Source organism: Camellia sinensis, chromosome 11 (genome assembly GCF_055761805.1).
Source record: "Camellia sinensis isolate YWXY chromosome 11, ASM5576180v1, whole genome shotgun sequence".
NCBI classification, from domain to species: domain Eukaryota; kingdom Viridiplantae; phylum Streptophyta; class Magnoliopsida; order Ericales; family Theaceae; genus Camellia; species Camellia sinensis.
Genome location: NC_138971.1, coordinates 142,197,471 through 142,269,559, shown reverse-complemented (window position 1 = coordinate 142,269,559; position 72,089 = coordinate 142,197,471). Strand labels below are relative to the sequence as shown.

Here is a 72,089-nt window from a genome sequence, read left to right as displayed (position 1 = left end):
GAGTGTGTTTTTTATACAACCTAGTTAATCATTCAGTGTGGTTGTGTCCTAGGATGGTTTTTACATCCTACTGAATTAGTCATTTAGTGGGATTGAGGCTAAAATTATTTATTACATCCTAATTGTTTTGAGACAATTGGATGGTTAATTTTATATCAGAAATTATCTTTTTGTTTATATATTGAAATTGATTTTGCCTATTTGATTCTTGCATAAAAAATTTGTGAGATTTCAGTTTGTGAAATCTAGTTATAGCAGATTTTTGTGGGCCTGAGTTGTAGCAGAATATTTAAAATAAAATAAAAAAAAATTTGAAGGTAAAAGAAATTTATTTTCTTTTGGTGGGAGTATATTTTAATATACTAAAATAATTTTTTATTCAAAAAATAAATTATTGAATCAAAGGCATCTCTGTCGACACTAAGAATGTAAGAACCCACATTTTTCATCTTGATCATGTTCATGAGCATTTGTATGATTATGACTTGTTTAGCTTGCATGTGTGTGTTGCGATTTGTTTCGTTGAGTTAATGTGATCCATGTCTTGATTTGATACCTTTGTGATTTGTCTAAGTGTTATGTGCTTGTCTGAGTTATGTTTAGCCGACGTTATTTCGATGCCGAGGTCATCCTTAGTCTGGCATTAGTACCTTGGAACCCCTTGTTGACCTCCGTCCTTGCCTTGAACACATTAGCCGAGATGTTACCTCGCACCCCGGTGATCTCGTCCTGGAAGTGGTGTGACCTAGGCCGAGGTGTGGCGCATCTAGGCCAAGATGTGGCACAGCTTAGTCAAGTGTTGTCCTTCCTAGTCGAGGTCATTGTCACCTTAGTCGCCGAAGTCTTTTGTTAGCCGATGTCACCCCTTGCCGGAGTGCCATTCCGTATAGCGTGTTAGATACGCCTTGTTGTTAGCCGATGTCATGGTCTGTCAGAAAGCCCATACCGTTTTGCTTGTTGAACACCCTTCCACCATGCTTTGTCTGGCCTGTCAGCCACCTTTTCAGGATGAACCCAACCAATCGCCGCCACGTGTCTCAGCAGAGGGTTAACCCCAGAACCGGGTATAGAAAACTATCATTTGGTATCATAAACTTGTCTTGTAGAGAGAGAGAAGCTCTAGAAGAGGGAGAAGAGTTCTTGAGAGAGAAGTAGATCTTCAAGCTTGATTCCTAGAGATCGAACCGTTAGATCCGTGTTCTAAGGTTAGATTCTTGATCTGCTCGTGATGTTCTTTATGTTTATGTTATTGCATTGCATGATTGAAAATGATTTGTAAGCCATGCATCGTTTTGAAGCTCGATTCTAGAAAGAGAAAATGACATTCATGTGTTCTTCAAGAAAGTCTTGTTTTGATCCGAAAGCTTTTCGCCTAGACTCATGTTTCGTGTTTGTTCTTGCATGATTTTCAACTACGGGTACCCAGGTCCATGTTTTCAAACTCATAGCACGAAATCCCAGATTTGTGATGGCGGATTATGATCAAGCATTCGTATTTTCATGTTTTCGCACTCATGTTCTTCATGTTCATCAACAGAGGGAAACCCAGAGTTTCCCGACCTCTTTCCTTGCATGTGGCCCTCGGGAACACACCTCGGCAAGGAGGTGTGGAACCTCGGCCTAGACCTGGTTGGTGCCCAGCATGTTTTCCGAAAACATTTGTGTATATGAGAGACTTGTTTGAAAGCGCATTCAATAGGCTTTGCCATGTGTTGTAGGACTTGGGCTTGTCTCGACCCCGACGTGTGAAGAAACGAAGTGAGTGGTATTTTTAATAAAGCTATGTTACACTTGCTTTCATAAAATCTCGTCTTGCCTTGTTTTGAAAAGTACTTGATCTAGCATGAATGACTATCCCTATTTTGTATATCAAATGCTATCTTGTTTTGATGACTTGTCTTGACAGTCCTTAGTGCTAGAGGACTATAAACTTTCACAGCACAGCTTGCCTTGACAGTCCTTAGTGCTAGAGGACTATAAACTTTCGCAGCACAGCTTGTCTTGACAGTCCTTAGTGCTAGAGGACTATAAACTTTCGCAGCACAGCTTGCCTTGACAGTCCTTAGTGCTAGAGGACTATAAACTTTCGCAGCACAGCTTGTCTTGACAGTCCTTAGTGCTAGAGGACTATAAACTTTCGCAGCACAGCTTGTCTTGACAGTCCTTAGTGCTAGAGGACTCTAAACTTTCGCAGCACAGCTTGTCTTGAAACTCTTGTCTTGATTTCCCCCTTGATCGAAAAGTATGCTATGTATAGTTTTGAAAGAAATCTTGGATATCAATCATGCAAAACCTTTATTTCTAGTATCATTCACTGAGTATCCAAGCTCACCCTCTCTATATATATGTAGGTGATGAACAAGAAGGCATTGAGGCCTAGACGTGATTGCCGATGTGTTTTGGGTGCTTTGCCGACATGTTTTGGATTTGCGTTTTGCATCGTCCTGAAGATTATGCTTCTCGGCTTATGTTTTCTTTGTTTGTTTTGGCATATGTCGGCTTGAGAAGCCTTTTGGTCAGGATGTATTTTGTGTTCCATTTTGTTGTATCTAAAATTGTAAGACTTGTAAAGATGTTTGATGTATGGCATTCCATTGGACTTATGCACGGCTCTCATGGACAACTCGATTTATATGTATATTTTGCTTCCGCTCTTGTAAGCCCCATATTTCATACTCTGATTGTGTGTGATTTTTGTAAGACGGCCTTCGGTAACCTCGGGTTACTGGCCATCACGGCACCAAACTACTAGGGGCGGTTTGGGGGCGTGACAGATTGGTATCAGAGCACAAGATCCTTGTAGTACGTTAATCACACACCTTGAGTCCTAGAGAGCCTAGGATTTCCCTTAGAAGAAAGTTAAGATTGCATCATATTGCTTGCTACTTGACTATGTGTGCATCGTTTTGGCTTAGACGCTCGTTACTTGCGTATGTGTTAATTGTTTACTTGTTTTAAAGTCTCATCTTGCATTCCCCCTAGCATCATGAGGAGAGGTAGACCCCCGGTTGGCCGAGATCGATCGGAAGACAGGTTGGAGAGATTGGAGAGGTTAGTCGAAGGCTTGGTTCGTGAGCAGAGACAACCTAGGCCGCAGGATACTGGTACCACTTCTATGCATGCCGAACAGACGAATGGCCGATATGCAGCTCCACCCCCTCCGGTGCCACAAGTGCCTCCGCAGCAAGCTTTGTATGGGAACGACACGATAACTCTAATCAGAGAGTTCAAGAAGATGAAACCGCCGAGATTTCAGGGAGGCATAGAACCAATGAAAGCCGAGGTCATTTTCCAGGGTAAAGGAGTTGTACCCCCACCTTACTTAATCTCATCCATGAGGGCCTACAAGTTGATCCAAAAAGGATGTAAGGGTTACTTATGCAGTATACTAAGTGATCTGAATGGAAATGTTGAGTTAGCCGACATACCCGTTGTGGAGGAATTCTCCGACGTCTTTCCGACTGAGTTGCCTGGCCACCTTGTCGATAGAGAAATAGAGTTTGCTGTGGACGTCTTGCCAGGAACACAACCTATCTCCAAAACACCCTACAGAATGGCTCCAGCTGAACTTAGAGAACTGAAATCGCAATTACAAGAATTGTTGGATAAGGGATTCGTCAGGCCGAGCACTTCACCGTGGGGAGCACCCGTTTTATTTGTTAAGAAAAAGGACGGCACCCTTCGTCTTTGCATTGACTACAGAGAACTTAATAAGGTGACCATTAAGAACAAATACCCATTGCCAAGAATCGATGATTTACTTGATCAGCTACGAGGAGCACGAGTCTTTTCCAAGATTGACCTTAGGTCGGGCTACCACCAGTTGAAGGTTAAAGCCGAGGATATCGAGAAGACTGCTTTTCGGACAAGATATGGCCACTACGAATTTTTGGTGATGCCCTTCGGAGTAACCAATGCCCCAGCAGCATTCATGGACCTGATGAACAGAGTCTTTAAGCCGTACCTAGATGAATTTGTCATTATTTTTATCGACGACATATTGATCTATTCTGGGAGTGCGAGCGAGCACGAGAATCATCTGAGACTTGCCCTGCAGACCTTGAGAGATGAGAAGTTGTACGCCAAGTTAAGTAAATGCGAGTTTTGGCTTTCCAGCATTTCGTTTCTAGGGCATGTGATTAATGAAGACGGTATATCAGTTGACCCCAGTAAGATTGAAGCCATTGTGAATTGGCCGACGCCGACCAACGTGTCCGAGATTCGTAGTTTTCTGGGTTTGGCAGGTTATTACAGAAAGTTTGTAAAGGATTTCTCGAGGATTGCAGTGCCATTGACACAACTAACGAAGAAAGGAACAGCTTATGAATGGACCGACGAAAGAGAATCAGCTTTCCAGGAGCTGAAGGCGAGGTTGGTTACAGCACCAGTTTTGGTACTACCATCAGCTAATGAGGAATTTCAGATTTACAGCGATGCTTCACACAAAGGTTTGGGTTGCGTTTTAATGCAAAAAGGTAAAGTCATAGCGTACGCGTCTCGTCAATTGAAGCCCAATGAAAAGAATTATCCTACCCATGACCTGGAATTAGCTGCCGTGGGTTTTGCTCTGAAGATCTGGCGTCATTACCTGTACGGAACATCTTGCCAAGTTTTCACCGACCACAAGAGTCTGAAATACTTGTTCACCCAGAAAGAGTTAAATATGAGGCAGAGAAGATGGCTCGAGCTACTGAAGGATTATGACATGCAGATTCAGTACCACCCAGGTAAGGCAAATTCCGTAGCCGACGCATTGAGCAGGAAGTTAGTTGGAAGTTTGGCGTGCCTGACAGCGGTTTCGGTGGAACCAACTATTATTGAGGAAGTGAAGACTAGTCAGAGGGAGGATAAATTCCTCAAGAAGGTAACTGATGAATTCGTCACCAAGCCGAGGCCGGGATACACTATAGAGAATCAGGTGCTTAAGTTTGAAGGAAGATTGTGCGTGGCCGACGTACCAGAGTTAAAAAGGAAGATTTTGCAAGAGGCCCATAGTTCCAAATTTGCCGCTCATCCAGGGAGCACCAAGATGTATCGGGACGTAAAGCGTACCTTTTGGTGGCCAAACATGAAAAGAGAGATAGCCGAGTTTGTATCTCAGTGTCTGTGTTGTCAGCGAGTGAAAGCAGAACACCAGAGACCAGCAGGACTTCTTCAACCCTTGTCAATTCCTGAGTGGAAATGGGAGCACATCTCCATGGATTTCGTAGTGGGGTTGCCGAGGACACAAAGAGGTATGGATTCCATTTGGGCTATAGTCGACAGGTTTACTAAGTCGGCTCACTTTTTGCCGGTCAAGACTACATTCAATGCCAACCGACTTGCCGAATTGTACATGAATGAGATCGTTAGGCTTCATGGTGTGCCGATGTCCATTGTGTCAGACCGAGATCCGAAGTTCGTTTCTAGATTTTGGCAGAGTCTACAAGGAGCCTTGGGAACAGAGTTGAGGTTTAGCACAGCCTTTCACCCCCAGACCGACGGACAGACAGAAAGAACGATTCAGACACTCGAAGACATGCTCAGACTGTGCGTGTTGGACCTCCAGGGAAGTTGGGAATCACATTTGCCATTAGTAGAGTTCGCGTACAACAACAGTTATCAAGCCAGCATTGGCATGGCGCCGTATGAAGCTTTGTATGGAAGGGAATGTAAATCGCCGATATGTTGGACTGAAGTGGGAGACAAAGCTCTAATTGGCCCCGAATTGGTTCGAATGACAACTGAAAAGATCAAACTCATTCAGCAAAGGATTAAGACTGCACAGAGTCGACAGAAGTGTTATGCCGATCAAAGAAGGAGGGAGTTAGAATTTGAAATTGGGGACCATGTATTTTTGAAGGTCTCGCCGATGACAGGAGTTTCGAGATTTGGGAAGAAGGGTAAACTTGCACCCCGATACGTTGGGCCATTTGAAATTCTTGAGAGGATTAACACCGTTGCTTACAGGCTTGCTTTGCCACCAGATTTGAGTCGAGTCCACAGTGTGTTCCATGTTTCGATGCTGAGAAAATATATCCGAGACCCACTGCATGTAATAGATTACTCCGGGGTTGTAGTTAATGAAGACTTGGGCTACGAAGAGAAACCGATGAGGATTATTGACAGACAAGTGAGACAGTTGAGAAACAAGTCGATATCGATGGTGAAAATCGAATGGGAGAAGCATTATGGCGGGGAGGCCACATGGGAAAAGGAAGAGGAGATGAAAATCTGTTACCCGGAGTTATTCGTAGGTCAAGGTAACTTAAGTTTGGGGACCAAACTTCCTTAAGGAGGGTAGACTGTAAGAACCCACATTTTTCATCTTGATCATGTTCATGAGCATTTGTATGATTATGACTTGTTTAGCTTGCATGTGTGTGTTGCGATTTGTTTCGTTGAGTTAATGTGATCCATGTCTTGATTTGATACCTTTGTGATTTGTCTAAGTGTTATGTGCTTGTCTGAGTTATGTTTAGCCGACGTTATTTCGATGCCGAGGTCATCCTTAGTCTGGCATTAGTACCTTGGAACCCCTTGTTGACCTCCGTCCTTGCCTTGAACACATTAGCCGAGATGTTACCTCGCACCCCGGTGATCTCGTCCTGGAAGTGGTGTGACCTAGGCCGAGGTGTGGCGCATCTAGGCCAAGATGTGGCACAGCTTAGTCAAGTGTTGTCCTTCCTAGTCGAGGTCATTGTCACCTTAGTCGCCGAAGTCTTTTGTTAGCCGATGTCACCCCTTGCCGGAGTGCCATTCCGTATAGCGTGTTAGATACGCCTTGTTGTTAGCCGATGTCATGGTCTGTCAGAAAGCCCATACCGTTTTGCTTGTTGAACACCCTTCCACCATGCTTTGTCTGGCCTGTCAGCCACCTTTTCAGGATGAACCCAACCAATCGCCGCCACGTGTCTCAGCAGAGGGTTAACCCCAGAACCGGGTATAGAAAACTATCATTTGGTATCATAAACTTGTCTTGTAGAGAGAGAGAAGCTCTAGAAGAGGGAGAAGAGTTCTTGAGAGAGAAGTAGATCTTCAAGCTTGATTCCTAGAGATCGAACCGTTAGATCCGTGTTCTAAGGTTAGATTCTTGATCTGCTCGTGATGTTCTTTATGTTTATGTTATTGCATTGCATGATTGAAAATGATTTGTAAGCCATGCATCGTTTTGAAGCTCGATTCTAGAAAGAGAAAATGACATTCATGTGTTCTTCAAGAAAGTCTTGTTTTGATCCGAAAGCTTTTCGCCTAGACTCATGTTTCGTGTTTGTTCTTGCATGATTTTCAACTACGGGTACCCAGGTCCATGTTTTCAAACTCATAGCACGAAATCCCAGATTTGTGATGGCGGATTATGATCAAGCATTCGTATTTTCATGTTTTCGCACTCATGTTCTTCATGTTCATCAACAGAGGGAAACCCAGAGTTTCCCGACCTCTTTCCTTGCATGTGGCCCTCGGGAACACACCTCGGCAAGGAGGTGTGGAACCTCGGCCTAGACCTGGTTGGTGCCCAGCATGTTTTCCGAAAACATTTGTGTATATGAGAGACTTGTTTGAAAGCGCATTCAATAGGCTTTGCCATGTGTTGTAGGACTTGGGCTTGTCTCGACCCCGACGTGTGAAGAAACGAAGTGAGTGGTATTTTTAATAAAGCTATGTTACACTTGCTTTCATAAATCTCGTCTTGCCTTGTTTTGAAAAGTACTTGATCTAGCATGAATGACTATCCCTATTTTGTATATCAAATGCTATCTTGTTTTGATGACTTGTCTTGACAGTCCTTAGTGCTAGAGGACTATAAACTTTCGCAGCACAGCTTGCCTTGACAGTCCTTAGTGCTAGAGGACTATAAACTTTCGCAGCACAGCTTGTCTTGACAGTCCTTAGTGCTAGAGGACTATAAACTTTCGCAGCACAGCTTGCCTTGACAGTCCTTAGTGCTAGAGGACTATAAACTTTCGCAGCACAGCTTGTCTTGACAGTCCTTAGTGCTAGAGGACTATAAACTTTCGCAGCACAGCTTGTCTTGACAGTCCTTAGTGCTAGAGGACTCTAAACTTTCGCAGCACAGCTTGTCTTGAAACTCTTGTCTTGATTTCCCCCTTGATCGAAAAGTATGCTATGTATAGTTTTGAAAGAAATCTTGGATATCAATCATGCAAAACCTTTATTTCTAGTATCATTCACTGAGTATCCAAGCTCACCCTCTCTATATATATGTAGGTGATGAACAAGAAGGCATTGAGGCCTAGACGTGATTGCCGATGTGTTTTGGGTGCTTTGCCGACATGTTTTGGATTTGCGTTTTGCATCGTCCTGAAGATTATGCTTCTCGGCTTATGTTTTCTTTGTTTGTTTTGGCATATGTCGGCTTGAGAAGCCTTTTGGTCAGGATGTATTTTGTGTTCCATTTTGTTGTATCTAAAATTGTAAGACTTGTAAAGATGTTTGATGTATGGCATTCCATTGGACTTATGCACGGCTCTCATGGACAACTCGGTTTATATGTATATTTTGCTTCCGCTCTTGTAAGCCCCATATTTCATACTCTGATTGTGTGTGATTTTTGTAAGACGGCCTTCGGTAACCTCGGGTTACTGGCCATCACGGCACCAAACTACTAGGGGCGGTTTGGGGGCGTGACAAAGAATCATGTGAAAATTAACATTCAGGTTATTGAACATTTTCTGTATTTATTATGTGTTCCATCACCATCAAAATTTTTTATTTGGTTTTATCTGTTTTGTGTGAGAATTAGCAATGTACAAGTTTTCCTATTTCTGACCAGCTAGAGTTATACCCCCCAAATAATGTTTACTTGAAAATTATACCTCAACAGTTTGTCATTTTCACATTTTTTAATTACTTAAAAAGTCCTAGTGTATATGCAAGATATTTCTGTATGCATATTTTAGCTTTGATTTTTTCATGCTTTATTTATTATGTGCACATATCAATCAGGTTTTACAATTTGGCTTAATAGATAGTTAAGTGAGCAGAACATGCTCTCACTGAACTTGTATGTTTATAAAGTTGGGCACAATTCTTGATAAACTGAGTCTAGATTTTAATGGATCAAGCCTCTTTAAAATAGCAAGAAATACGTATGTGCAAGGGAACTGTTACTTTTGATATGTTTTTGGCTCTGGCAATTTCTTGTACCCCATTAAAAATAATAAGCACTATTATTTTTTTTGCTTCTGTTTAAAGTGCTTTAAAATGAGGAGGTGAATTATGTCTACTTAGCAACCAGTAAAATATTTGCAACTTTCTTGACTTTATACTTAGATCTATATTATCATACATAACTTTTTGCTCTTTGTTTTGTTATTTTTGCAATTGAGTTCTGATTTGTTGTCGCATTTTCATGCTGATAATACCCCCAGGCTCAACTTAACATATTGCCTTTTATTTCTTTTAACCTGTATGTTATTGTTCTTAAGAATTTCAGGGGGGAAATTATTGAATTCTCTGTTGACAGAATTTTTGCTCAGCTTCACTTTTGCCCATCTGCCTTTTAAGGCTGGTGAAAATTAGGGTAACAAATGTTTCTACAGTTGTCAGTTAAGGATCCTGTGGATGGAGGAGCTTTCAGATGCATAATATGTAGACTATGCTCTTTGAGATTTTTCTGTGCTAGTTTTTATTATGATAACAGGAGGGTTTTATTTTTTTGCTGGTTTTATTTTGATGACAGTATGAGGATTTGATTGGGTGATCTTCACCTAAACAAACTTTATTTATTGTTAACAATTTGTGGGATTCTTTTCTCACTCTCAGTGAGTTGGAAAATGTGGGGTGTTTGACTGTTGTTGAACCAATTTGTATGAGTTTTTTAATTAGAGCAGATGTACTGCAGCTGGGAATTGGTGTAGCATATGCATAAATTATCATCATCATGACATTATAATAATGTGTCTTGTGCTATCTACATTATCCATGCACATTACCAATGGACTGATTTCCCTATTTTGGTGATCAACACAATCTTCCTAGTATAATTTAGTAACTAGACGACTAGTCCTACTATCAGCTGAAAATAGAAAAGTGATCAATGAATCAGAACCATTTGTCTGAAACCTTAATTGCATTTGAACTGGATGTAAATGGGGCAATTTTAATGATTCTGAAATGTTTGTTGATTTGTACAATGATCAATAAATCAGAGATGTAATTTTCAAGTAAGGAGGGATTATTTAAGTTATGGAAATGTCTTTTTTTTTTTTTTTTTTGCCTTGATGACTTTAGGTTGACACTAGTGTTGTTCCAATAAAATTTGACCATGCATCCCATGTCTTATTTTGGTTTGATGTTGGGCACTACACTAGCTCAATTTTGATTGAATAATCAAGCCAAATTGTATTTTTCACTCTCATCAGTTTGCTATTGTTTCAAAGATATTCATCAAGTCTTTCTATCTCTGATATCTTAGTGTGATAGTTATGATGGTTAAGAATATTGTCTCACTGAAGAAGTGTTTTGCAGGAATGCTTCACGTGGTTTATGTCAATGTGAAAAGGATTAATGGAAAGCTGTCCAGAAGGGGCTTTGGAGCTCTGTCATGTCACCTTATGAGGATAGATATATTGATGTTAAGTTCATTGGTGAAATTTCTGGTCCTGTCACATTGACAGATGAAGATGGTCAGACATTTATTTCCTGGTTCTTGGGTCTAATTCTTATTTTGTTCTCTCTCTCTCTCTCAATGTTTATTTTTGGTTTTTATGGTTTGTGCAGAGTTTCAAAGATGGCGTTTACTTTGTCTTGCTTTTGGTTTTGTTTTATTGCTGTTGGCATCAGTGTTCAGTAGTTGGGTTCCTTTCTATTATAGCAGTTCAATGGAAATAGGAGTTTTGCTTGTCATTATAATCCTTCTTTTTCAGGTATTTGGATTTGGTGGCATTATACAGTAGTTTTTTTTCGATCTGTTTCTTTTCAACTTGCTCTAACTTCTTTATTCTCATATGGTGTGCGACCTCTTGATTGTAAGGTTTTAAACTTAATTTTATTGCACATCAAATATCAAAGTTGACTTCTTTAATTATACAGAAATCCTGAAATCTTTTGAAAATTGAACCTCGGTTAAGAGTAAAAGTAGACTGGTGTTCACTAGTTGTATTGGCAATGTGACTAATGCTATAAAAAATCTTGTAACTTGTGGGGCTTTTTTTTTTCTTTCAAATATTTGTTTTTATTTAATTTTATAATTTCATGATAGCTTCAAGGGAGAAGAGATGGGAAGAAGAATAAGTTATGATGTTTGTCCTTCTCTAGCTTTAGAATTGAACGATAAAGAGAACGGAAAAGTATTCTTTTCACTATATTGAAGAATTTTTGCCAAATGAGTAGTGTTTAATGCAATTTTATTACTTGCTAGATAGTTTTAGAATTTCATATTTTCCTATGAATCCATTTTACTTTCAAAATTCAATAATAAGGTCTAAAACAGTGGAGTCAATGTGACTTCTTCTATCCCCTCTTCTTTTGCACTTCCTCTAGCCGTATCTACTTGTGTTATAGCGACCCCGGTCTTCTCCCATTTGATTATTGTATCCGGACTTAGGTTCCGTAGATTCTGTCATTGTATAACGGTTGTTGTTGTCCTTTATTTCTCATTTGGAATTATAGGATGTGTTGGGCAGGTTTATTTCAGGTTGGTTGGGTTTAGAAATCATGTGTTGCTGTCCAGTATTTTGGATCTTCGCTCGAGCGAGGCGTTTGTCGCTCGAGCGAGCTGTTGTTTTTGGTTCTTCGCTCGAGCCGGGGTTTGGTAGCTCGAGCGAGAGTTTGTTTCTGGTTTGGACCTGTAGCTTTGCATTCTTGGCTCGAGCGAGCTTTTATTCGCTCGAGCGAGTTAGTTCGTTCTTCGCTCGAGCAATTGTTCTTTCGCTCGAGCGTGTGTCCGGTTACCGACCTGAGGGTTTGAGTTCTTCGCTCGATCGAGCTTTCTTTCGCTCGAGCGAGCTTTTGGGTTGTTGGCTCGAGCAAGGCTTCCTTGGCTCGAGCGTAATTTCTCTGTGTCTGGTCGCTCGAGCGACCAAGTCTTCGCTCGAGCGAGCCTGTCCAATTTATATACGCAACAGCGGGTTTTGATCAGTCTTTTTCACATTCTTTTGATTCCAAACCCTAGGTCCGACTTCTCTCTCTCCCTATTCACCTTCTCTCTTAGATTTGATCCACTTAGGGTGTGTTTCTACCCTAGATCCTTCATTAGAAAGATAGAGGACGGCTTGGGCTTCATTCTAATCTGAACATTTGGTGATTTGGAGCACATTGGAATTTGGGCATTTATCTCTATCTTCTCCATTCGGGTTATTTTCTTTGAGGTAGGGATTTCCTACTCCATTTTATAGGTTTTGTTCTAAGTTTTGGTATTTTGATATGTTGGGAATACTTGGGTAAATTTTGGGAAAAACCCTAGTTGTATTATTGAATTAATTTGTATAAGTAATTCATGGAATTGGGAAAAGAGGGTTAAATTCATGGAATTGGGGAATTTATTGATTAAATGGCATAATTGGGTAATTGGTATCATTTGTCCATTGAATTGTTGACATGGTTATTTTCAGTTTAGAAATAACTGTTTTGGGCTATCGGTGGAGGATAGTCGTGATTGTTGTAGACATTGCATGTGGATTAGGAATAACTGAAACTAATCACATTGGTTAAATCATTAATTTTGACTATGGCATTAATACAGAAAATATGTGTATTGATTGAGCATTGCATTTGCATACATTGTTTTGTGTGTGGGAGGAGATAGGGGATGTACTCCACGGTTTAGGGGAAGATAGGGGATGGACCTCTAAACCGGATTTTGTTTGGGAGGAGATAGGGGATGGACTCCATTAGCATCACTTTTATGTGTGCTTATTTATATAGAAGTGTTTTATTGATACAGCACTAAAATGTGTATCAATCTGGAAGTATGAAGTGTTTGATATGAGCTTGAGTCTCATTTGTTGTTGATAATGGAAGAATGTGAATATGATATATGTGATTCACTGTTGTAAGTTTGGCCAGGTTCTGAGCCATATGGATAAAATTGGAAAGTAAAACGTATCTTTGTCAATAGTGTCATGAGACTGTAAAATGAAGTAATTGATTATTTTGGTTGACCATCTGTTGAATGCTATTGCTTTATTCATTGCTTATATGTGGTTTAGTATATCTCTACTGGGCTGTGGCTCACCCTTTATGGGAACATCATTTTCAGGTTCAGGCGATAAACTACCTCCAAGAACTTAGCTTGGGAGGGTTTGGCATCTGGATTGAAGAAGACTATCTTTAGTTAATAGTTGATATTTATTTGTACATGTAAACATTCAAGCCTAGGGCTTTTCTTGTATTGAGATTAGAACTCATATTTTTGAATCCAAGTGTTGGCTTGGAAAGATGTAAGCCTGTAGGGCATTTTATTCGATGTTACATGTAATGCTATATTTAGTAATACTCTGATGAATGAATTAATCAATTGTCTTCTTTAAATAAAGCATGTTTATGATATATATAATGGGTTAATGTTGAGGGCGTGACAACTTGGTATCAGAGCGTACCGGGTTTGAATATTTTGGGTACGTGGGACGTGATTAGTATCACATTGGGTTCGTCTCGTTTGATAGAGACTTAGTGTAATGTTATATGCTTATGTGTTAACATGTTTATGTGATTATATGGGTATGGAACTATAGTAACGCATTGGGACTATCATTATCCGGGAATGAAATTCGTAGGTGCTTATGTGATTATGTGCTTACGTGGAATGAATTATTGTTGTCCATTGCATTAGGACGCGAGTGTTTAGCTTCGGCACATTTATTAATGTGCTAATGTCTTTGTTTCCTTTATTAGGATGTCAGGACGAGGGCGAGGACGCGGTAGGCGTGGTAGGCCGGGCAGGCAGGAGGTGCCTGTGCCAGAGGAGATTCCGGCAGTTGAAGAGGGAATTGGCCAGGCCAATGTGGCCGAGCCAGTAGGCCAGCAGGCTATGGGCGCTCTAGCCCGAGAGATAGCAGGGGCATTCAGGGAGTCAGTAGGCATTCTCAGAGCTGAGAATCAAACTCAGGCTGGTATTGCGGATGCAGGACCTTCCTTTCTGAAGAGGGAGTTCTTCCGGTCTAACCCGGATGAATTTGTGGGTGATCCTAAAGAGCCGCTTAAGGCAGATGAATGGCTCGAACAGACAACGAAGACGTTTGAGATGCTTGGCATCGAAGACGAGGGGTTGAAAGTGACCTTGGCATCTTTCCAGTTGAAGGGGGATGCAGGTCAGTGGTGGAAGTTTACTAAGGGGCGTATAGGAGGTACATGGGAGGCTTTTGTGAATGCTTTCCAGGAGAAGTTCTTATCTCCAGCAGTCAGGGAGAAGCTGCGAGACCAGTTTTGTCAGCTTAAGCAGGCGAGTTCTTCAGTGGCCGAGTTTGAGGCTGCATTTACTAGTTTGTCCAGGTTTGCACCTGAGTTGGTGGCGTCTGAGGAACGCCGTTGTATTGAGTTTGAGAAGAAGTTGAGGCGTGGCCTCAAGCTGAGAGTTGGGGGAACTATGATTCGGGAGTATGGGCGTATGGTTGATGCTGCAGCCCACATGGAAATCATGATGCAGGAGGAGGAGGAAGGGCAGAAGGGCTCCAAGAGGAGTCAGGATGGTCAGAATGATGGTAGGAGACAGAAGGGTTTTAATCCCCAGCAGTCTCAGGGTAGCTTTTCTCGATCGACTTTTCCTGTACCGAGTGTTAGTTCGGGGAAAGGCAGCCAGGGAGACATTACCTGTTTCAAGTGTGGCCAGTTGGGCCACAAGTCTCCAGTTTGTCCTCAGAGGGGAGGAGTTCAGAGAGCAGCATCTTCTTCGGCTCGATCTCAGAGCCAGGGTCAGGGTAGAGGTCAGCCACTCTCGTGTTATCAGTGTGGTCAGCCAGGGCATATGAAGAGGTATTTCCCACAGTTGGGTGGCACACCTGGTGCATCTGGTTTGAGGCCGATTCAGGGTCAGCAGCCAGCTCAGTCGGGTCAGGCCTCGAGGGCCAATCAGGGGGCTTCATCGTCTCAGTCGGTGCAGCAATCTTATGCTCCTAGGGTTGAGCCGGTTGATCAGAGGTCGTCTGGGCGCGTGTATGCTGTTACCGCGCAGGATCTTGTGCCAGCACCATCAGTTGTGAGAGGTACCTTCTTGTTTTGCAACTCGGTTGCTAATGTTTTGATTGATACGGGTGCATCTCATTCCTTTGTGTCTGCTGCATTTGCATCTGTTTTGGAGTTGGAGTTAGCACAGTTAGCATCTCCTATTTGTGTAGTGTCACCTCTTGGGGGTGAATTGATCTTGAAACAAGGTGTTAGGGGTTGTGATATAGAGGTTGATTATCATAGAATCCCATTTTCTTTTGTAGTTATGCCTATGAGGGGTTTTGATGTTATTTTGGGTATGGACTGGTTATCGTCATACCGGGCAGTTATTGATTGCTACCGCCAGAGGGTCACTTGTTGTACTGTGAGCGGAGAGTATTTTCATTTTCTGGGGGACCGGGTTGGTGATGTGTTGCCACCGGGGTATGTTCCGCGAGGACGGAGTGAGCTTAGTGGTCTACTTGCTAACCTTTCGAATAGTGAGGATGTTGAGACTCAGATAGAGTTGCCAAGGGTGGTTTGTGAGTACTCGGACGTTTCTCCCGAGGATCTTGTTGGTTTGCCACCGCATCGAGAGATTGAGTTCTCTATTGACCTGGTGCTCGGCACGGCGCCGATTTCTATGGCACCTTATCGTTTTGCCCCAGCCGAGTTAATTGAGTTGAAGATTCAGCTCCAGGAGTTGTTAGACAAGGGTTTTATACGTCCTAGTGTTTCGCCGTGGGGAGCACCAGCTCTCTTTGTTAAAAAGAAAGGTGGTGCTTTGAGACTGTGTATAGATTACCGAAAATTGAATCGGGCTACGGTTAAGAATAAGTACCCTATGCCTCGTATAGATGATCTGTTTGACCAGTTGAAGGGTTCCCGTTGTTTCTCTAAGATAGACTTGAGATTGGGTTACCACCAGTTGAGGGTCAGGGAAGAGGATATTCCGAAGACGGCATTCCGTACGCGGTATGGCCATTATGAGTTTTTGGTGATGCCATTCGGGCTCACCAATGCACCGGCAGTTTTTATGGATTTGATGAACCGGATCTTCCAGGAATTCTTGGATCGGTTTGTAGTCGTTTTTGTGGACGACATCCTTATCTATTCGCCTTCTGAGGAGGAGCACGAGGCACACTTGAGGGTGGTGCTTGAGTTACTTAGAGCCCATAGGCTGTATGCCAAGTTTGGGAAGTGTGAGTTCTGGCTGAGGGAAGTCAAATTCTTAGGCCATGTGGTATCCGGTGAAGGAGTGTCTGTTGATACATCCAAGGTAAAGGCAGTGCAGGATTGGGCACAGCCTAAGAGTGTATTTGAGATCCGCAGTTTTCTGGGATTAGCTGGGTATTACCGTCGGTTTGTGAAAGATTTCTCCAAGTTAGCATCACCGTTGACTAGACTGACTCGGAAGGGAGTCAAATTTGTATGGAGTGAGTCTTGTGAAAAGTCGTTTCAGGAGTTGAAAGTTAGACTGACTACTGCCCCAGTACTGATTATTCCAGAGAGAGGGTTGGGTTATACAGTCTATTGTGACGCCTCACGAGAGGGTCTGGGTTGTGTGTTAATGCAAGAAGGGAAAGTGGTTGCCTTTGGCTCACGTCAGTTGAAAATTCACGAGCAGAATTATCCTACGCATGATCTAGAGTTAGCAGCTGTGATATTTGCCTTGAAGATTTGGAGGCATTATCTTTATGGTGAGAGGTTCGAGGTGTTCTCGGATCATAAGAGTCTGAAATATTTGTTTACACAGAAAGATTTGAACTTGAGGCAGAGGAGGTGGATGGAATTTATAGAGGATTATGACTTTGAGTTGCATTATCATCCGGGAAAGGCCAATGTGGTGGCCGATGCCCTTAGCAGGAAACCTGTTGGTGACATAGCTAGTATAGCCATTCGAGAATGGGAGATGTTGGGTGCACTTGGGGAGTTTGATTTATTTCTGGGCGAATCCGTTGAGGCTGCGGCCTTGTTTTCTGTTGTTGTTCAGCCTACGCTTGTGACTCAAGTGTTAGAGGCTCAGAGTGGTGACCTTGAGGTAGAATCTCTCCGCGAGAAGATTTCCGGTGGAAAGGTTGAGAAAGGTTTGACGGTGTATCCCGACCTCAGTGTGAGATACCGAGACCGTCTGTTTGTGCCGGAGTCTTGCCGAGAGGAAGTACTCCGAGAGTTCCACCATTCACGGCTTGCGGTGCATCCGGGAGGCACTAAGATGTATCGGGATTTGGGTCGCCAGTTTTGGTGGCAGGGTATGAAGAGAGATGTGGCAGCTTTCGTATCTAAGTGCCTTACTTGCCAGCAAGTGAAGGCCGAGCATCAGAGGCCAGCGGGTTTGTTGCAACCCTTGCCTATTGCCGAGTGGAAGTGGGAGCATGTCACTATGGACTTCGTTGTAGGTCTTCCGAGGACTCAGCGGGGAAGTGATGCTATATGGGTGGTTGTAGACCGGTTGACTAAGTCGGCGCACTTTATTTCTATGCGCGTGAGAGATACGGTAGATCATCTTGCCGACTTGTATATTCGGGACATAGTGAGATTTCACGGGGTCCCAGTGACGATCGTCTCAGATAGAGATCCTCGTTTTACTGCCAGGTTGTGGCAGAGTTTGCAGAGTGCCTTAGGCACTAAGTTGACCTTTAGCACGGCTTATCATCCTCAGACTGATGGACAGTCCGAGCGTACTATTCAGATACTTGAGGATATGCTTCGGGGTTGTGTTCTAGACTTTAGTGGGTCATGGGAGAGGCACTTGCCGTTGGTGGAGTTTGCCTACAATAACAGTTTCCAGTCTAGTATCGGGATGGCACCATTTGAGGCCTTGTATGGCCGACCGTGTAGATCTCCTGTGTGTTGGGCCGAGGTGGGTGATGCACCTCTGTTGGGTCCAGAGTTGGTGAGAGAAACAACGGAGAAAGTTAAGCTTATCCGTAAGAGGCTTGTTACAGCACAGAGTCGTCAGAAATCGTATGCCGACCGTAGGAGGAGACCTTTGGTGTTTGAGGTGGGTGATCATGTCTTTCTGAAGATATCACCTAGACGGGGTTTAATGAGGTTTGGGAAGAGTGGGAAGTTGTCCCCTCGGTTTATTGGTCCGTTTGAGATCCTTGAGAGGATTGGAGAGGCTGCTTATCGTTTAGCTTTGTCGCCGCAGTTGTCTGGAGTACATGACGTGTTTCATGTGAGTATGCTTCGGAAGTATGAGCCAGATCCATCACATGTGTTGGATTGGACCGATTTAGTGGTTGATGTGGATGTCTCGTATGAGGAGAGACCGGTTCGGGTATTGGATAGGTGGGATCAAGTTTTGCGAGGCAAGACCATTCCTTTGGTAAAAGTGTTGTGGAAACATCATGGAGTGGAGGAAGCCACTTGGGAGCGTGAATTGGAAGTCCGCGAAAAATACCCGGACATGTTTATTCATTTGTAATCTTGTATTTAGATTTTGTAATATTGTTGAACTTAAGGGCTTTACATATATCTTAAGTTGTAAAACGTTGAGTATGTTTTGGTGAATGGGTGTATCTTGAAACTTGCTTCTTTATAGAAGTTTAGTATAGCATTGCATATGTTGATTACATTGCTGAGTGTATTATATATATCATGCAATTGAATATGATATGGGGATTGTTAACATTGAAAGGAATAATGCATAATAATGATACAGGTTGAGATATATGTTGTGTTATATATTTAATGTGAGATGCCTCTTGATAAAGAGATGAGATGACCAGTTTTGGGTCAAGATGTTTACTAATGAATTGTTAAAAAAAAGGGAATCTGTTTTCAAAAAAAAAAAAAAAAAAAAAAAATTATGCTTAATTTCGGGGACGAAATTCTTTGAAGGGGGGAAGGTTATAACGACCCCGGTCTTCTCCCATTTGATTATTGTATCCGGACTTAGGTTCCGTAGATTCTGTCATTGTATAATGGTTGTTGTTGTCCTTTATTTCTCATTTGGAATTATAGGATGTGTTGGGCAGGTTTATTTCAGGTTGGTTGGGTTTAGAAATCATGTGTTGCTGTCCAGTATTTTGGATCTTCGCTCGAGCGAGGCGTTTGTCGCTCGAGCGAGCTGTTGTTTTTGGTTCTTCGCTCGAGCCGGGGTTTGGTAGCTCGAGCGAGAGTTTGTTTCTGGTTTGGACCTGTAGCTTTGCATTCTTGGCTCGAGCGAGCTTTTATTCGCTCGAGCGAGTTAGTTCGTTCTTCGCTCGAGCAATTGTTCTTTCGCTCGAGCGTGTGTCTGGTTACAGACCTGAGGGTTTGAGTTCTTCGCTCGATCGAGCTTTCTTTCGCTCTAGCGAGCTTTTGGCTTGTTGGCTCGAGCAAGGCTTCCTTGGCTCGAGCGTAATTTCTCTGTGTCTGGTCGCTCGAGCGACCAAGTCTTCGCTCGAGCGAGCCTGTCCAATTTATATACGCAACAGCGGGTTTTGATCAGTCTTTTTCACATTCTTTTGATTCCAAACCCTAGGTCCGACTTCTCTCTCTCCCTATTCACCTTCTCTCTTAGATTTGATCCACTTAGGGTGTGTTTCTACCCTAGATCCTTCATTAGAAAGATAGAGGACGGCTTGGGCTTCATTCTAATCTGAACATTTGGTGATTTGGAGCACATTGGAATTTGGGCATTTATCTCTATCTTCTCCATTCGGGTTATTTTCTTTGAGGTAGGGATTTCCTACTCCATTTTATAGGTTTTGTTCTAAGTTTTGGTATTTTGATATGTTGGGAATACTTGGGTAAATTTTGGGAAAAACCCTAGTTGTATTATTGAATTAATTTGTATAAGTAATTCATGGAATTGGGAAAAGAGGGTTAAATTCATGGAATTGGGGAATTTATTGATTAAATGGCATAATTGGGTAATTGGTATCATTTGTCCATTGAATTGTTGACATGGTTATTTTCAGTTTAGAAATAACTGTTTTGGGCTATCGGTGGAGGATAGTCGTGATTGTTGTAGACATTGCATGTGGATTAGGAATAACTGAAACTAATCACATTGGTTAAATCATTAATTTTGACTATGGCATTAATACAGAAAATATGTGTATTGATTGAGCATTGCATTTGCATACATTGTTTTGTGTGTGGGAGGAGATAGGGGATGTACTCCACGGTTTAGGGGAAGATAGGGGATGGACCTCTAAACCGGATTTTGTTTGGGAGGAGATAGGGGATGGACTCCATTAGCATCACTTTTATGTGTGCTTATTTATATAGAAGTGTTTTATTGATACAGCACTAAAATGTGTATCAATCTGGAAGTATGAAGTGTTTGATATGAGCTTGAGTCTCATTTGTTGTTGATAATGGAAGAATGTGAATATGATATATGTGATTCACTGTTGTAAGTTTGGCCAGGTTCTGAGCCATATGGATAAAATTGGAAAGTAAAACGTATCTTTGTCAATAGTGTCATGAGACTGTAAAATGAAGTAATTGATTATTTTGGTTGACCATCTGTTGAATGCTATTGCTTTATTCATTGCTTATATGTGGTTTAGTATATCTCTACTGGGCTGTGGCTCACCCTTTATGGGAACATCATTTTCAGGTTCAGGCGATAAACTACCTCCAAGAACTTAGCTTGGGAGGGTTTGGCATCTGGATTGAAGAAGACTATCTTTAGTTAATAGTTGATATTTATTTGTACATGTAAACATTCAAGCCTAGGGCTTTTCTTGTATTGAGATTAGAACTCATATTTTTGAATCCAAGTGTTGGCTTGGAAAGATGTAAGCCTGTAGGGCATTTTATTCGATGTTACATGTAATGCTATATTTAGTAATACTCTGATGAATGAATTAATCAATTGTCTTCTTTAAATAAAGCATGTTTATGATATATATAATGGGTTAATTTTGAGGGCGTGACATGTGTCTTGCTTTCAAAGTCTTTACTTAACATCTAGGGGCCATTGGCAAAAATGATAATCTTATTTTCCCCTCCCAAGATAAGCATTTTGTTTCATTATGGAAAAACAGTCACTAGTAAAGGGGCTGCTAGCTGTAGTGCAGTGTACTAATAAATATCAAAAGCAAATTGAGATTACTGGTGGTGGATCGTGGATGAAGGTTGAGAGTATAACATGTGGAATACCTTATGTTGTCTCTCAATTAAATATGATATATTTAGATTCTTAGAGGGAGATGAGTTTTAAATTTTACTTCCCTGCAAGGGAGAGAAAGATGAGAGGGATGAAAGGTGCTTGTCCATTAGGTGTTGGGGTCGAGTTTGGCCATGTACGATGGATGCCTGGTGGACTGTGTCTATGAGGTTGTTGAGTCACCCAACCTTGGTGTTTGGGGAAGTGGTTTCTAGGTTTTGTTTTAGAGGTGGTTGATAGCCATGGTGGCCCATGAGGCTATTGGTCAGTGGTGGCATGTGAGGCTGATTAGTTTGTCTCAAACATGTCCTGTGATTCTCTCTAGTTCTTGTTGCCATTAGTACTAGTGATACATGGTATTTCTGTAATATTTTGGCATCTTTTGTTATCCGTGTTGCTTATCATCAAAAGATCACCTTAACTCTTTGAAGTTTTGGATTGTTATATGCATTTCTACTAAATTCATTTATAAAATAAAATTATTTATATATGAGTTTAGATGTAATTGATAATATATTAACGTTTTCCTTATTTATTTTCTTCGCAGATTGGTTTTTGATGACATTTGGAAGCATACTTGCAAATCAAAATTAAGTTTGGATTTTTTTTTTTCTTGTAAACTGATACTTAGTTCTAGTTGCAAATCAAGATTGAGTGTTTATTTTATTTTTTGCAGATTCCACGTTAGGTCATTTTGGGATTTGCTATGATGTTTTTTTAATTTTTATACTTAATGGAATATTATTAAATTTGTTTGATGGATATATTTTGATTTATAATATAAATTGTTTAGTAAATTTTTTGTGTGGAGTGGTGTATAATAGCTAGTGGATTTCTTAACACATTTAGAAGGCTATTGTGATATAAGTAGGGATATTTACGAAATAATAATTTAAATTGAAATATAAAATATAGAACAAGTTTAGTGACAAATATTTTCGTCGTCTGTACTTGTTAGTTTGACACAATGATTATTCGTCGCTAATAAATATTTTTGTGACAAAATTTATTACAACTTATATATGAAAGTTTTCATTGATTTTGTTATTTGGTGACTAAAAATTTCGTCATGTATATATATTTTTGTCACGAAATATATTTCGTCACTCATATCTGACTTTTGGAGACGAAAAATTTCGTCAACTATACATCTTACCGTGACGAAATTATTTCCTCATCAATGATCAACATGTGTGACAAATTTATTCGTCAACTAAAGTTATATATACAGTACTGAATAACTATTTGGTGACGAAAATGACAGTTTTTTGTGATAAAATGTTGTTTTATTGGTGACAAAAATTTTTGTCATCAAAGTAATTTTATTGGTGACGAAATTATTTTTCCTCACGGTGATGTTTAGTGACAAACATTCAATGACGAAACTAGTGACGAAAATATTTCCTCACAAATATCTATAGTGACGAAATTAGCTCTTTGGAGACAAAAAATTTTCGTCATTCAAGACCCAACTTGATTTCAAGCTCCAAGTTCATACTCGATTCCTTTTAGGATTGCCAAGTCTTGGATTCATGGAAGCCGGGTAAATGATGAATATGAATCGTCATACAATGATTTGGAAGAAACCTTGATTACATTGAAAAGAATTTCAAATTCCTTATTCCATCTTCTGCGGTCAGATGAGTAATTTACTGAATTTTCAAATTGATTTTTGCAATCACGAACTTCTTCCTTAACATCATTTACTTTAACCGCTATGCACTTATAGTCACCATCATAGAAGAGTTTCTTGGTTTGCTCAAGGTCTCTAATGGCATCCTGATAATTTTTGTAACACGAGCCATATCGGTCTGTGAATGAGTTGTATCTGTTGGACAATCTTCACTATATTTAAATAAATTAAATTCTGTTGTGTACTAAACAACAACCAGAATATAAAAAAATAAAGGAAATGAGAGAATTTGTTTGATTACAAAAATCAAACTCGAAATAAAAATAAATAAATAAAAACAGATTTTATTTTGTTACAAAAACAAAATTAAAATCTGATTTAAATAAATAATAATAACACTGAAAATAAATTAAATAACTTACTTGATTTAATTTCTTCGAATTATAACCTGATCAAGTCTAGTGTTTGACACTGTGTCCTTAAGACAGATTCGTCCTCTCCACGGTGCTTTCAGAATTTGGACGTCTATCTCCCAAGATGAAATGATCTACTACAAACAATAGCAGCATTACAAATTGTTTGCCTTACGAACACACTAAGTGTTTACACTTTTTCACACAAAAATAAAATGCAGCAAAATGAAGAATAGAATTTGCAGAAGTGAAATACGAAATTTCTGGATGATCAATGAATGTCAAAAATCAAATGAGGGTGGTTCTATTTATAGATGCAAAGGTGGCTCTTGGTTTTGAATTGAACATGTATGAAACCTGTTGGTTTTGAATTCAAACAGATTTGAATCTGTTGGGTTATATTTCAAACAGATAACAAAACGGGAAGGGCCCTGTTTGGATGTACAGTAAAGCCAAACTAGTTTATTTCCGATTTAATTTGAATTCTGAATTTTATTTTATACAAAATAAAATTAAATTCAAATGTTTTTGGCCCAAAAAGATTAGTATTGGGCCGAACAAGCCCAACCACACACCACGCACCTGCGCTCAAGCCTAGGCCCAGCCCAGCCGACCAACGGCGCACGGGGTGATTTTTGGATCTAATGGGTTTAGCCTATTTTGCCATAACCTCTCTCTCTAAAACATTTGGGTATCCCTTGGGGCACACCCCAAGTACCAAACCCAAGCCTTATAAACCCATTCAAAACCTCCCACCAAATCAATGTGGGACAAGCCATTTTACAACCTTAAGGAATTTCCACCAAAACTCTATTTCCATGGAGCACACTTTGGCTTCAATTTCCCATTCACTCGGTAATGGTTTTGAGCAACCAAATATACCACGTGAATTACAACGCAGCATAGAACGCGTTACCACTTTGATTCATGAAAATCGATGCACGAGGCCCACCTAAAAAATATACCGAACTTAGGATAAAATTCTAATTTTACCCAGAATTTGTAACCATTTTCAACAGTATCTGTCCTTCCATGCATCATATCTGTTATCATGACGAGAATTAAGAACCCCAAGAATGTCCCTAGCCTTAGAGGATGCTAAGTCAATTGCAATCTCAGTTAGGCCACGAATATCAGCATCTGAAGCACGCCAATCAGATTTCGTAAGCTTCATGCACTCATGTTGATCAATAGTCTTAGAACATATTTGCTTGAGCTTAGTATGTTGTTTAGCAAATGAGGGACCAATCAACATGAACATGAATACAAGAGAAACTAGCATGGAACAACTACCAAAAAACGATGCCATTTTCAATTCTCTATTTCTGGATTTGTTTTTTTTGTTCTTCCCTCTTGGCTAGTATGGGAAGTAGGAGAGGCTCTTATATAGTACTTTTAATTTGAGGGACTCTCAATTAATACATTTGATCTTGTGTTTCACGAACTGCTATTTAGTATTTTAACAGAAAATTTATTTTGAAATTGAAATTTTATTTAATATATTTATTGCATCTTTATAAGTTTATTCTCAATGAATTACCTCGGTTACAGGATGAACTGTTCATATGCATATTGCTATTTTTTATTTCCTTCTTTATTTATTTATTTTTTGGGTGAGAGAACAAATAACCTTTGCTAATTCTTGTTAAAGAAGCAAAATGTTTCTCTTAAAATTTTTGAAAAAAATAAAAAACCATGAAAATTATCTTACTAATTATCAATATAATATGAGATTTTTTTAAAATTAAAAAAATGTGACCGCCCCTACACCCCTAAATCAGTCATTTTTATGTTTAAGCACCATAAAACAAAATCCGTAAATTTGAACTCCTTGCCACAACCCACTATAATTAAGTAATTGGGAGTCACCATCTAAGTAAATATAAAAAAAAAAATAGAAAAACAACACATGTTTTTGAGACCAAAGATTAATTTGGTAGATGACACATTTCTTATAAAGTCTGATGTTTGGACATGATGCTTGAACGTTTAGGTCTAAAGTGAAACATTTTGGATTGCGATAAATAAAAATAAAATTTATCGACCTCCATAGGTAGCATAGCTGTGAAGGAGTTGGATTGGGATAAGCTGTAAATCTAGGGACTTGGGGTGGCGGCTGTGCGCCTTGCATAGCAGCCACTGTTGTACAGTCAAATCGGCTTATTTTGGAGTCCATTTTGATAATCTGAACCGTTCACATTTTAAAGTACATTGAGTAAAACATACTTGCAAACAATCAAATTAATCAAATATCGTTAACCCTTTCATCCATTCATCCATTTTGATGATCCGAACCGTTCACATTTTGAAGCTTTTTTTTTTTTTTCTCTTTCTGTTTCTTTTGCTCATCAAATTTCCAGTTTAATTTTTAATCCAAATACGGTGTGAAAATTGGTAAGTTAGACCATCTCTAATATATTGTGCTATTTCAATCATAGCAAAATTGTATTTTAGCATGATACAATATCAATTTTTTATATTTTAAGAAACTCACTCTAACAGTAAGTAGGTTATTTTTTAACACGTTCACTATATAATTTAATTTCTACTACATGAGTGATTTTGTATACCAAATTATATATTTGCAATGTCTTTAAATTAAACTTTTAATTAAAAAATGTAATCTAATAATTAATATTTATAAAAACTTTGATTCATTAGTTTATCATGATAGCCAACACCCTAATTAATTGAGTTCAATACTACTAGTAGTACCATATGATTCAATCTTCTCAAATCCATTTCAAAGTCAATTGAAAAAAGAAAAAAAAAAAAAACCTCCACTGCTAAAGGTGCAAAACATTTCACCTACAACAATGATTTCAAGCTCCAAGTTCATACTCGATTCCTTTTAGGATTGCCGAGTCTTGGATTCATGGAAGCCGGGTAAATGAAGAATATGAATCGTCATACAATGATTTAGAAGAAACCTTGATTACATCGCAAAGAATTTCAAATTCCTTATTCCATCTTCTGCGGTCAGATGAGTAATTTGCTGAATTTTCAAATTGATTTTTGCAATCACGAACTTCTTTCTTAGCATCATTCACTTGAACCGCTATGCGGTTATAGTCACCATCATAGAAGAGTTTCTTGGTTTGTTCAAGGTTTCTAATGGCATCCTGATAATTTTTGTAACACGAGCCATATCGGTCTGTGAATGAGTTGTATCTGTCCTTCCATGCATCATATCTGTTATCATAAGGAGAATTAAGAACCCCAAGAATGTCCCTAGCCTTAGAGGATGCTAAGTCAATTGCAATCTCAGTTAGGCCACGAATATCAGCAACTGATGTACGCCAATCAGATTTCATAAGCTTTATGCACTCATGCTGATCAATAGTCTTAGAACATATTTGCTTGAGCTTAGTTTGTTGTTTAGCAAAGGAGGGACCAATCAACATGAACATGAATACAAGAGAAACTAGCATGGAACAGCTACCAAAAAAGGATGCCATTTTCAATTCTCTATTTCTGGTTTTGTTTTTTTTTTTTGTTCTTCCCTCTTGGCTAGTATGGGAAGTAGGAGAGACTCTTATATAGTACTTTTAATTTGAGGGACTGTCAATTAATATATTCACTAATTGCTATTTAGTATTCTAACAGAAAATTTATTTTGAAATTGAAATTTTATTTAATATATTTATTGCAAGTTTCTTCTCAATGAATTATTATCTCGGTTACAGGATGAACTGTTCGTATGCATGTTGCTATTTTTTATTTCCTTCTTTAGTTATTTATTTTTTGGGTGAGAGAACAAATAACCTTTGCTAATTCTTCTCTTCTTATTATATCAATATCTAATCAGTCTCTGAAAAAGCAAAATCTGTCTCTTAAAAATTTTTGAAAAAACAAACCAAGAAATATCTTATTAATTATTAATATAATATGACATTTTTTTTTTAATTTAAAAAATTTGACCGGCCCTACACCCCTAAATCAGTCATTTTTATGTTTAAGCACCATAAAACAAAGTCAGTAAATTTGAACTCCGTGCCACAACCCACTATAATTAAGCAATTCGAAGTTGCCATCTAAGTAAAATATAAATTTTCAAACCATATAAAAAAATAGAAAAACACTTGTTTTTTATTTGGTACATGACACATTTCTTATAAAATCTGATGTTTGAACTTGATGCTTGAACATTTAGGTCTAAAGCGAAACATTTTGGATTACGATAAATAATTTTTGGGAAGATTTTTGTTTGTTTGGTTTGTTTTTCAGAAAAAAATTTTGGGAAAATTCTCTACAAACAAATTTTCAAAAGTAATCAAACCAAGCAAACTTTTCCAAAAAAAATCTAAAAATTTTGTTTGGTTACCTACTTTCCAAAATCACTCTCTCTCTCTTATACACATCAAATCAATCACTTTTTTTTAAAACTCTCTCCCCAAAATAATTTGCCAAAACCATTTCTGAAAAAAGGCAAACCAAACAAATTTTCTTACTTTTTATCTCAAAAACTACTTTACAAACACAAACCAAACACAAACAAATTTTCGTAATTTTGTTTGGTTCCATTTTTTTGAATTTTTTTTTTAAAAAGTGATTTGAAAACTCTATTTTGAAAAAGATCTTTGTTTGGTTTTCAAAAAAATGCATTATTACAGATTCAAGTTTTCCTCCAATTTAAGGAGAGAGACAGTTTTTTAAAAAAATTTGTCACATCAAAAAATATTCTTATGTTAGTAATATATATATATACATGCTATATATGTATGAAAATATAATATGGTATGTATCCATTTATGGGTACATATCCTACCATCAAATATGTGACTTTAACATAAAATTTTCACTCATTTCAACCACAGAAAACGTAATTTTTTTTACAAATTGGTATTAAAATACTTTTACATAGAATTCAATTTTCATAAATGTTATGCAAAAAATTTATTTTATCACAAAATATCGTAACATTAATACAAATATGTGTAACATCGTCAGAAATTCACATAAGAAAATGTCCAAATTTTTTGTATTTGATGTTACAAAAGTTTGTAAGTTGGTTACAATCTTTTTATAAAGCCAATTTGTAAAAAAAATTACGTTTTCTATTGTTAAAATGAGTGGAAATTTTATGATAATGTCACACATTTTAATGGTAGGATATGTACCTATAAATAGATACATACGAAATTATGTTTTCATACATATATATCATGTATATATATAAATAACATGAGAGTATTTTTTGAGGCGACAATTTTTTAAAAAATTGTCTCTCTCCTTAAATTAGAGGGAAACTTGAATTTGTAATAATGTATTTTTTTGAAAACCAAACAAAAATCCTTTTTTAGATAGAGTTTTCAAATCATTTTTTTTAAAAATAATTCAAAAAAATGAAACTAAACATAGTGAATAAAATTTATTGACCTCCATAGGTAGCATAACTGTGAAGGAGTTGGATTGGGATGAATGGTAAACCTAGACAATTTGGTTTCAATTCTTATTAGAAACTTAACCAATATATATGATTTGCAGGTGATTATAGGTAGTTAGGATTTACTCTACAAAGATGGATTCACAGTGATCTTGCCATGTGTAGACGTCCCCGAACGCCCCGGGAGGGAAAGCCCGTTTTGTTCATTGGGCTCACTACAGTTCAGGACTCAACGTCACGGTCCTGTATCTAATATTGCAGAGTGCAATGCAAGACCGATGAATCATCAAAGAGTCCAAATCCGGCGAACCGTTTTGAAAAACACTAATTTTTAGAAAGAAGTGTCAAACATGGACTGCTTTGCCAGATACAAAATCGCCACCTAAATATTTTATTTTAGGGGAATTTAGGAAACCCTGACTCGTGCCTAAGGCCACGCGTCTGTCATCACCAGAGTTGCCTCGGCTCGGGAACTTGGGTACGATTGGGGAAGGTCACTTCGTGAGCACCCCCGCTCGCCCGATCAAAGATCGGCTTTTACTAACCATGATATCGAGTTTTGAAAATATATGTGCTCTTATTCCGGTTTATTAGCCTAGAATTACTATGTGATGCGCACAGCATACAGGTATAGACTGGGTCACCTGAATTGGAAGAAAACATCTCATGTTTGTTTTTGAAAGTGATTTGCTACTCACAAGTAGGCTAAAATGCGAATTTTGCCACTCTCAAGTGGGCTTAGAAAACATGATTTTGCCACTCTCAAGTGGGCTTAAAACTCGCATTCAATGCGTTGTTCCAATTCAAATAACCCAACCTCCACCCACAGGCATTCAGGCAGTTATATCACATAAGCAGGTAGCCTCATGGTAAGCGTGCTATCATGGCAGTCACTCACACGCATGCAAGGATGTTAAAGTATAAACACTTACCGAGTACTCCAAGCCAAAACAGAAACTAGTTAGTAATCAATGCATGATCCTAGTTCATGTTAAGATGGGTAATGCAACACATGCAAAATGCAACTAGAAATAGGCTCGGCTATCTTAAGAATGGCATATGAGATGCTACAGCTAACACGTGTTCAACTTGGAATTGGAATACAATGCAGTTAGTATGACGCACCGAGCCCGATGCATGCAATACAGATGAATGATGCAAACATGCAGGCATAAGTATGCTAATTGAAACATGCCCTAATCTAACCATCATAAGCTGGTAAATAAAAGGGAGAAAGACGTGGGGTTGGAAGACATACATCACACACACACACACTTATTACAATTGAGCCCTCGCTTGGAGGGTCCGAATAAATAATACAGAACCGAAATGAATAACAGCTAATTATTACACAACACTGACTAATTACCAAATTTAACGAAGTAAGTGGTAAAACTATCATGTAAGCTACAATGCAATGGACTGCCTCAACTCTGCCCTGGGATGATAGAAGATGCATGCATGCTCGAGTCGCCTTGTCGGGAAATCCATCGCGATGCCTCGTCTCATCTTTGTTTGCAATTGGTCCCAGAAACTTGCACAAAGCTCCAAGAGGCTGAAACTCCACCCTGGACGACTGTGGAAAGGCTGCTGACCAGCTCATGGCCTTGAAGACCACCTGCTGACCATCCTTTGTGGTGAAGACCAAAAAAGGTGGTCGGCCTGCAAGAAAAGCTGGTCGGCCGACCACTTTCTGCCCTTGGATTCTGGTTTTTCTATAACAAAGGTAAGAGAGAGAGAAGGCAAGGTATTTTCAACAAATGTGTGCATGACTACTCTCCCCGTTCTTGTACAAGCTCAAATGAGTGTAGTCCTCGATCCTCGGGTCACCAATCACGCATCTCGATGCACGATGGCCGAGGAGTCGGATTGCACGACTTAATGTGACATGAATGCACAAAAAAGTACCTAAAGCCAATGACTCTATCATGGATAGTCAAGAGTATCGGTGACCGAGAATCGAGGCACGTTTCATCACTTGGAGTATGAAACGTCCCTCGTTTCCCGTGTTTGGACTAACTCCCACTCCAAACACAATGCAACAAGTAAGGCATGCACAATGCGACTTCTAGCATGCAATCCTAATGCAATGTAACTTAATCATGCAAACATGCAATGGATGACATGCAAACATGCAACTAGCATGCACAATGCTATAAACTACATGGCATACACAATGAAATGAACGAGGCATACACAATGCGACGATCAATCACGCGACAGCATGGATATGGCATACACAATGCAAGATGGACTTAAACTAAAATGAATAGGCCTCAGCCACACTCAAATCAGTGGCCATATGATGAAAATGAGACAACCAAAATACATGCAAACATACACGAATACAAAGGACCGATCCTAAGGCACAACATGTAACTCTAACAAAGCATGGCAAAGGATGAAATATGGTATAGAATGACACATGATCCAGCTCTGAAATATGATGCACAATGGTCCCGAATCATGCAAACACTTCACACAATCCACGCTAGATGGCCCGAATACCGAAACTAGTAAAGTGCGTTACACTAGAGGTACACAAAGCAATGCACAAATGGCAAAACCAACCCCAAATAGACCCTAGGCAGGTCCAAGACAGTGGGAAATTGGTCTAAAATGATGGCTCGGAATGCATTCAAATGAAGCCCATGCAATGGTCGGTAAATGAGGCATACAAGCCCGACTCTCAAATGCACTTAAAGAGTGGAAATCATGAGAATATGGCATGCATATAAGCTCTGAAATATGATGTGCAATGGCCCCAAAACATGAAAACACCTCAGTATATGCATGCGATGGACCTCAAAACTCAAAGTTAAGCATGGATATTGAACTACAAGCATGCAAATCAAGCATCATTCGACCATGAGACCCAAAAACAGAGCTAAGGCAGTCCAAAACATGCACAAAATCAGTTTAAGGCATGGCCAAAATATGCTAGGAAAGGTGGTCAAAACATCAACTAACTTATACAAAAATTAATTAATTAAAATTTTTAAATGTTATTTTAATTTTAAAATTTAAAATGAGAGTATAAGATTCATTTTATATGATTAAACAACTCATTTTTTTCTTCTTCTCCCGATGTGAGATTATAAAATAAATCATAAACTAATTAGAATTTTATTTTTATATGGTTAAATGGAAGCAAGCCAATAAAGATTTTTTTTTTAATTTTTTAAAATTAAGAAAATTAGTACGAGATATTGAAACTCTCATAAAACTTTTCACTTAAAACCTCATTTTCGTTATATAATATATGGATAGATATGAGAGTATAAGATTCACTTTATATAAGTAAAAAAACTCACTTTTTCCTCCTTTTCCTAATGTGGGATTATAAAATAAAGCATAGACTAATTAGAGTTCTTATTTTAAAATTTAAACTGTCCTAAACTAAATAATGCACAATACTATAATATTAATATAAGATTCACTTTATATAAGTGAAATAATTCACTTTTTCCTTATTTTTCCAATATGAGATTGTAAAATAAATTACAGACTAATTAAAGTTTTATTTTTATATGGTTAAATGGAAGTTAGTCAATGGAATTTTTTTTAATTGTTTAAAATTAAGAAAATCAGTATGAGAAATCGCGGTTAAATCGGTGAATCAGTCAAACTGAAAACAGTTTAATCTAATTGGTTAGATCCAAAGACCAACCAACTTATACAAAAATTACTTATTTAAAATTTTTAAATGTTATCTTAATTTTAAAATTTAAATTGACGTAAATTGGAGTATGCACAATACTACAATATTAAATGAGAGTATATAGTTTACTATATATGAGTCAAACAATTCACTTTTTCCATCTTTTTCCCAATGTGGGATTATAAAAGAAAAGTTAACAATTCACTTTTTTAATCTTAGTCATTCAATCTTTAATTAAATTAATCTTTAGTTTATTTCGAATGGAACAAATCTAACCATTATATTTTGATAAAATTGCCATCAAACAAATCTAAACTATATTATTTTGATAGAATCGCTAAAACCATGGTTAAACCAACAAATCAGTCAAGTCAAAAATGATTCAGCCCAATTGGTTAGGTCAAAAGACCAATCAACTTACACAAAAAATTAATTAATTAAAACTTTTACATTTTATTTTAAAATTTAAACTATATTGAATTAAAACATGTACAATACTACAATATTAAATGAGAATATAAGATTCAATTTATATAAGTGAAACAACTTACTTTTTCTTTCTTTTCTCGATGTGGGATTATCAAATAAATCCAACATATTCCTCTTCATCAATGTTCATCTTCATCACCAGCGTTCCTCTTCATCACTATCCTAAACTCTAAACGAATTCTTTTTCATCACAATCTTAAATCCTAAATTAGAAATAATTGGCTGAATTGAAATGAATGTTTGTTATATTGAATTGGAACAGAAAAGAGTGAACTCAAGGTTAAGTTACACAGTGCTGAACAAATTCTGTTTGGTAACACAGTACTGAAAAAAATGTTTATGTTCAACAACACAGTACTGACAAAATTGTTTATGTTCGATAACACAATGCTAAATCAACCCTTAGGCAGTCGACTACCCAAACGACTGGTCGAATGATCGGTTAATTGACCAGTGGTGTGATTTTGGCTTAGTTTTACAATTATGATACAATGGTTTTGATAAAATGGACACCATCATTCATTGATTTCGAATAAATAAAAAAAATGGACCGTTGTCGTCGTCATTCTTTAATGAGGGAGGGATCGTTGTTGGCGTTCTTCAACTAGAGAGGGAAGGAGGTGGACCGTTGTCAACCATGATAAAGATGGTGTGCAAAATCAAGTGGGTGTGCACTTGGGTGTGATGACACTATGAATATGGATAAATTTTGTATTAAGTGGGGGTGTTAAAAGAAATCTTATTAAAATTTATGATTTAGGGTGAGAGTTCATAGAAATGGGGGTTCCAAAGAATTAATATAGGTGTTAATAGCAACCCTCGTAAAATATTATGCCCATAAGGACACGCTTGTGAATACCCATATATATATATATATATATAGACAAATTATATTAATAGTCCTTATAGTTTGGGACGTTTCTTTTTGATCCATGACTTTTCAATTGTGATATATTTGATCATGAATTTCGAATCTCGCTCTAGATAAGGACAATTGAAGACATTGTTGCTCCATTTGAAGGGTAAAGTCGTCATACAACTTATTTTGTATTGGTTAACTTATATGTTGTTTAAAATATAATGGTTTTTTTTTTTTAATGAATAATGTTGGAACTTTTTTGGTTATAAAGTTCTATTTTGTTTGATTTTCAGAATTTATTTTTAATTTTTTTTTCTAAGAAACTAAAATTAAATTGGTGAAAAAAAATTAAAAGCACATCATTTTTATATAATTTTATCTTTTGGGAGAGTGTAAATAATTTTTTTTGATATTTTTTTATTTTCGCTAAATTAGTTTTATTTTTTCAAAAGTAAAACATAGCGACAACTTTGGTATCTTTATTAAACTAATCCATTAAATCAAAAAATTCAAAACTAAAAATATTTCATATATTAAAATTTTTTTTTTTGATCAGCCAAAGAAAATTCCATTGATGAAAAGAAATGTACAATCAAAGGATTACATCAACAAATAGGAGGAAGTGCAAAGAGCATCACAATAGGCCAGCACCATCCCAACTAAGTTGGCACTGTGAGGACTATCCGATCATCTGCTAGCAAAGCCCCAAGTTGGTGAGAGACCAACAAACAAACAAAACACCATCAAAGCATAAGCAGAGCTAGCTACACCACATCAGAACACCAACAGATAGGAGCTCCTAACTCAAAGCATCCTATAAGCAAGCTTAAGATGACTCAAAACACCAAAGCTCCTCCCAGGAACAACCTAATCTGATTCAGATAAAAGACAAAATCATTAATTGAAAAATTAAAGTTCTTCAGGTGTGGACTCAACCATAGGCCTATCCTGGTCTTGATCAATTCACACAACTCACCCTTGTTTAGAATAGAAGAGTTGAAAATACAATCATTTCTAAGTTTCCAAATTGACCACAATACAGCCAGTGGAATAACACTCCAAATTTTCCTTTTCCAGCTTAGTCATCTTCCCTCCTACCCACCATAATAGCAACTGGTCCACAGAGCCTGGTAGTGTCCCTTGCATCCCCCACCAATTCAGCATATCAGCCCATACACTCCACACAAAGGGACAGCAACTAAGACATGATTTGCAGATTCAATATTAGTCCTACAAAAGACACAAAGATTAGAACCATTCACATTTAACACACCCACTCTTTGTAAGAACTCCAATGTCTTAATTCTTTTTTTCCAAGCTAACCATCCAAAAGCTTGAACCTTAGGAGGAATATACTTTAACCAGACCAATTTACTAATTTTGAGGGATGGACCAAGATTGCCAATAACAAACTTGTACATTGCTGCTACAGAATACTCACCTGATTTAGATGCTAACCAAACAGGCATGTTTATCTGTTTTGGGCTTAACATAGGGCCTGCTACTAGATGGTTGAGTAGGTCTTGTAGTTCCAACACCTCCCACTCATACAAATTTCTTCTGAAAGATAGGTTCCAAACACCAATTGCATCTTTCCTACCACAAATATCTCTCAATGTATCACTTTTCTCTGTAGATAATTTGTAAAGGCTTGGAAACTCATTCTTCAAGGAAAGTTGTTGACATCATCTATCAGTCCAAAAGGTAATTCTTCTTCCATCTCCCACTTTTAGCTGATAATTGTTTAAATAGAACTGATGTAAACTATTACTTTGCTTATCAGTAGTTATGATTTATTTCCATATTGTTGAATGGTTGCTGCTAGTACTAACAGATGGCAGCCAGCTTCCAACCTCCATTTTATATTTGTTGTATATAACCCTCTTCCACAGAGCTTCATTTTCACTACCAAACCTCCACCACCATTTTAGTAATAAGCATTTATTGACCTCTCTTACCTTCCATATACCTAACCCTTCATGCTCCACACTTTTACATAATTCCTCTCATCTAATTATATGGATCTTCCTCTTGAAGTCTGACTCACCCCACAAGAATGAAGCTTGAAGCCTCTAAAATTTTTTAGCTATCCCTTTAGGCATTCTAAACAGAGACAAATAATACACAGGTAATGAAGATGTCACAGCTTTAACAAGTGTTAATATGCCAGCAAAAGACAACAACCTTGTTTTCCACCTAGCTAGCCTACTTCTGACTTTATCCAAGACAGGTTTCCATGTGGCTTTCTTCCTCAGATTAGCCCCTAGGGAAAGCCCTAGGTATGTAACTAGCAAGGATTTCATCTTGCAATTCAGCACTGAGGCGAAACCAAGCAAAATGTCTTCTAATACCCCTACTGTCACGACCCAAACCCGCCCCTATAGGTTTAGTGTCGTAACTGGCCAGTAATCCTTGGATTACCAAAGGCCTCTTGACATAATAACATATAGTTAGGGGCTACAGAAGCAAATATACAAAACTTACGAAGTCCATTGAGTTGTGAGGACATACATGGAACTGGAAATCTTAACTTTATATATATACAAGTGACGTCATAGGTACAGTATTTACATGTCACTGCCAAGTACATACAAAGACGAACTTGCTCGTAAAACAAAAGAAATAGTCTTATACATCCATGTTGACACAACCACAATACATTACTTGATCTAGAACCTCCTCGTGAGGCGCAAAGGGTGGCTAACCATTACAAAATACCCCAGGCATTATCTTAAGCCTGATCACGAGCCTGCTCACCCACATACATGATAAATAACTAGTGAGCGGAGGCCCAGTGAATAATAACAAAGTAAATGGTAAATGAATGATGTCCATAAGTGTGGCTAAAACTGAAATTCACATTTGTATTCTTATTCTGAGCATATATAGAATTTAGAGTTCATGCTTAGCCTTATAGAGTACATCCATTAGCAATGACTGATTACGTGCAGAACGTCTTAAATCATACTTGTTAGTTCTATAAAGAACCTCCAGCCAGGTAAGAATAACTTGTCAGTTCCATAAAGGAAAATTTGGACTGGGAACTTATAAACTTGTCAATTCGACTTAGGAACCTCCAGTCGGGTACAGATAGCTTGTCAGTCCCATAAGGAACCTCCGGTACCGGGAACTTGCATATACTTGAATTTAGACTTGGACAATCATTCATTGCATAAAACATGACATTTCATAGAACAGTTCGTAATCCATGAGCAGAAAATAATTTACTTGAACATAGCTTTACTAAGTTATTACTCACAGATAATTGGTAACTCCAAATTCACGGCAAAGTAGGTAATTCACCTATCTTGAGGCGCGTGACCTACATAACATGGAAAATTCATACATTGAATGCACACGCTCGGATTGTATATTACTTATTTCATTTATTCTTAGTGTGTTTCTAGCCTGTAACCTCATTATGGAGTCTTAAACATGGCCTAGGAGTGCCTATGATGGAATGAGGATACTAGAATACACTTGAAAACATTTTTCAAATTTTGCTGGAAGCAGGGTCCATGCTCGAGCGTGGCTTCCCTTGCTCGAGCGGACATGCAAAATGTGAAGGTCCGCTCAAGCGTAATATCCTTCACTCGAGCGACTTGTAAACTTTGGGAAAAGTGCCGGTTGCTTGTTTTTCATGCACGACGGACGCTCGATCTCTACTCGAGCGTGAGACTCAGTTCTTCAATCGAGCGTGACTTCTGTCGCTCCAGCGTACTGCAACACCATGAACTTCTGGATGCATGCATTTCACGCTCGAGCGGGTACCATGTCGCTCGAGCAGAAGTGCACGCATTTAGAGTGCTCGCTCAAGCGTTAACTCCTACATTCAAGCGTGGATTCAAATTCTAGAATTTCCAGATTTGATCTCCAAGCTTCAAACTCAACCCAAACACTTCAAAACTCATCCTCTTAGGCCAAAATTCTGAAAACACTAAGAAACTCACAAAACATCATGCTTTGAAGATCATTTCATGAAACCAAGGCCCAAAAGCATGCCAATTGTTCAAAAATTCAACTTAAATTTTATGAATGTTTTATGAACACAACATGCATAAATTTCCTTAAACTCCAACTTTTCAAAACATGATCCAATGCTACAAAACGTCATGAAACTTGATGATTTCACAAAATTAAGGTGAAGTCAAGACATGCATGAGAGAATTCCTAGTAAACATGCTCCAAATGTAATGAAATGTACATGCATGTTTGAATTGGTCTCCCTTCTTGCTTCTTAAGCTTGGTTCACACATTTCCTAGCTTAATTCACTTAAATTCATGGGTGAATCAACTCAACTTCAAGACCAAAGGTTTGGTTTCTTACCTAAAGTCTTCAATTATTTGGGCTCTTGTTGAATCCTAGCTCAATTCTCAAATTCTCCTTCAATTTCCTAGCCAATTCTTTGTTTGAGCTCGATTTCTCTCTACTGTCACTTTCTCACGTTTTTCTTCCTTGAAGAGGCTCAAATGTACTCAAAATGAAAGAAAAGAGATGAGTAGGGTTCATTTGATGCCTAATATAGGCTTGGTTAAAGTATAGTTAATTAAAGTTAAAATATAAGGGCACTAATTTAATCTAATTTAATCATTCCAAATCGAATTTCAATTAAACCTACCATAAAATTTTAAAAATCTTAATTAACATATAAATCAAATCAATTTCTGGATCGGATGCTGATAAGGCCCTCAATTCGCAAACCAAAGCAAAATCACAAATAGGTTTTTCTACGTTAAACATATATAAACACAAAATGATGTAATGCACATATAATTAACTGAGGATTTCTTCTTAATTACTCATTTGGCATATTTAATCATGAATTAGCGTTAATCATGGGTCGGGGTTGTTACACCCACCCCACACACGACACTTTTATGATAATTAATTCTCAAACCTGACAAAATTTCAAAGCATCTTAGCACTCTTTTCACAATTCTCACCTCCTCCACCTCTACTTCACAGAATAAGATGGAATCATCTGCAAACTGGAGATGAGATAGCACAACCCTATTTGAACCAACCTTCACACCTTTAATCAGTTCTAAATCCTGTGCCCTAGATAATAAGATATGCAAACCTTCAGTAGCTACATTGAACAGGAAAGGGGACAAAGGATCTCCTTGCCTTAATCCCCTTTAGGGGCTGAACTCTTCAGTTGGTGACCCATTAACAAGTATCGAGACCTTGGCAGAGGTTACACATTCCTTAATCCAGCTGGTCCATTTAGCACCAAATCCAAACTTTGAAATCATAAAAAATAAGAAGCTCTAATTAATGAAATCATATGCCTTCTCAAAATCTAACTTAATAATAAGCCCATTATTCTTAGCTTTCTTTCACATATCTACCAACTCATTAGCTATTAATACCCCATCTAAGATATTTCCTCCACTTAAAAAAGCTGACTGTGTTTCACTAATGACACTTGGCAGCACTGATTTTAGCATGTGGGATAATAGTTTCGCTATAATCTTGTAGATTGATCCCACCAAACTTATAGGTCTATAATTAGCAAGCCCTTTTGGATTCTCCTTCTTGGGTATGAGGGTAATAAAAGAGCTATTTATACCCTTAACCAACTTACCATTCTTGTGAAATTCATTCACAAAATTTATCACATCTTTCTTCATCACATTCCAGAATTTCTAAAAACACCCCATATTAAAACCATCAAGCCTTGGTGCTTTATTTCCATCACATTCCATCACTGCAGCTTTAACCTCAGTTTCGGTAAACACTGCTTCTAGGATATCAAAATCACAAGTTCCTTGTACTGATTTATATAACTCTCAGGTCTCACTGCCCAGTCCTTAGCAAAATGGTCTTTGAAATGCTTAAAGACTTTTTCCTTCACCTGCCAAGGTTCCTCATAGACTACCCCCCCTCTGTAATTAAGTTGATTTCATTCCTTGTCTGCCTACACTTTTCCATAACATGAAAATTTCTTGTATTCTTATCTCACTTCATAGCCCAATGCAATCTTGACTTCTGTAGCCATATTCTCTCCACCATCCTGCTCAATCTCTACATCTGTTCTCTAACCTCCCTTCTTCTAAGTTTCTCTATATCATCAAGATCTCTAATCTCAGCAACAAGATCTAACTTATGTAGGTCACACTCTGTTTCTTTTAGTTTATAGATAACATTTCCAAACAACTCCACATTCCATATTTTAAGTTTTGCCTTGAGAGTCTTCAATTTATTAAGCAGAATATACCTAGCCCAACCCACTATATTGGCCTCTTTCCAGCTGTTCTCCCAAAAAGCTTGGAATTTATTATGTAAGAACCATGCATTTTGGATCTTGAAGGGTTTAGGTCCCAAGTCTCTTTCATCCTCCGTCAGTAGGAGGGGACTATGATCAGAAATTAACCTTGGCAGCCTCCATAATTTCAATTTGAAAACCTCAAGCCACTTTGGATCTACTAAGACTCTTTCTATTCTACTCCACTTCTCACCTTCTCATGAATTGCACCAAGTAAACTTTCTTCCAAACAATGGTAGATCAGACACTTCACATTTATCAATGAACTCATTCAATTCCTTCATTCCTTTATCCCTTCTCAAGCACCCTTTCCTTTCACCAATATTTCTTATCTCATTAAAATCCCCACTCATACACCAAGGCTGAGAAAAGACCTCCTTCAACTTCAGTAAGTTTTCCCAAAACTGTGCTCTTAAACCTACTTCATTAGGTGCATAAATATTTAAAACAGCACACTCAAAAGAGTTAAATAATGTACCTGATATTATGAGAAACCTCATGTTACTTCAGCATTCTAACATCTGGATCCCAAATACAAAGTAATCCGCCATTTTGTCTTTTGCCCACAATGTTCTTACTTCAGCTTCAGAAATTTTTGATTTTTTTGTTCCTTGGAGGAGCACCATATCCATATTCATTTCCTTTATGAACTTTCGAATTTTTCCTTGCTTTCTTTTCTTCCCCAACCCTCTACCGTTCCATGATAGTAACTTCATAACAACATAATGATATATCTAGACTTCACCCCAATGGGTATACTTCATGCCCCAGCTCTGACCCCTCCTTCAATTTTTCCTTTATTCTTTACCTCAAGCTCAACAATCTTGTTTATCACTTTCTCCTCCTCCGTATTATACTTTACTCCCAGAATTTCCCCTATTTTCAATCATTCAATAAGTGCCTCCCATTATCAACCCTATTCTCTCTCGAAGCTGATAAAGAAATTGCTGCTACTACTGCTGTCCATACTGGATATTTAGGGTTTGCCTTACTTGTTGACGCCCCTTTATGACCATACCTTCTGAGTAAACTGAGGGAGCCCTTATTTGGATACTGAGGACACATAATTGATTTACTTCTCATCTTCTTCTTCCCCTTCATTTACTTAGCAGGTTGAAACTTAGGCCCCAGCTCCTGGGCTTCAGACACACTTGAAACTCTGGAGTTTGGCCCAATGTCACCACAACCTTCATTAGTGGTATGAACTTGACCCCTGGGCCCATTCTGATGTTGAATGACTTATTGCAGCCCATGCCCTTCGCATATCCTTTGATTATAGCCCAAAACCACTTCTATTTCTAGTACAGGCCTATTTAGACTTGACCCACTGAGGCTTCAAACATATCTTGGTGTGAGCACAAGATAATCAATGCTCTGACTTTTACTAGTGGCAACTGTATAGCCGTTATTTAGGTTCCCCATTCGCATCATTAGTCTGCATGCCTCTCCATTAGTCTCATTCCCCACGTCTCCACTAGACTCTGCAACTTCTATATCACTTTTCCCACACAGCTCCTGCTCCACCTCCTCACTTTTACTCTCTCCATGTGCCTTCCATTCTTTAGCCACATCAACTCTGAGTTCCAGTGCATGGTCTGAGTCATCGTCCATGTCATCATTCTCTTCCTCTTCACTATTACTCCTTCTCATACTCTGTTTCCTACTGCATTTGACACTTGCACACCACAATCATCGTTTTTGCCATCACTACTTGTTCTTCACAAACTCTCACTGGGTGTACTAAGCCTTTGCAAGCCAAGTTTACTACCTCATTAATGGGTTCCATATACTTGGTGGAAATCTTAATCTTGGTACACACAGAGGATTTAGGTTGACTGGTATCTCCATCAAAACACAGGACATTTCCCTATAAACCACCAATTCACTTCAGATTTGTACTATTCCATAAATTTAATGGGATACCATAGCAGTTGATCCAGACACTCCTTTCCTGCTCCAGAATCACTCTAGATTTTCCTTCAAAGATATCCTCACACTAATCCATAATCAACTCCTTAATAGGCTGCAATTGCAGTACCATTTCCTCATTTGACTTAAAAGTTAGCACCACATCACAGCCTCCACTCTCTTGTACCAGAACATCCTTTATTCCAATTGCTTCAAGTTCCTTCTTCAGGTTGACTTTGGCATAATTTCCTTTCAAACGAACAACCACACTTTTATATAGCCACCTGTTCCCTATTTCCTCAACCTTTATTGTAATGCTGCTTTTCTATCACTCATTTTACCTATCACTACTTCTGCCTATGACCTCTGGTCTTTAAAGCCTTCTTACCCACTTCGTCTTTCCCTTTGGTAGCCAAACTGCCTCGTTGCTTGAAGACTCATTGGGCCTGTTAACCCTTTACCCCTGGCCTTTTCCTTGCCATAATCTGCATGCTTGACCTGTATTGTCTTATCATCCACCCATAACCCATTTGCTTTTTGTACTGCTACTATTGCAGCCACAGAGCAATTAAACCTTACAAACCCAAATCTTGTGTGGGTGATCTTTCTTCTCTTTTGCGAGATAAACACATCCTTCACCACACCAAACTTAGTGAATAGTTTGTGCAGACCCTTTGGATTCACTAAGTTTGGTATGTTATCCACAAATATGGTGAAATAACGTGTTGTAGCTCAACTTTTTTCACGTCTCCTTTCGGAAGGTTTGATGGAAAGCCTTACAGTTTGGACTCCCGTGGTTCTGAATCTAATCTCACAAAATGCAATGTAAAACTAATAAACAACAAAGAGTCCAAATCCGGCAAATCTTTTTGGCAAATCAATTTTAAATCAAACAATGCCAAAAATAAACTGTTTTGCCAGATACAAAGTAGCCACCTAAATTATTTATTTTGGGAAAATTTAGGAGACCCATGACTCGTGCCAAAGGCCACATGTCCGTCATCACCAAAGTTGCCTCGGTTCATGGAACTTAGGTACGAGAGGGAAATGTCATGAATTGAGCACCCCCGCTCGCCCGATCAAAAGATCGGCTTCTACTAATCATGATATGATTTTTATAAACATTATATGCTTTTGTTCCGGTTATTAATCTAACCTTACAATGTGATGCGCACATCCAAGTATAGACTAGCTTGCAAGAATTGGAACAACTCAATTTCATATTTGTTTGTGAAACTGGTTTGAATTTGCCACCTCAGGTGGGCTTAAAGTTTGCGAATTTGCCACCAAACATAGTGGGCTTAAAAACTATGAATTTGCCACTAGACAAAGTGGACTTAAAACGTACATTCATTGAATCGTTCCAAATCAAACAATAAGCCTTCATCTACAGGCATTCAAGCAATTTATCAAGTAATCATTTAGCCTCATTGTAAGCATGCTAGATCATGGTAATCACTCACACTTATGCAAGTATGCTAAAGCACTAAAAACTCACCTAGTAGTCCAAGCTAAGAAGATATGAGTTAGAAAAAATATGCATGATTTCTAACTATATGATTGATTTAAGACATATGGTTAAACACGTATTCAAAGAAGTATTGAAATGACAATGCAGTTTGAATGATGAACCAAGCCTCAGTGCATGCAAGACAAGATGAATGGATGCAATCATAAGGTATACTAATTGAAACATGCCCCTAACCATCAAAAGCGGATAAATAAAAGGGAGAAAGACATGTGGTTGAAAGACATACACATTATTATATTTTGCTCTCACGAAGGAGAGTCTTAATAAATAAACTAAGCTAACTAGCAAGCTAAGCTAATTAAGCTAATCTAAGTAAGCTTATCTATTACAAACCAAATAAAATAAAAAAGCTAAACTAATTAATTAATTATTACAACAATTGAATTAATTAATTATTAAGCTAACTAATTAAATTACAACACAAATGTAAGCAACCTAAGTAATTCAGATATCTAACTCCGCCGCCATTACTCCGCCTCAGGAAATGGAAGATGCACATGCTTGGATACCACCCGAAAAGACCTCCGTTTTGCTCCCGAAAGCCTCTGTTTGCACAGTTGATCATTTCCAGAACCATTTTGCTACACCTTACCAACATTTTGCTGAGGTTTACATCAGTGGCAAGCCAACCACTGGTAATTACTGTCGGCCATCTGCCGGCTATCTATGGTGCCCTGCCGACCATGGATGGTGGCCTGCCGGCCACTGATGCACTGGATTATCATGCTGCAGCAGAGTATAAACAGAGCAAAAAGAGAGTATTTCCAAGGATTATCTGCACAACTCACCCTTCATTTTCATGGGCAAATCCAAGGAAAAGTGAACTTTAAGTTGCAAACCATTAATTCAAGCAATTTCATTGCATGATGGCTTATGATTCAAGATGTGCAAGCTCAAAAATGCAAAACAAGACACTCAAGAACCATCACCCTATCATGCATGATCAAGGGCAATGGCGACCTAGGAAACTTGAGACATTTCATCACTTTGAGTATGAAATGTCCAAATTTTTCTTGTGTTCAATTGACGTCCGATTGAACACGCACAACACACAAGTTCTTATCTTGCTCAAATTTGGTCCCAAGTTGTTAGTCACTCATTTCAATTTACCAACCATTCTTTAATCCAATTAAGTCCAATAGGTGAGTTAGAGCCCTCTAATGGAAAGAAGGCTCAAAACACAAGTTGCTTTGGGTATGAAAGAAATCTCATACTGTTGGTAATGAACCCCCAAAGGGATTAAACCATTAAGTATAAAACCTTAATTCCACACTTAGGCAAACAAATGACTTCAAACAACTTTCAAAGCAAAAAGAAAAACCAAGAAATGAGGGAGGTTGCAGAGGTGATTAGTGCTGAAATGAAGTGCAAAACAACACCAAAGCATGCAATCAACTCAAACTAGAGGTGTCTAATGGCGTAAAACACCATTCTTGTGAGGACCTTTACACTACAACCATGCAAAATAAGACTCAACAACTGACCCAAACAACCTAAAACAGAGCTAAAAAAGTCTAAAAAAAAGGCAAAAACATGATGGAATATAGTTAGAAAAAGTTACAAAATCATGCTAACATATGGAGTTAACTAGGTGTCACGACCCAAACCCGCCCCTATAGGTTTAATATCATAACCGGCCAGTAATCCTTGGACTACCGAAGGCCTCTAAACAGATTAACAAGATTAAGGGGCTAGCGGAAACAAATACATAAATATAGTTGTCCAATGAGCTGTGCTGACTTATATGAACAGAATACTTAAAACTTTATATAAGTATGCAATAGTCATTCATACATTATACCCACACACATTAAAGTATCTTAAGTACAGCCAATAAAACTACCAAGTCTTATATGTACAGAAACAACGGAACTTAAACACAGGACTCTTCGGGAACCTCCACGTGAGGCACAATGGTTGGCTGATAACAGAACACAAATCCGAACAAAAGCCTTCAGGCTCGAACTCCAGAATGCCCACCTATATATATATATATATATATACACACATTGAGCTAAAGCTCGGTGAATAACATTAAGGTAAAGGGGTTAGTGAACAAAATCTGAATATATCATAAGCAGAAAATAGACCAGAGCATAATCATTCTCATATCAGAACATAATAATGGTACATCCCATAGAACACATCACAGAACGTCTTCCGACTAGAGTAATCGGTTCCGGATACCGATTAAACACATATCACCACAATGAAGCGGCTAACGAGATCTCGCAATCACATGTATGTCATGGACCCGCATTTTCATGTCGTTCCCCCTGACTTGGGACTATCTATGGATGCCATAATAGATTTCAAACATGGAATATTTGTTGACAAAAACAGATATCATTTCAGAAATCAGAACTTATCATATTTCATTTGGAACGTAATTCATATGAACGTATCTTTACAATAACGTTACTCACAGTGGTTTCCTGCAATGGTCAATCAACCCTCGAGTCTTGACCTACAACCACAAAATAAATAACACAAGCATATCTTATCATTACACATTCAAGTGGCCAACACGGCTAGCTTTCTCACTTTAATTGCTCATTCATTCCATACTACATAATTTGTTCATATTGCCCATATACTCAGATTCAACACATATTTTCTAATTCACTTACTTATGCTATTTCTTAGCTTATTAATCTTTAACAGCTCATAAATCATGCCTAGGAATGCCCATAAAGAGATAGGAGTGAAGATATGTACTTAAAACATTTTTTGAAAACATGCTAAAAATAAGTTGGTGGCTAGAGCCAGTTTTTCTTGGCTAGAGCCAGCAGAAGGAAAAAACAGAGCTCGCACGAGCCAGGACTTCTTCACTCGAGCCAGCTTCTGCAGAGTTCAAAATTCTGATAGCTCGAAATGTTGGCTCAAGCCACCACTTCTTCGCTCGAGCCAACTGTAAATTTCTGGGCAGTAAGCTTAACAAAAATGGAATGAACACTCCAAACACGTTGAAATTATCAGAATTTTGAGAAAAAGCCCTCAGGGGCACGTTCCATACGTCCTGAGATAAACTCCAAACACGTTGAAATTATGTGAGGAAATGAACACTCAAACCACGCTGAAATCATGAGAAGAGGTCCTACAAAAAACCCTTAGGGGCGCGTTCCACGCATCTTGAAATAAACTGATTTTTGATACCAGTGGCCGACCAGCCATCACTGATGGCCAGAAAACTTCATCCATGGCCAGCAAACTTCACCCGTGGTCGGAACATGGCCGAAAAACCTCATCCATGGTTGGCACATGGCCAACAAACCTCACTAGTGGCTGGCCAGAAAATTATGTTTTCAGGCCCGACTTCAAATGGGCATATCTCCCTCATCCAGACTCCTTTGCAGGTCATTCTAAATTAAAGTCCCGAAAGTATACTTTCCAATGGAGGTTGCCTCACATCTAAATTCTAAGTGTGTAGAGAGATATTCCTATTTTAGTGAAAGCTGCTCAGTTTTAGTTCTAACGGATTGATACCTAACTTCTCCCAAACTAGTTTTCTTCCCTCTTCTCCTATTTTCTTCAACTCTAAACCTATCCATAAGATGTTTTGAAATATTTTTCAAAGAGTTCACCTCTCTTTCATTTATTTCCACTTCGTCCTTACTCGGTTTACCGAAAAACACAATATTTAACGAAATGCGAGCCTCAGAACATCGTAGAAACATTTTCAAAAATATTTTGAAAGAGAGGGTAAGGTCTAAAATAATTTTCGTTAAAATAGTTTTGGTCCAAAATAGGGTGTAAAGTTGGGAGTTAGAAGCTCTCATTGCTGAAGAAATCAAACATTTGCATAGTACAACTTTCATTCTCGAGTGATCAACCTGAGACACCCAAGTCTTAAAGGCGGTCAAAAATAGGGTGTCTACACGTGTGCTTCATTTAGTCATTCCTCGTCATTGGCCTCCCCTTTTCCTTACAATAGGGATCCATCATCCTTGCTGCACACCATTGTTTCTCTCCATAGACGTTCTGTAGCCTTCGGCCTCCACTCTTCTTCAATAGCCTTCTGCCTCCACTCTTATCTTCTAGTCTCTAGTGAGATGAACCCCAACTCTTACTGATCTTAAAGCTGTCTCCTATTATTTTTAATCCACTATTTTTTTCTTCAATGGAATCGAAAAGCTTACAGGCCATTTTTTTTTCTAGATGATGATCCCCTCTCTCTCTCTCTCTCTCTCTCTCTCTCTTCCATATCTCTTTTTTTTTTCTTTTTTTGTTGATTATTATTATTATTGTTGTTGTTGTTGAGGTAGATTTGGTGAACAGATACCTATTTTTTTTTTAGTTGCTGATTATTATTATTATTATTATGGTTGTTATTGATAATGATAATGAATATTAGAAAAATTGCACCAGATATGGGATTATAACAATTAGATTTAAACAGATAAGGGACCTCATGTGGCTTTGATTTGTTTAACAGTGCTCTGATATTTTAACATATAGTTTTTTAATCGATAAAACGCTCTGATATGTTCAAAAAATTGACAAGACATGTTGAAATAAGAAAAATATGCTTGATAAATTGAACATCTAGTAAAAAAATAAACAAATAAGAAAAAAAAATTAGATAAATAAGAATTTCAACAGATAAAGGAAAAAAAATAAAATAAAAAATTTAACAGATAAAATATTTAGACAAAAAATTTGTATAAATAAAATTTTGAACAGATACGTGTAAAAATTCAACAGATCAAGTAGTAAAATTTCAACAGACAGTAAAAAATTAAATAGATAGGGGAAATTGAACAGATAATTTAAAATTTGAACAGATAGGAAAAAAAGTGGAACAAATAGTCAACAAAAGTCAACAGATAAATTAAAGGGTAAAATTGAAAACAAAATGTCCTTCAAAACAAATAAAAGGATTTCTCACTAAACTATTTCACAAAAGGTGGACCTCTTACTAATAAAAAATATCCACTGAATCTAATGTATTATATCTTCTTTAAATTGGATTTATGACTAATTTTTTCATACAAAAAAGAATGAAAGTGATGGGACAAACTTTTTGGTTTTTTGGTTATTCGAAATCCTATCACGTGCATACCATATTTATCCTATTATAAAAATATATATATAATTTTATCATAAAATTTTGTAACAATAATTATAAAACGCGTAATCTTACCACAAATTGATATAATAAAATGTCCAAAATTTTATGGTTAATGCTGTCAAAATTTACCAATTTATGACAAAATTAAGTATTTTATGATTGATATTATAATTTTTTTTTATAATAAAATTACATATTTTGTGGTAAGGTGTATATAATATGCACCTTTTAGGAGTGCACAACATGACTTTTCCCTTACCGCAGTAGGATTTTTACTAGTTTAGTTTAAACTTCTACAAAAAAAAAATTATTGACACATAATAGAATGAAATAGGTAGACAGTGAGGGAAAGAGAAAAAAAAATAATTTTTATAAGTTTGTTTAGTTTTAATGGTTAAATTACCAATAGATCCTAATAGTTTGACTTCATTTCCATCAAGTCTTATTGAAAATAAATCCTGGTAAAATTATCGCTAAAAATAATTTTTTTGTGATAATTTTTTACATACGCCGCTAAAAGTTGACAATTAGTGACTTTTTTTGTCATAATTTTTATAAATTATCGCTAAAACTTACAATTAGTGACTTTTTTATGACAATTTTTTTTTCCATAGGTCCTATATTAAACAATAAGTCCACTTATTAGGACCTACACGTAAGTACCCCTAGTTTGAAAGTGGTGGAAAACAGAAGAAAATTAATTTTTTTTATATAATTCATATTAACATTATAATTAATTTTTAATTTCTCGTAAAACAAAACACAAGAAAAATTAAATGTGTAAGTTATCTATAACTGAACTTTTAAATTTTTCTATATTATTCTTACAAAATTTTCATCTTAATCAAATATTTATAAGAAAATATATTTTCTTTTCTATTTCTGTTTTTTTTTTTAATTTCATTTTCTTTCACTTTCAACGAAAGTTTCCTTCAAATCAAAGTTAACCATAGGGAAAATAATCACCTAATTTTTTCTAATTTTTTGAAAATCGAGTGTCTTATTTTTGGATTTTTTTCAATTTTTAGCAAATTAGTAATTTTTTTTAATATTTTACTTTTTTTTTATTTTTTATTTTTTAGATATCAATCTATATATCTATTTATATTAAAATTTTATTTTAAAAAGTTTTTTTTTTAAACAAAAAGTGAAGGCTAGCGACAGTGGAGTGTAATAACCTTCTCTACTTAATTATATGTTTAGGGCGGGAGTGAAATAGAGAGAACAAATTTTATAACCCACATTTTCAATTTTTTTATTTTTTTTTTTTTGAGGAGAACTATAACTCACTTTCTATACTGTTCTAATGTAATCAAAATTATGTTAGGTTTGAATTAAAGGTTTAACAAATATTTATTGAGAAAAACAAAAAGGAAAAAGAAAAAAAAGTTAAAATAGAAGCTTATTTATTTTTTTATAATTTTTTTTCTCTTTCTTTTTCTTTCACTCATCAATTTTCCACTTAAACTTTTAATCCAAATACAGTGTGAAAATTGGTAAGTTAGACCATCTCTAATAGATTGTGCTATTTCAATCATACCAAAATTGTATTTTAGCATTTTACAATGTCAAATTTTTATATTTTAAGAGATTCGCTCGAACAGTAAGTAGGCTATTTTTTAACACGTCCACTATATAATTTAATTTCTACTATATGAGTGATTTTGTATACCTAATTATATATTTGCAATGTCTTTAAATTAACCTTTTAATTAAAAAATGTAATCTAAAAATTTATATTTATAAAAACTTTGATTCATTAGTTTATCATGATAGCTAACACCCCAATTAATTGAGTTCAATACTAGTACCAGATGATTCGATCTTCTCAAATCCATTTCAAACTCCGTTCAAAAAATATATATATATATATATAAAATAAAATATAAAAAAACCTCCATAGCTAAAGGTGCAAAACATTTCACCTACAACCATGATTTCAAGCTCCAAGTTCATACTCGATTCCCTTTAGGATTGCCAAGTCTTGGATTCATGGAAGCCGGGTAAACGAAGAATATGAATTGGCATACAACGCTTTAGAAGAAACCTTGATTACATCGCAAAGAATTTCAAATTCCTTACTCCATCTTCTGAGGTCAGTTGAGTAACTTTCTGAATTTTCAATATTTTTGCAACCGCGAACTTGTTTCTTAGCATCATTCACTTGAACCGCCACGCGCTTATAGTCACCATCATAAAAGAGTTTCTTGGTTTGTTCAAGGTGTGTAATGGCATCATGATAATTTTTGTAACACGAGCCATATCGGTATGAGAACGAGTTGTATCTGTCATTCCACGTATCTAATGTGTTATCATAACGTGATTTAAGAATCTCAATAATGTCTCCAGCCTTGGAGTATGCTAAGTTAATTGCAATCTCAGTTAGGCCACGAATATCAGCATCTGAAGTACGCAAATCAGATTTCATAAGCTTCATGCACTCATGCTGATCAATAGTCTTAGAACATATTTGCTTGAGCTTAGTATGTTTTTCTGCAAACGAGGGACCGATCAACATGAACATGAATACAAGAGAAACTAGCATGGAACAGCTACCAAAAAAGGATGCCATTTTCAACTCTCTATTTCTGGTTTTGTTTTTGTTCTTCCCTCTTGGCTAGTATGGGAAGTAAGAGAGACACTTATATAGTACTTTTAATTTAAGGGACTGTCAATTAATATATTTGATCTTGTAAGATAAATTGATAGAGAGAGAATAAATTGTATGTAATATGATTGATCTTGTGAATGTTGTATATTACAAATGGTGAGGGGCTCCTTATATAGGAGAGAGATTGAGAGTGGCCGAAGCACTATTATTACATACAGCCGAAAGGCTAATAGCACTAGCACTAAAGTAAGCATAAAGTAAGCATACTTTAATATACACTAACATAAAATATATTAACAGCCCCCCTCAAACTCAAGGAGGATAAACATAAACCAACTTGAGTTTGGAGAGAGTAACAAACAGGAAAATAAAATAGGATAGGAGACACTGCATGGTCGTGTCGAACCGTTGGTGAAGACACTGTATGGTTGTGTCAGACCGTTGTAGGAGCTAACCGGAATCAATGTCAAAATCAAGGAGGATAAACATAAACCAACCTGAGTTTGGAGAGAGTAACAAACAGGAAAATAAAATAGGATAGGAGACACTGTATGGTCGTGTCGAACCGTTGGTGAAGACACTGTATGGTTGTGTCAGACCGTTGTAAGAGCTAACCGGAATCAATGTCGGGACAGTTTACGGGGTCATGCCGGACCGATATAGAAGCTAACTGGAATCAATGTCGGGACAGTTTACGGGGTCATGCCGGACCGTTGTAGAAGCTAATCGGAATCAATGTCGGGACAGTTTATGGGGTCATGCCGGATCGGTGTAGAAGCTGACCGGAATCAATGTCGGGACAGTTTACGGGGTCATGCCGGACCGATGTAGAAGCTGACCGGAATCAATGTCGGGACAGTTTACGGGGTCATACCGAACCGGACCGATGTAAAAGACTGTGGTGGTGCACCAAGGGGGCGACTTAGGGAGTGCGCCATGGGGTGGCTTGGGTGGTTCCCATGGTATATAACCATGCTCATTAGCTTGGGTGGTTCGCATGGTGTGTAACCATGCTCACCATTATAGCAATCCCGGGTTTACCCTTGTTGTACAGTGATCCGGACATGTGTCCTTGGATGTTGGTAGTTGGTTATTATCGTGTTTACATTCCTTTTTCTTCATATTTGAGTTATAGGATGTGTTACGCAGGTTTGTTACAGGTTGGTTGTGTTCGGGAGCCTAGTGTTGCTGCCCAGAATTTTGGACCTTCGCTCGAGCGAGGAGTTGGTCGCTCGAGCGAGAGTGAGGTTCGTGTTTGGTGGGTCGAGCCAGAGTGGCTCGCTCGAGCGAGCGGTTGCACCTGGTTCTGGACCTGAGAGCTGTCTTTCTTGGCTCGAGCGAGCTTCCTTCGCTCGAGCGGTCTGGGTTTTTATTCGCTCGATCGAGAAATTCTTGGCTCGAGCGAGAGTTTTCTGTGTCTGGTCGCTCGAGCGACCAAGTCTTCGCTCGAGCGAGCGTGTTTTATATCAGCGGACAGCAGCGTCTTAAACATCACTTTTTCACTTCCTTTCTTTGATTAAACCCTAAATCCGAGCCCCTCTCTCTTTAAACTTACATTCTCTCTAAGATTTGATCTCCCTAGAGTGTGAATCTAGCCTAGGGCCTTTGTTATAAAGATTGAGGGTGTTGAGAGCTTCGATTTAATCTGAAAAAGTTTGGATTTGGAGCACGTCAATCTTCGGGTCTTCATCTCCTTTTGGGCTTTGAGGTAGGGATATCCTACTCCTCTCTATGGATTCTGTCTTTAAATTTTGGTATTTTGATATGTTGGGCTTGGTTTGGTAATTTTGTGAAAGTTTGGGGCTTTTGTGTAATTTTACAAAAGTTGGGGTTTTATTCATAGTAAACCTGGATGCATGTTTGGCATAGAGAAACTGAATGAATCTTAAATCATTGATGAAAATGGGACCTAAGGGTTAAATGGGTAATTATGGATAATGACCTAATTACATTATTGATTAATTGGGATAATTAATGGCGAGAAAAGAGGAAATGAAATGTTGATTGAATATCCATTTGTGCATTTATTTTATGTTTAGAAATAACTGCTTTGGGCTATCGGTGGAGGATAGTCGTGATTGTTGTAGACAATGCATGATGATTAGGCAAACTGAAACTAATCAATGAAGTATGTCATGGAACTTGACGGTTGATAGAATACATTAACTGTATGTATTGGGTGATTGTATATAGAACCAATGTGTTTATATACGTTATGTGTAGAGGAGGAGATAGGGGATGTACTCCGCGGTTTAGGGGAAGATAGGGGATGTACCTCTAAACCGGATAGTGTTGGGAGAAGATAGGGGATGAACTCCGTAGATACAGCTCATATGCTTGTCTAAATAAGTGAAGATAGAGCTTATATGCTTATCTTTGTGATATGTGGATATAGCTTTTATGCTTATCTGTGGATATTGTTGTCATACATATCTGTTGTAGAATGTGGATATAGCTTATTTGCTTATCTGAGAATGTGGATATTGTTGTTATACATATCTGTTGAGCATGTGGGTAGTGCTTATATGCCTATCTGTTGAAAAAGGGAAAATGAAAAGTAATTGGGACTTGTAAGTCGATTGACATAAACATATGATTTATGTGATTGCATCAGTGTTGGCCATCTATCAATTGCTAATCTTTTAGTCATTGTTCATGGTTGGTTTAGTATATTTCTACTGGGCTGTGACTCACCCTATATGGGAATATCATTTTCAGGTACTAGTAGCATGCCACCTCCAAGGACATAGCTGGGAGGCTAGAGGCGGGCATACTTTTGTTGCTTAACTTTTGATGTATTACATGTAACTTCAAGCCAAGGGCTTAATGTGTAAACGAGTTAGTACTCTTTTGTTGTAACCAAGTGTTAACTTGGAAAGCTGTAAGCCCGTAGGGCATTTTGTTTTGATGTTAACATGTAATACTTATGCAATGGAACTCTAAGGAATAAAGGAATGTGGTTAGTTTATATGTAAATGCATGTTTTATCAGATGAGTTTAATGTTGTTATTTTGAGGGTGTTACAACTTGGTATCAGAGCGTACTGGGTTCGAATACTTTGGGTACGTGGGAAGTGATTAGTATCACAATGGGTTTGTCTCGCTTGATAGAGACTTAAATGTAGTATCATATGCTATGTGCTTAAATGCTAACATGCTTATGTGACTATGTGGGTATGGGATTTAATTTCTAGGATGTTGATTGGATCCTTGAGTTTCTGAGAGTCTTGTTGGAAAAGCACTTGATCAATGCTGTTTCTAACCGGAACTCTAGTAACGCCTCGGGACTATCATTATTCGGGAATGAATTTCGTAAGTGCTTATGTGTTTATGTGCTTATGTGGAGTGAATTACAGTTGTCCATGCATTAGGACGTGAGTGTTTAGTTTCGGCACATTTATGAATGTGCTAACGTTCTGTGTTGCCTTTATTAGGATGTCAGGACGAGGAAGAGGTGCTAGGCGTGGTAGACCTGCGAGGCAGGAAGCACCGTTACCGGGTGAGATTCCGGCAGTGCAGGAGGGAGTTGGTCAGGCCAATGTGGCCGAGCCAGTGGGTCAGCAGGCCATGGGTACCTTGGCCAGAGAGATAGCAGGAGCTTTAGGTATTCTTAGAGCTGGGAATCAGGTAGCTGAGACAGGGCCTTCTTTCTTGAAGAGGGAGTTTTTCCGGTCTAATCCGGATGAGTTTATTGGGGATCCGAAGGAGGCACTGAAGGCTGATGAGTGGTTAGAGCAAATGAGTAAGACATTCGAGATGCTTGGTATCGAGGACGGAGCACTGAAAGTGACCTTGGCATCCTTCTAGCTGAAGGGAGATGCGGGTCAATGGTGGAAGTACGAGAAGGCTCGTGTTGGTGGTACTTGGGAGGCATTTGTGAATGCTTTTCAGGAGAGGTTTTTGTCTGCAGTAGCTAGGGAGAAGCTGAGGGATCAGTTTAGCCGGCTTAATTAGCAGGGCTTGTCAGTGGCCGAGTTTGAGGCTACTTTTACCAGTCTGTCCAGGTTTGCACCGGAACTGGTGGCGTCTGAGGAACGCCGTTGCTATGAGTTTGAGCGGAAGTTGAGGCGGGGCCTCAAGTTGAGAGTTGGTGGGTCTTACATCCGAGAGTATAGACACCTAGTTGATACTGCTGCTCATATGGAGCTCATGATGCAGGAGGAGGATGAAGGACAGAGAGGCTCCAAGAGGAGCCAGGATAGTCAGAGTGATGGCAGGAGGCAGAGGGGTTCTAACCCTCAGCAGTCGCAGGGTGGTGTTGCTAGATCGACCTTCCCAGTGCCGAGTGCAGGTTCCGGGAGAGGTGGTCAGGGGGATTTCACTTGTTACAAGTGTGGCCAGTTGGGTCACAAGGTTTCTGTTTGCCCGCAGAAGGGTGGGGGTCAGAAAGCTGCTTCTTCTTCAGCTAGACCGCAGAGTCAGAGTTTGGGCAGGGGGCAGCCCTTGACTTGTTATCAGTGTGGACAGCCTGGGCACCTGAAGAGGTTTTGCCCACAGTTGAGTGCCACTTCGGGAGCGTCTGGTTCTAGGCAGACGCAGGGTTTTCAGCCAGCTCAGTCTGTGCAGGCCTCGAGGGCCAATCCGGGAGTTTCGTCATCTCAGTCTGTGCAGCAGTCTTTTGCTCCGAGAGGTGAGCAGGTAGACCAGGGGCCTACGGGGCGCGTGTATGCTGTTACCGCGCAGGATTTAGTACCGGCTCCATCAGTAGTGAGAGGTACTTTTCTGTTTTGCAACTCGGTTGCTAGTGTGTTGATAGACACGGGTGCATCTCATTCTTTTGTATCTGCTGCATTTGCATCTCTTTTGGAATTGGAGTTAGCACAGTTAGCATCTCCTATTTGTGTGGTATCGCCTTTGGGTGGTGAGTTGATCCTGAAACAGGGTGTTAGGGGATGTGATATAGAGGTCGCCGACTATAGGCTTCCTTTTCCGTTTGTTGTCATGGCCATGAAGGGTTTTGATGTTATTTTGGGTATGGACTGGTTATCGTCATACCGGGCTGTTATTGATTGCTACCGCCAGAGGGTCACGTTATGTACCTTGAGCGGGGAGTGGTTCCATTTCTTGGGAGACCGGGTTGGTAGTGTTTTGCCACCGGGGTATGATTCGCGAGGGCGAAGTGAGCTTAGTAGTCTACTTGCCAGCTTTGAGCGTGGTGAGAGTAGTGAGACCCAGCTTGTGTTGCCGAGGGTGGTTTGTGAGTATTCGGATGTCTTTCCCGAAGATCTTGTTAGTTTGCCACCTCACCGGGAGATAGAGTTTTCTATTGATTTAGTGCCTGGTACGGCGCCGATTTCTATGGCACCTTACCGTTTTGCTCCAGCAGAGTTGGTTGAGTTGAAAGTTCAACTCCAGGAATTGCTCGATAAGGGTTTTGTTCGCCCTAGTGTTTCGCCGTGGGGAGCACCGGCCCTCTTTGTTAAAAAGAAAGATGGTGCCTGAGATTGTGTATTGATTACCGGAAGTTGAATAGGGCTACGGTTAAGAATAAGTATCCTATGCCCCGTATAGATGATTTGTTTGACCAGTTGAAAGGTTCCCGTTGTTTCTCTAAGATAGACTTGAGATCGGGTTACCACCAGTTGAGGGTCAGGGAAGAGGATATTCCGAAGACGGCATTCCGTACGCGGTATGGCCATTACGAGTTTCTGGTGATGCCATTTGGGCTTACCAATGCACCGGCAGTCTTTATGGACTTGATGAACCGGGTTTTCCGGGAGTTCTTAGACCGATTTGTGGTCGTCTTTGTGGACGACGTCCTTATCTTTTCACCTTCAGAGGAGGAGCACGAGGAACACTTGAGAGTGGTGCTTGAGTTGCTTAGAGCCCATAGGCTGTATGCCAAGTTTGGGAAGTGTTAGTTCTGGCTGAGGGAAGTTAAATTCTTAGGCCACGTGGTATCCGGGGAAGGGGTGTCTGTTGATACATCCAAGGTTGAGGCAGTGCAAGATTGGGCACGGCCTAAGAGTGTGTTTGAGATCCGCAGTTTTCTGGGATTAGCTGGGTATTACCGTCGGTTTGTGAAAGATTTCTCCAGGTTAGCGTCACCGTTGACTAGACTGACTCGGAAGGGAGTCAAGTTTGTATGGAGTGAGACTTGTGAAAAGTCGTTCCAAGAGCTGAAAGTTAGATTGACCACCGCTCCGGTGTTGATTATTCCGGAGAGAGGGTTGGGTTATGCGGTTTATTGTGATGCCTCACAAGAGGGTTTGGGTTGTGTGTTAATGCAAGAAGGGAAAGTGATAGCTTATGGCTCACGTCAGTTGAAAATACACGAGAAGAATTACCCCACACACGACCTAGAGTTAGCGGCTGTGATCTTTGCCTTGAAAATCTGGAGGCATTATCTTTATGGTGAGAAGTTCGAGGTGTTCTCGGACCACAAGAGTTTGAAGTATCTGTTTACACAGAGAGACTTGAATTTGAGGCAGAGGAGATGGATGGAGTTCATCGAGGATTATGATTTTGAGTTGCACTATCATCCGAGAAAGGCCAATGTTGTGGCCGATGCCCTTAGTAGGAAATCCATTAGTGATGTAGCTTGTATAGCCATCCGGGAATGGGAGATGTTGGGAGCACTTGGCGAGTTTGATTTGCTACTGGGCGAATCTGTTGAGGCTGCGGCCTTGTTTTCTGTTGTTGCGCTGCGTACACTTGTGATTAGAGTGTTAGAGGCACAGAGAGGTGACCTTGAGGTAGAATCCCTCCGAGAGAAGATCTCCAGTGGGAACGTTGAGAAGGGTTTGACGGTGTATCCCGACCTGAGTGTGAGATACCGGGACCGTTTGTTTGTACCGGAGGCTTGCCGAGAGGAAGTACTCCGAGAGTTTCATCATTCGCGCCTTGTGGTGCATCCGGGAGGTACTAAGATGTATCAGGATTTGGGTCGCCAGTTTTGGTGGCGGGGTATGAAGAGAGATGTGGCTGTTTTCGTATCGAAGTGCCTTACTTGCCAGCAAGTGAAGGCCGAGCATCAGAGGCCAGCGGGTTTGTTGCAACCCTTGCCTATTGCCGAGTGGAAGTGGGAGCATGTCACTATGGACTTCGTTGTAGGTCTTCCGAGGACTCAGCGGGGTAGTGATGCTATTTGGGTGGTTGTAGACCGGTTGACTAAGTCGGCGCACTTTATTCCTATGCGCATGAGAGATTCGGTAGATCATCTTGCCGACTTGTATGTTCGGGACGTAGTGAGATTGCACGGGGTCCCAGTGACGATCATCTCAGATAGAGATCCTCGTTTTACTGCTAGGTTGTGGCAGAGTTTACAGAGTGCCTTGGGCACTAAGTTGACCTTTAGTACGGCTTATCATCCTCAGACTGACGGGCAGTCCGAGCGTACTATTCAGATCCTCGAGGATATGCTTCGGGATTGTGTCCTGGACTTCAGTGGGACGTGGGAGAGGCACTTGCCACTGGTAGAGTTTTCCTACAACAACAGTTTTCAGTCTAGCATCGGTATGGCACCGTTTGAGGCCTTGTATGGCCGACCGTGTAGGTCTCCAGTTTGTTGGGCCGAGGTGGGTGATGCACCTTTGTTGGGTCCAGAGTTGGTTAGGGAGACGACGGAGAAAGTTGAACTTATCCGTAGGAGGCTTGTTACAGCCCAGAGTCGACAAAAGAGTTATGCCGACCGTAGGAGGAGACCTTTGGCGTTTGAGGTAGGTGACCATGTCTTTCTGAAGATATCACCTAGGCGAGGTCTGATGAGGTTTGGGAAGAGTGGGAAGTTATCCCCTCGGTTTATTGGTCCTTTTGAGATCCTTGAGAGGATTGGAGAGGTTGCTTATCGGTTAGCCTTACCGTCGCAGTTGTCCGGAGTGCATGACATGTTTCATGTGAGTATGCTTCGGAAGTATGAGCCAGATCCATCACATGTGCTGGATTGGACTGATTTAGAGGTAGATGAGGATGCCTCGTATGAGGAGAGACCGGTTCGGGTCTTGGATAGGCGGGATCAGGTCCTGCGTGGCAAGACCATTCCTTTGGTGAAAGTCTTGTGGAAACATCACGGAGTGGAGGAAGCCACTTGGGAACGTGAGTTGGGAGTCCGTGAGAAATATCCGGACTTGTTTGTTGATATGTGATCTTGTATATAAATTTTTCATTTTGTTGAACTTAAGAGCTTTTATATATGTCTTAAGTTGTGAAACATTGAAAATGTTTGGTTTGGTGGAATTATGTTTGGGAACTTGCCTCATATGGGAGTTGAATGTAACATTGTATATGTTGAATATATTGTTGAAATTGGAAAGATAGTGCATAATGTTGATGCATGTTGAAAATACATATGTTGTTTACATATTGTGATATGTCTCTTGTTAAAGGGATGGGATGACCGGTAATGGGTCGAATTGTTGAATGTTAAAATGTAACATTGTCTAAAATGGAGGAAAACCTGTTTTTGAAAACTTGTGCTTAATTTCGGGGGCGAAATTCTTTAAAGGGGGGAGGTTATAGCAATCCCGGGTTTACCCTTGTTGTACAGTGATCCGGACATGTGTCCGTGGATGTTGGTAGTTGGTTATTATCGTGTTTACATTCCTTTTTCTTCATATTTAAGTTATAGGATGTGTGACGCAGGTTTGTTACAGGTTGGTTGTGTTCGGGAGCCTAGTGTTGCTGCCCAGAATTTTGGACCTTCGCTCGAGCGAGGAGTTGGTCGCTCGAGTGAGAGTGAGGTTCGTGTTTGGTGGGTCGAGCCAGAGTGGCTCGCTCGAGCGAGCTGTTGCACCTGGTTCTGGACCTGAGAGCTGTCTTTCTTGGCTCGAGCAAGCTTCCTTCGCTCGAGCGGTCTGGGTTTTTATTCGCTCGATCGAGAAATTCTTGGCTCGAGCGAGAGTTTTCTGTGTCTGGTCGCTCGAGCGACCAAGTCTTCGCTCGAGCGAACGTGTTTTATATCAGCGGACAGCAACGTCTTAAACATCACTTTTTCACTTCCTTTCTTTGATTAAACCCTAAATCCGAGCCCCTCTCTCTCTAAACTTACATTCTCTCTAAGATTTGATCTCCCTAGAGTGTGAATCTAGCCTAGGGCCTTTGTTATAAAGATTGAGGGTGTTGAGAGCTTCGATTTAATCTGAAAAAGTTTGGATTTGGAGCACGTCAATCTTCGGGTCTTCATCTCCTTTTGGGCTTAAACTTTGAGGTAGGGATATCCTACTCCTCTCTATGGATTCTGTCTTTAAATTTTGGTATTTTGAGATGTTGGGCTTGGTTTGGTAATTTTGTGAAAGTTTGGGGCTTTTGTGTAATTTTACAAAAGTTGGGGTTTTATTCATAATAAACCTGGATGCATGTTTGGCATAGAGAAACTGAATGAATGTTAAATCATTGATGAAAATGGGACCTAAGGGTTGAATGGGTAATTATGGATAATGACCTAATTACATTATTGATTAATTGGGATAATTAATGGCGAGAAAAGAGGAAATGAAATGTTGATTGAATATCCATTTGTACATTTATTTTATGTTTAGAAATAACTGCTTTGGGCTATCGGTGGAGGGTAGTCGTGATTGTTGTAGACAATGCATGATGATTAGGCAAACTGAAACTAATCAATGAAGTATGTCATGGAACTTGACGGTTGATAGAATACATTAACTGTATGTATTGGGTGATTGTATATAGAACCAATGTGTTTATATACGTTATGTGTAACAACCCTCACCTTACTCTTGCCATACTTGCATACATTCTTGCATGGTCTTGCTGCTTATATTAATTTAAAGGTTTTATCTTGGCTTGATTTGCTTAAGTTGCTTGCATGATTTTGTTCCTTGCTTAGTATGTGTGTGTAGCCGAGATCATCTTGAGCTTAGTCCGCCTTTGACCCTTTGTACTTAGAACTATCTTGAGGTCTTGTTCAACCCCATCTTCACCTCGGGCATTCTTTGCCGAGATGTTCCGCACTTGAACCTTGTCCGCAGGCAGGTATGGCCTAGGCCGAGATGTGGCACACCCCGGCCAAGGTGTGGCACAGCTTAGTCAAGTGTCGTCCTCCCTAGCCGATGTTTTTCTATCCTGTTGCTGGATCCTTGTTTTGAGCCGATGTCATCTCTTTGCCGACGTGTCTTACCCGAGCTTGCTGCATACGATTTGTCAGAGACTTGTCTTGTCTATCAATCACCTTTTGGAGCTGAACCAACCCGATAATGCCACGTGTCCGAGCTGTTTGTTAAGGCAGCCGACAGACCTTGAAACAAATCATTTTCTTGTCTCAAATCTTTGTTTTAGAGAGAGAAGCTCTAGAAGGAGGAAGAAGAGTTCTTGAGTGAGAGTTGTCTTCCAAGCTTGATCCTTGTGGCTTGAACCGTTAGATCCGAGTTTTGAGGTTAGAATCTTGATCCCCTTTGATTGTTCTTGCTGTATACCTAGCTGCATTGCATGATCGGATTTGTTTTGCATGTCATGCATCGTTTTGAAGTTGGTTTTGGTAAGAGAAAATGGTTTTTCATGTGTTCTTGAAGAAAGTCTCATTTTGATCGAAAAGTTTAGAACGAAAACCATGTTTTGTGTTTGTTCTTGCATGACTTTCTTTAATGGGTACCCAAGTCCATATGTTTTGAACTCTTGGCATGAAAACTCAGATTTTTGTAACAAGCTGTGAGCTTGCATCCATCTTTCAATGATCATGTTCTTCATATTCTTCAAAGGAAAACCCAGATTTTTTTTCCTGACCTTGTTTAGCGGGACCTCGGCTTAGCCCTGGACTGTACCCAGTGTGTTTTCGAGAAACGGGAGCAGTGGTTAAGCTCCCAGCTTGTTTTGTTTTGTCTTTGACTTAGATCTGGCATGAATGCCGAGATCATTTGCATGTATATAGAGCTTGCTTTGAGAATGTGACTTGCCATGTGATTGTAGGTCCTTGATATTTGCTTTGAGTCTACACCTGAAGAACTAGGTGTGTGGTATTTCTAATAAAGCTATGTTACACTTGTTCTTGATAAATCTTGTTTTGTTTGTTTTGACGTGGTATTTGCTAAGCATGAATAAATGGCCTTGTTTAATTGTTAACCTCGGAAAGTCCCTTGTGCTGGAGGACTCTAAACTTTCGCAGTACCAAGTGTAAAAGGATACGGTCCTTGTTAAATCGGGCTACGGGCCTAAGTAACACAAGTCCCTTGTGTTGGAGGACTCTAAACTTTCGCAGTACCAAGTGTAAAAGGATACGGTCCTTGTTAAAACGGGCTACGGGCCTAAGTAACACAAGTCCCTTGTATTGGAGGACTCTAAACTTTCGCAATACTTTTGACCAAACGATTACGGATCGTACAGCTTTTGATACTTGAATGATGAATACGGTTCATCCCTTGCTTCGCCGATGTTATGATACTTGACTGATGAATACGGTTCATCCCTTGCTTCGCCGATGTTATGATACTTGACTGATGAATACGGTTCATCCCTTGCTTCGCCGATGTTATGATACTTGACTGATGAATACGGTTCATCCCTTGCTTCGCCGATGTTACGATAATTGAATGATGAATATGGTTCATCCCTTGTTTTGCCGATGTTATGATACTTGTATGATGGATACGGTTCATCCCTTGTTTCGCCTATGTCAGTAAACACCTTTGGGTACTTGTAATATTTGGTCGATGAATACGGTTCATTCCTTGCCTTGCTAAGTTTGATGTGTTTCGTTTTGAAGGACCTCGGCTATTTTCATGCAAAACCCTTTATTTTTAGTACCATTCACTGAGTTTTGTACTCACCCCTCTATATATATGTAGGTGATGAGCAGGACGGCGGCGACGCCTAGATCGTTTTGGATGCTTGTTTGGATTCATGCTTATGTCGGCTTCACTTTGTATTTACGTCGGCAATGCCTGCTTTGCATGTCGGCAAATCTTGAAAATCATGCTTCTTGACTTGTATTAGCTGTATTTTGTATATGTCGGCTCGAGAAGCCTTTTGATCAAGATGTAACATGTAATTTTACCTTGTTGTATTTAAGTTGTGAAGTTAATTGGAATGTTTGACACTGCCTTAATCTACGCACAGCTCTTATGGACCACTTGTATTTGATTTATTGCTTCCGCATTTGTGAGCCCCCCTATATTCATACTCTGATTGTGTTAAGTTTTGAAAAGTTGGCCTTCGGTAATTACGGATTACTGGCCATCACGGCACCAAACTACTAGGGGCGGTTTGGGGTCGTGACATTATGTGTAGAGGAGGAGATAGGGGATGTACTCCGCGGTTTAGGGGAAGATAGGGGATGTACCTCTAAACCGGATAGTGTTGGGAGAAGATAGGGGATGAACTCCGTAGATACAGCTCATATGCTTGTCTAAAGAAGTGAAGATAGAGCTTATATGCTTATCTTTGTGATATGTGGATATAGCTTTTATGCTTATCTGTGGATATTGTTGTCATACATATCTGTTGTAGAATGTGGATATAGCTTATTTGCTTATCTGAGAATGTGGATATTGTTGTTATACATATCTGTTGAGCATGTGGGTAGTGCTTATATGCCTATCTGTTGAAAAAGGGAAAATGAAAAGTAATTGGGACTTGTAAGTCGATTGACATAAACATATGATTTATGTGATTGCATCAGTGTTGGCCATCTATCAATTGCTAATCTTTTAGTCATTGTTCATGGTTGGTTTAGTATATTTCTACTGGGCTGTGGCTCACCCTATATGGGAATATCATTTTCAGGTACTGGTAGCATGCCACCTCCAAGGACATAGCTGGGAGGCTAGAGGCGGGCATACTTTTGTTGCTTAACTTTTGATGTATTACATGTAACTTCAAGCCAAGGGCTTAATGTGTAAACGAGTTAGTACTCTTTTGTTGTAACCAAGTGTTAACTTGGAAAGCTGTAAGCCCGTAGGGCATTTTGTTTTGATGTTAACATGTAATACTTATGCAATGGAACTCTAAGGAATAAAGGAATGTGGTTAGTTTATATGTAAATGCATGTCTTATCAGATGGGTTTAATGTTGTTATTTTGAGGGTGTTACAACCATGATATATGTATAACCCCCCCTCAAACTCAAATAGGTGTGAAGATAAAAACCTATTTGAGGTTGAAACAAAGGGATTGAGAAAGTGGAGCAAAACGGCTCAACATAAAGTGGAGATGTTAAAAAAAAAAAAAAAAAAAAATTGGTAGAAAGGGTTTTTTTTTTATTTTTTTTTATTACGAAAAAAGGAAGATAAAATAAAATAAATAAAAGGAAAGTAGGGGTAATGTGAATCAGCAAGAGTTTTTGAAAAAAAAAAAAAAGGATGGTGAAAAGTGAGACAACTCATGGTATTAAAGTAGAGAATAAATTAAGTAATGAAAAAAAAAGTGTTATTGTTTGTTGGAATAAAAATATATACATATATATATATATATATATATGAAAAAGGAAAAGGATAAATACGGGAATAAGAGGAAAGAAAAGAAAAATAGTTTGTCAAAAGCAAAGGGACATGCCCATGTGGGTGTCATGATAAGAAAAGCAAAAGGAAAGAAAGAGAAGATTGGTTTAAAAATAAAAAAGGGGTATGGGTATGTGCAAAAGGGGTATGGGTATGTGCAAAAGGTGGTGGATGATGGGTTGGAAAGTGGCGTCACCCTGGTGGATGTCCTTGAGTAGAGAGAGAGAGTGAGGGGCCATGGGAGAGGTCTTGGAATTGTGTGATCAAACACAACTTTCTCGATTTGGAAAAGTACTGGATACAGCGTGAACGAGATGAACGGTGTCGACGAGGCGGTAGAGGTTGACGAGGGCCCAATCGAAGGCGTGCTTGCTGTTGGGGCCATGATCGACGGCGATGAGGATGTCGCGGCCGCGACGTCTCTTGCCGGTTTCTCTCTCAAGTTCAAGCGCGGCCACCACCGATCGTAGATGCCACGGTGGACAGTGCTGAAAGTAAACATTTCAGTAATGAAATTGAAAAAGTAGATCCATTTGCCTCCATTTTCACCATCTCTGTAGAAGAGTCAACCATGGCTGCTCATGGAGAAGAAGTGAGATGCAAAAGAGCTACTGGATCGAGCACGCTGCCGATCTCACCGTGGAGGCTATGAAGCTCGACTCCAAAGCTGCTGATCGCGACAAGGAAGAGAGACCTGAGGTACTTGCTCTGCTTCCACCATATGAAGGAAGGCGGGGGTGGCAGAGATGTTGGAGATGAAGGCGCGGAAGGCGGGGGTGGTGATGGGTGCTGTGTGACGGCGGTGGTGGTCGATTCGGGGTTTGACTCTTTGTTGCTTCATATGAATCCATGGTGAGGTCTGGAAAAGCTTGGTCTTCGTTGGCAGCCATTGTAAAGGCAGAGAAGAGCTCAATTATGGAAGAATGTATGTGTAGAAAAACAAGCAGACTAGGTTGAGGTCCGGCGGGCAGCCAAGGCGAGGTTGCCGCCCGCCGGTGAAGCGAAAAATACTAAGTTCTTAACCTAGCTCTGATACCATGTAAGATAAATTGATAGAGAGAGAATAAATTGTATGTAATATGATTGATCTTGTGAATGCTGTATATTACAAATGGTGAGGGGCTCCTTATATAGGAGAGGGACTGAGAGTGGCCGAAGCACTATTATTACATACAGCCGAAAGGCTAATAGCACTAGCACTAAAGTAAGCATAAAGTAAGCATACATTAATATACACTAACATAAAATATATTAACAGATCTTGTGTTTCACTATCTGCTATTTAGTATTTTAACAGAAAATTTATTTTGAAATTGAAATTTTATTTAATATATTTATTGCATCTTTATAAGTTTCTTCTCAATGAATTATCTCGGATGAACTGTTCATATGCATATTGCTATTTTTTATTTCCTTCTTTATTTATTTATTTTTTGGGTGAGAGAACAATTAACCTTTGCTAATTCTTCTTAAAGAAGCAAAATGTGTCTCTTAAAATTCTTGAAAAAAAAACCATGAAAATTATCTTACTAATTATCAATATAATATGAGATTTTTTTAAAATTTAAAAAATGTGACTGCCCCTACACCCCTAAATCAGTCATTTTTATGTTTAAGCACCATAAAACAAAGTCCATAAATTTGAATTTCCTGCCACAACCCACTATAATTAAGTAATTGGAAGTCGCCACCTAAGTAAATATAAATTTTCAAACCATTACTATTGCAAAAATAGATAAAGATCACACTTTTTTTGTATGATGTATGTTATTTAATCACACATTTTAAGTTTTATCAAAGTGTGATCTTTGAGAGTGTGACTAAAATGGGTCATTTTTAATCACACTTTTTAAGTTAGATCACACCTTTTAATATTTAGATCATACATTTTAAGTATGATTAATAACATTTAGATCACACCTTTTAAGTGTGATTAATAATATTTAGATCACACCTTTTAAGTGTGATTAATAACATGTACATTACACCTTTTAAGAATGATTAAAAATATTTAGATCACATCTTTTAAGTGTAATTAATAACTAATAAAACATGTAATAATAAACATTTAGATCACAGATTTTAAGTATGATTAATATCTAATAAAACATGTGATTAATAATTAGATAAGATCACACGTTATATGCATTTGAAGAATGTAATGCACAATATATTCTATATTTTGAATCACAACCATATATTGAATGGAATAACGTCATATATTTCATAAATGAAAGTTAAATGTTCAAAAGTATATACAAAGGAATTAATAAAAAGTTTTCAACTGTGCTTATATATATTAAAAAATAAAAAAACTTGAAAAAACTAAGTTGTTGAATTCTTTAACCATATTTTTCATTTCTCCTAGAAATTTCTGACCTGAAAAATAAAAACACAAATTAATTCAGAAACCACTAGAAGCATATGAATAAACTTACTATTTTTGTAGAGACTGTTCTTGTCTTACAAAAGACAAAATTGAACATTTTCTCATCACAGTGACTTTTCATCTCCTGCATCAATAAAAAAGAAATAACAACTTTGATTGTTACTGAGAGTAGGAATGGCAATGGAGCGGGGCGGGGCCGGGGACCACACTCCCTGTCCTCGATCCCCGAAAGTGAGATATTCCCTGTCCCCTCCCCCGATCCCTGACAGGGACCCATAGCCCGCCCCCGTCCCCGCCCCCGATCGGGGATCGGGGATCCCCGATCCCGAAAAATCCTTGGTGATATTTTTTTTTTTGATCTGTAAACAATCCTATTGAAATATATTTTCAAACATATTTGTAACTCCGTCCATCATATTTTCTGTAAACATATTTGTAACTCTGTCCAGCATATTTTCATATTTGTAAATCTAAAATATATTTTCAAACATATTTGTAACTCTTCAAACAATCCTATACAAACATATTTGTGACATTTTCAAATTAAAAAAATCTATAAACATCTAATTCAAACATATTTCAAATATGATATTTGTCAACATATTTTGTATCTGTAAAGAACAAAATAACATCTATGAATAACTCTGTCCAGCAGAATAGTCCTATTAAAATCAATATATACAAATCAATAAATCTGTCCAGCAGTTCTAAAAAAAAAAGAATCTGTCCAGCAGCATTCTAATCAAAAGAATCTGTCCAGCAGCATTTAGCATAGCAGAGAGAAAAGCATCCTATTCAACAAAATAACACAAACAACAAAACAGATGTCTAGCAGCCCCACACAAGAAAATTCAACAAGTTGTAAAAAGAATAATTAGTCCCAAGTACAACCCGCAAGGGATAGGTTACCCAAAAATTGAAATTTAAAAAAAAAAAAATTCCATTACAACATAAAAAATCAAATGAATTGTTTCTCCAATTCTCATACAAACCACACAACTACTTTCATCATCTCCTTCAACTTGAATTCTTGTTAAATAACAAAAGGAAAGAAACAAATAATTAATACTAATAATAAAATGTAAAAAATGTTAACAATTTATACAAAAAAGATGACAACTAACACAAAAGTGGCACATGACTCTTCCGAGTCGATCTCATCATTATCATATATAGTTGCATAGCCCACCGATTCCAATGTTGAATTTCCTAAAAAGTAAAGAATATAAATTCAGTATTGAAATTATTCCATGGTAATATAAATAATAAAAGTGAAATAATAATATGTAGATTAGATGAAATAATACATTTCATCTCCTCACCCCACAACCAACTTTGTGCACACATTAATGCTTCTAATGTGTTTGGATGAAGTCTACTACGATGTGGACTCACCAACCTTCCACTAGTACTAAATGCTGACTCAGAAGCAACAGTGGATACAGAAATAGCTAAAATGTCCCTAGCTATTGCCTGTAAAGTCGGATACTTTGGTCCATTAGCTTTCCACCAATTCAAAACATCAAAACCTGAAGTTCTTAGCAAAACATCATCTTCTAGATAATGGTCCAACTCTGATCTTACGTTCTTCATTTTTTTACTTCTCTTTCTACTAATAAACAAATCAAATTCTGAAAGGGTCTCTATAACAATTTCTGGATGAGTAGAAGAGTCACCAACAACATCCGTCTCCATACCAACTCGATGCTGATACTCTTGTAATAAATCATAACAAATCTGACAAACCCTATCAACTTCATCTTCAGCTTTGTCTCCATAAAGTTTTTCAAAATAAAACTCCAATACACTCATCTTATACCTAGGATCAAGTACAATTGCAACTCCAATAACACCGTGTACCACTAACCAATATTTATCAAATTTTTCCACGATTTTTGATGCCATTGTTCTAATCACTTCAATTTCACAAGAGAGCCATTGAGACAATGTCATCCTAATCTCACATAAAGCAGGGAAACAAACATTGGCTGTGGGATACTTTGTACCAGAAAACAATTTTGTGATAGAAAAAAAAATCTTAAACCTCCCACTAATCTCTTTAGCAAACTCCCATTCTTGCTCAGTTGGCACAGTCTTATATTGGGGCTCTCTAATTTTCAACCTAGAAAAGACATCCTTATACAACAAGGCTGTCTGAAGCATCAAGTAGGTTGAATTCCACCTAGTTGCACAATCAAGTCCTAATTTTTTAGTATGTGGAATACGCAATTGGTTGACTGTTTCTTCAAAATTTTCTAGTCTTTTTGGTGTTGCTATCCAATAAGCTACACTCTCTCGAATTTTCTCCACACCCACTCGTATGACATCCAATCCATTTTCACTATCAAATTCAAAATATGCGCACAACAACGCATATGAAACAAAATACCACCCAACAAAAGTAATGTATTACTTAACTTATCCATCAACATGGTAATCATGGCATCATTTGTGGAGCAATTATCAATAGGCACAGTAGAGATTTTTCTATCAATATTCCAGTCCATCATACACTTAAGCAAAGTATCACAAATAACTTCTTTTGTGTGTGGACATGGAACATAAATAAACCTAAAATATGATATTCATAAACAAGTATTAATAACATGCAAATTGAACTGAATAAGATAGAATTTTTAAATGATTTGTAAATTTATGAAAATATACCTCAAAATTCGACTTTGCAATGCCCATGAATCATCAATAAAGTGTGCGGTGACAGCCATAAATCCTTTCTTTTGATTGCTAGCAGTCCACATATCAGTTGTGATTGCCGCCCTACTTTTATTATGCTCCGCCAAACTCAATGTCTTCACCCTCTCATAATCATAAATCTTTAAAATATCACTCTTTATTGTATTTCGAGAAGACATTTTAAACAATGGTTGAAGTGCTGCTGAATATCGTTTAAAACCAACATGGTCTACGATAGAGAGTGGATATTCATGCAAGATTATGGCATGTGACAACTCTTTCCTAGCAAAATCTTGATAAAAAATATAAGAATTCATTTTTGGACTGTCTCTACTAAAATTGTTCGTTAACACTTTTTGCCTCATGTCCATCACTTTTTTCCTAGTACAACTCTTATGGTGATCATGCAAATGCCTAGTTCCATTTTTTGAATCACCTCCAAGATGCTTATTACAATAATTACATATTGTCTTCCACACCCCATTGACTTGTTGTTTTTTAAAATGTTCCCACACAACACTAGGTTTTCTTTTAGTTCCTCTACAAGTAGTAGTAGACTCTTCTTCTAAATCAATAACATTTTGATTAGAGAGGGGAGACGGTGAGTTTGTAGCTGGCGATGAATGTTGTGACACGTCACTCTCAAATGATACTTGAGAGTTAACGGGTACTTGAGAATTAACGGGTACTTCAGAGTTAACTGGTGGTTGAGAGTTAACATCTGACATTTTTAACCTTTATAAAAATAATATGGATTGAATTAATATTAACAGAGGTAACATAAAAGTACATTACTGCAACTAAGAAACAAATTAATAATAACTAATAACATGGATTGAATTAATGGAACTGAGAAACAAATTAACTAAACATTAATTTTCTTTATTAACAATACTGGAACTATGATTCTAACTCCTATATACCAATGTATTTGGCAATTGAGATTTGAGATACTTACTCTCCATTCATACTTCTTTTTAGAACTTGAAATACATAATGCATTTTATTCCCAAGTTTTTCTCACTACAAGTTACAAATTTTCCTAAATTGCGTTGTCCTAGGCAGTATAGCATAGCAGAGATAGCTATGCTATGTAACCTAGCCAAGGCAAAAAATGAAAGAGTTTCAAACTTCTAACAGTGAAATAACAAATTTAGAAAAGTAGAAATATCAAAGAAAACTCATACATAACAATATAAAAGAAAACTCATTACACCATCAGTCTAGTTTAAACTATTTTTTTGAAAATTGAATTTTTTGTTTTATTTTAGTGAATTTTTTTTAAATATTCAAACTCTACTTTAGCATTCAACTCAAAGAAACAAAAAAAAATGACCAAATACAAAAGGTGTAAAGTGTAATGGCTGTCTTGATTTACACCCAATATTGAACATATTAATGTTTGCTTCCATTTTCAATCATGGCTGTCTTGATGTAGTGCTTCACAAAAAATTATTAAATATTCTTAAAACAAATGTGATAATAATATGAAATCATAACATATTTGAGAGAGTCATTTTTTATTATTATTATCTTTAATTAGTTAATAAAAGTGATATAGCGATCCCGGCTTTACCCTTGTTGTACAGTGATCCGGACGTGTGTCCGTGGATGTTGGTAGTTGATTATTATCGTGTTTGCATCCTTTGTACTTTGTATATTGAATTATGGGATGTGTTGGGCAGGTTTCTTACAGGTTGGTTGTGTTTGGGAGCCTAGTGTTGCTGCCCAGATTTTTGGTCCTTCGCTCGAGCGAGGAGTTTGTCGCTCGAGCGAGAGTAGTGTTGCACCGGTTCTGGACCTGAGAGCTGTCTTTCTTGGCTCGAGCGAGCTTCCTTCGCTCGAGCGGTCTGGATTTTTCTTCGCTCGATCGAGAACTTCTTGGCTCGAGCGAGAGTTTTCTGTGTCTGGTCGCTCGAGCGACCAAGCCTTCGCTCGAGCGAGCGTGTTTTATATCAGCGGACAGCAGCGTCTAAAACATCACTTTTTCACTCTCTTTTTTATCCAAAACCCTTAATCCGAGCCTCTCTCTCTCTCTAAACTTGCACTCTCTCTAAGGTTTGATCTCCCTAGGGTGTGAATCTAGCCTAGGGCCTTTATTAAAAAGATAGAGGGCGTTGAGAGCTTCGATTTAATCTGAAAAAGTTTGGATTTGGAGCACGTTGATCTTCGAGTCTTCATCTCCTTTGTGGCTAAAACTTCAAGGTAGGGATAACCTACTCTTCTCTATGGGTTTTGTCTTTAAATTTTGGTATTTTGAGATATTGGGCTTGGTTTGGTAATTTGTGAAAGTTTGGGGCTTTTGTGTAATTTTACAAAAGTTTGGGTTTTATTCATAATAAACCTAGATGCATGTTTGGCATAAAAAAAATGGAATGATTGTTGAATCATTGATGAAAATGGAACCTAAGGGTTGAAATGTTAATTATGGGAATTGACCTAATTACATTGTTTAATTAATTGAGAAAAATGAAGAAATTAAATGTTGATTGAATATCCATTGTGCATTTATTTTCTGTTTAGAAATAACTGCTTTGGGCTATCGATGGAGGATAGTCGTGATTGTTGTAGACAATGCATGATGATTAGGTAAACT

General features: G+C 38.4%; 2 protein-coding genes across 2 annotated transcripts; both read right to left on the bottom strand.

The window, feature by feature from the left end:
- Nucleotides 1-22,723: 22,723 nt before the first annotated feature.
- On the bottom strand, nucleotides 22,724-24,548 carry LOC145802699 (pectinesterase inhibitor-like). Its single transcript, XM_082895464.1, has 2 exons — nucleotides 24,309-24,548; nucleotides 22,724-22,972 (listed from the first exon to the last, which is right to left on the bottom strand). Exons 1-2 carry the CDS (start codon nucleotides 24,546-24,548, stop codon nucleotides 22,724-22,726), a joined length of 489 nt encoding a protein of 162 aa, XP_082751590.1.
- A 1,564-nt stretch (nucleotides 24,549-26,112) lies between these two features.
- Nucleotides 26,113-26,697, bottom strand: LOC145802698 (pectinesterase inhibitor-like). Its single transcript, XM_082895463.1, has one exon. It carries the CDS (start codon nucleotides 26,695-26,697, stop codon nucleotides 26,113-26,115), a length of 585 nt encoding a protein of 194 aa, XP_082751589.1.
- Between the last annotated feature and the right edge of the window lie 45,392 nt (nucleotides 26,698-72,089).

Excerpts from the sequence above, each read along its gene's own strand:
- LOC145802698 (XM_082895463.1), bottom strand. The coding sequence starts at position 26,697 with ATGGCATCCTTTTTTGGTAGCTGTTCCATGCTAGTTTCTCTTGTATTC.
- LOC145802699 (XM_082895464.1), bottom strand. The coding sequence starts at position 24,548 with ATGGCATCGTTTTTTGGTAGTTGTTCCATGCTAGTTTCTCTTGTATTC. Across the intron at positions 22,973-24,308 it reads AGGCTAGGGACATTCTTGGG|GATGCCATTAGAGACCTTGA; the intron begins GTTCTTAATTCT and ends AAAAATTATCAG.